The sequence below is a fragment of the Oryctolagus cuniculus genome, chromosome 16, assembly GCF_964237555.1.
Source record: "Oryctolagus cuniculus chromosome 16, mOryCun1.1, whole genome shotgun sequence".
Classification (NCBI taxonomy): domain Eukaryota; kingdom Metazoa; phylum Chordata; class Mammalia; order Lagomorpha; family Leporidae; genus Oryctolagus; species Oryctolagus cuniculus.
In genome coordinates, this window is record NC_091447.1 from 61,274,055 (window position 1) to 61,336,246 (window position 62,192).

General features: G+C 49.2%; 2 protein-coding genes and 1 long non-coding RNA gene across 4 annotated transcripts in view; 2 read left to right on the forward strand and 1 right to left on the reverse strand.

Annotated features, from left to right (window-relative positions):
- Positions 1-2,441, reverse strand: part of LOC100350957 (cytochrome P450 4F3) — an 18,378-nt gene extending 15,937 nt beyond the window's left edge. Inside the window, exons 1-3 of one of the 2 annotated variants that reach the window (XM_008250673.4) lie at positions 2,345-2,441; positions 1,382-1,623; positions 55-199 (exon numbers count right to left, since the gene is read on the reverse strand). In XM_008250673.4, coding sequence (XP_008248895.2) covers positions 55-199; positions 1,382-1,552 — 316 coding nt within the window. In that variant the 5' untranslated portion in view covers positions 1,553-1,623; positions 2,345-2,441. The remainder of the gene's footprint in view (positions 1-54; positions 200-1,381; positions 1,624-2,344) is intronic. The other variant, XM_017338750.3, reaches the window with a different exon arrangement.
- An 11,260-nt stretch (positions 2,442-13,701) lies between these two features.
- LOC127488473 (uncharacterized) lies at positions 13,702-17,279 on the forward strand. The gene is made up of 3 exons (XR_011383015.1): positions 13,702-14,080; positions 14,711-14,826; positions 16,913-17,279. It is a non-coding gene; the product is annotated as an uncharacterized lncRNA (long non-coding RNA).
- Positions 17,280-20,068: 2,789 nt separating this feature from the next.
- Positions 20,069-40,897, forward strand: LOC100348038 (cytochrome P450 4F2). The gene is made up of 12 exons (XM_002722795.5): positions 20,069-20,516; positions 28,254-28,398; positions 30,984-31,037; positions 31,129-31,256; positions 34,594-34,715; positions 35,482-35,752; positions 36,708-36,774; positions 36,955-37,084; positions 39,426-39,559; positions 39,660-39,724; positions 39,901-39,983; positions 40,637-40,897. Exons 1-12 carry the CDS (start codon positions 20,313-20,315, stop codon positions 40,812-40,814), a joined length of 1,581 nt encoding a protein of 526 aa, XP_002722841.2. The 5' UTR covers positions 20,069-20,312; the 3' UTR covers positions 40,815-40,897.
- Positions 40,898-62,192: the final 21,295 nt, after the last annotated feature.

The window sequence follows — 62,192 nt, forward strand, 5'->3', positions numbered from 1 at the left end:
TGGAAGTTGTGGGATGCACCATGGCGCCCACCACCACCAGCTCCTCCTGGGTACCTGAGGCACTGAGAACGGGCCGGATGATGTCAGGGTGGCACAAAGAGATGAGAGGGATGGTGGGGCCCATCCAGTTCAGAAAGCCATGGGGGAAGTTGGCCACCAGCTGAATCAATGCCCGCAGGCCCTCCTCCGTGGGGGTGACCTGCAAGCAAGGCAGTGGGCGGTCACCTCCTGGGGTGCTTAATGGACACCACAGAGATGTACGTATCCATCGCTGGAAGCACGGCAGGTATCTCTGCAGGACCCAGAAGTGGCACAGCCTCTGCACCGTGCAGCAGGTCTGGATTCTGCAGGAAGTGGTAGGGGGGGACCACTGCTTCTCCCCGCCCCTTCCCTCTGGGACCCTCTCTAAATCAGAAGGGAGCATCCCCGGTCAGAGGGAGCAGCATGCTCTCTGTCCACGGGGAGGCCCTCCTTGGCTCAAGATGATGGGTTTACTCATCCTGGAATTGGTTCCCGCTCAGGTGCAGCCACAAAGGGAGGGTCCACATGGGAACAGTTTCTGGGGACATCAGTATGGCCACAAGCTTTGTCTCTAAGTCTGCTTCCACATCCTCTCATGTGCTGCCCAGTCCACATGGCCTGCAGTCTCTCCATGGAGGAGGGTCTGCACACTGGGGACCCTCCAGCCTTGGCAGACCCCATGGAGAGCACAAGTGAGCCCTGACTGTCCTTGAGAACTGGGGCTCCCACATGTGGGCACCTTCTGCTCCCCAGGGTCTGCGCTGAGTGCATCCCGTGCACCCTCTCGCTGAACCTCTGCACACACCCATGGTGCTGCCACCCACAAGTGAGACAGCTGAGGCCACACTGCCCAAAGGGGAGAGCGGGCCTGAGCCACAAGAGGGACCAAGGATTCTCAAAGGGGAAGTCGGAGGCCAGTGTTCATGCAGTTGGGCAACAGGGCCCCAGGGTGCATCTTAAGGAGGAAGAGCGAAATGACAGGAAGTGGCCAGAGAAGGGAGGCACTGAGAGACACCCACACCTCTGCCCTGGTCCAGCTGTGCCCCGTGTGTGTGGACCTGGGGACATCACAGCTCATCCCTGTGGGACCACAGCAGTCAGACCTGGGCAGGCATGAGGAAATGGGCCAGATGGGAAGCTGACCCTGGAGGGTCCCATCAGGAGGCCCCCAGTCCAGCAGTGGAGAATGCGGGGAGGCCAGGGGTCTCCCCGCTATGCAGCCCACTCTGGGCACCTCACTCACTGCCCTGCTGTCCTAGACCCCAGATTCCTCCCTACTTCCAGCTCCCTGAGCCCCACCCCTAGCCCCTCAGGGTGTCCATTCACCTGATACCCCAGCCGCCTGTCTGGCCACACTCACCATGCCTAGATGCCCCAGGAACCAGTTCCGTTTTGGAGGCTGCGGGAAACATCGGAGGCGGCGAGTGTTTTCATAGAAAGCATGAGTCCAGGTCAGGATGTGGGCCAGGAGCCAGCAGGCACCAATCAGGGGCAGGAGCAGCCACGGGGAAGATAAACTCAGCTGCAGCATCCTTCAGGGCAGTGGGGCGGGAAGGCGAATGCCTGAGACCTCGGACAGAACCGAGGGAGAGACCAGGGATGCTAGAGAGGGTTTGGGAGGGAGAGTAATGGGAGTGATGGAGGCAGGGCAGAGAGGGCTCCGAGGGGGATGGAGACCCAGGGCAATCCAGAGGAAGAGGCAGAGAAAGTAGAGGGAGGGAGGGAGGGAGGGAGGGAGGGAAAAAGGGGAGAGAGAGAGAGAGGGAGAGAGAGGGAAGAAGCGAGGAAGGGAGGGAGAGAGAGGGAGGGAGGAAGGAAGGGAGGGAGGGAGGAAGGAAGGGAGGGAGGGGGGAGGGAGGGAGGAAGGGAGGGTGGGAAGGACAGAGAGGGAGGGAGGGAGGGTGGGAGGGGGAGAGAGAGAGGGAAAGAGAGAGAGGGATGGAGGGAGGAAGGAAGGCAGGGAGTGAGGGAGAGAGAGAGGGAGGGAGAGAGAGGGAGGAAAGAAGGGTGGGAGAGGGAGGGGGAAGGAGGAAGAGAGGGAGGGTTGGAAGGGGAGAAAGAGAGAGGGAGGGAGGGAGAGAGGGAGGGGGAAGGAGAAAGAGAGGGATGGAGGGGGAGAGAGAGAGGGAGGGAAAGGGGGAGAGAGAGAGAGGGAGGGAGGGAGAGAGCCAAAGCCCAGAAAACACTTCAGTTGGTTTCTGGTGACTGATAAGTTCCCATCTCCTGGGCCAGCTGCTCTCTGGAGCTGTCCCCTGACCATGGGCAGTGCCCCTCCCCACCCAGGACCGCGACCCTCCAGGCCCACCACTCCCCAGCCTGTCACCTTCTGTCAGGACCAGCTCCACTGAAACAACCTCCGCTCTCCCCACCTCCTGGACCAAGCTGGGCTGGGTGGGGCTGGAGCTGGAGCTGCCAATCCCTGCAGGTCTGGCTGCCTCCGCCCAGCTCAGGCTGCCGGCCAAGCTGGGGCGGGGTGGGGCGGGGGCGGAGACAGCTGGGTCCAGAGGAACCAACTGAGGTCCCAGAGCCCTTGGTGATGGCTTCCTGGGATACCTCCCGCTCTAGGCAAGGGGCAAAGGTGACTCCGGGCTGCGAGTTTACAACCCCTCCCCTCCTCCCCTTCCCAGAGTGCAGGTGCCAGGTGGGCATGGTCAGATCGAAGCTTTATCTCCAGAGCTCTTCAGCAGGTGAGGGCTGGGAGGCCATCCGGGCACCTTTCGTCAGAGTCACACTTAGGAGGCTCAGGAAGGAAAGTGGCCGTCCTCACCCCTTCCCCACTTCTCAAATGCAGTCTGGCAGTTCAAGTGCGGTCAACCGCTGGAGCAGGAACAAAGTATCCAGCCTCACTCTGGGGTTCGCTGGGTCGGATTCTGGACGTGCGGAACTCCCACAGTCTCCTGGAGACTCAGCATTAGAAGTTGGAGCATGGAGGGGAGGCCTGGGGAGCAAGGCTGAGAGCAGCTATGCACAGACAGGGTCCACTGTCGTTCCACCCCGTCCTTGCTCTGGCCGTGGGCAGTGTCTACTGGCCTCAGTCTTCCTATCTGGGAAATGAGATGTTGGATGACAGCCTTAGAGGGGGACAGAGGAGGGCTCCATGGAGGAGGGGGCTCCAAACAGGGGGAGAGTGGGGAGGGGCTGCCCCGCTCCTTGAGCTGCGTGTCGTGTGCCAGGTCCCTACTCTGTGCAACAGACTGCAGGGGACGTCCTGTCATTGCATTCGGGCAATAAAGTGGGCCTACTGTGTGCTGAGGGCTCTACATAATGTGTGCCTACTGTGTGTTGTATAACATGAGCCTACTGTGTGCTGCCTCTTCATCCAGTGTGCCTGATTGCTGAGTGCTATCATAACATGTACCTACTGTGTCTTGGCTAGATACCATAGTGTGGGCCTGCTGTGTGCTGAGGGCTCTGCATAAAGTGGGCCTACTCTATGCTGGGTGTTCTCCATGAAAGATGCCTACTGTGTGCTGAGTACTCTCCAGAATGTGTGCCTACTGTGCACTGAGTATTCTCTGTAAAGTAGGCTGGGTACCCTCCATAAATTGTGCTTACCATATGCTGAGTCTTCTATATAAAGTGTGCCTACTGTGTGCTTGGTACTCACCATAGTGACTACTGTGTACTAGGTTCTACCCAATAATTTTGCCTCTCATGTGCTGGGTACTTTCCATAAAGTACCTACAGAGTGCAGAGCACTCTACATAAAGTGCACCTACTGTGTGCTGCAAAATGCTAATACATTGTGCCTACTGTGTGCTTGGTACTCTCCACACAGTGTGCCTACTATGTGCTGAGTGTCTTATATAATGTGTGCATACCATGTGCTGCCTGGTCTTCATAATGTATGCATACTTGCGTGCTGCCAGTACTTTATAGCTTGTGTCTATGGTGTTTCAGATGCACTATACACAGCATGTCTACTATGTGTCAGGTGTTCTCCACAAAGTGTGCCTACTGTATGCTTGGAACTCTCCATACAGTGCACCTACTATGTGCTAACTGCTCTAAATAAACCTCTTATCATTTGCTTCAAGATCTTTGTACATTGGCCAGCGCCGCAGCTCACTAGGCTAATCCTCCACCTTGCGGCACCAGCACACCGGGTTCTAGTCCCGGTCGGGGTGCCGGATTCTGTCCCGATTGCTCCTCTTCCAGGCCAGCTCTCTGCTATGGCCAGGGAGTGCAGTGGAGGATGGCCCAAGTGCTTGGGCCCTGCACCCACATGGGAGACCAGGAGAAGCACCTGGCTCCTGGCTTCGGATCAGCGCGGTGCGCCGGCCGGCCGCGGCGGCCATTGGAGGGTGAACCAACAGCAAAAGGAAGACCTTTCTCTCTGTCTCTCTATCTCTCACTGTCCACTCTGCCTGTCAAAAATAAAAAAATTAAAAAAAAGATCTTTGTACATTGTGTCTACTGTGTGCTTGGTACTCTCCACACAGTATGCATACTATGTGCTGAATGTCATATAATGTGTGCATACCATGTGCTGCTTGGTCTTCATAAAGTGTGCCTACTGTGTGCTGCCAGTACTTTATAAAGTATGTCTATGGTGTTTCAGACACACTACACAAAGCATGCCTACTAGGTATCAGGTGTTTGACATAAAATGGACCTACTGTGTGCTCTGTTTAAGTCCTGTTTGCTATGCTTCTAGTCCTCTGCATCAATCCTCTGGAGTGTGTGCCTGATCCTCTACATGAATCATGACTGCTCTCTGCTGCCTGCTCTTTGTAAAGCAAACTGACTGTGTGTAGTATGCTCTACCTAAAATGCACCTACTGTGTTCCAGGCGCTCTCTATAAAATGAGTCTGCTTTTGGCCAGGTGCTCATGGCCATCATGTTTCCCAAGGCTTCCCAACACCCTGCCCTCAACCAACTGAGCCAGAGCTCTGGGGCTCAGGTGGCAAGACAGATGTCACCCAGAAGACAAAAGAAGACATTTAATGGAGCAGCAAACTGAGAGGAGGGCAAACTGCAAGTCCCAGATGCAGAGCTCAAAGGAGCCCCAGTCTGTCAGACCCTCAACCCCATGCCCTTGTCCTCTGCCTCACTCTTCACCCCCACTCGCTGGAGACGATGCTCTGTTCATCCAGAGACAGGCCCTCGAGTCCTCCCACACCCAGGATGCCCACCCAGCATGACCAGTGCACCCTGGGTCCTTCCAGAATTGCCCAGTGTGTGGGGAGGCATGTCTTGAAAGATAGGTCTTCTAGCAGAGCTGTTGAGCAGGAGGGTGGGGAAAAGCACTCCTGATACAGGTAGGATGTTCAGGAGACCCCAAAACCCCCTCTGCTCTCACTACCATCTCAGCCCAATCAGCCATGGGATATAGGCAGCTGGTCCAAGACCCTTGGGGGACGGTGCCCACAGTCCAGAGTCTCCTTCCCTTCCACGGGGACAGAATCTGCCTGCTGGCAGGGCTGTCCATGTCAGAGGTCAAGGGATGGGGCACAGAGACTGATAAATCAGGCAGGTTCCTGGAGACAAAGAAGAAAGAGCACCCCGTGGCTGAAAAAGCTGAGCTCCATGTAAATCTACTATGTGCCAGGGATGGACAAGCAGATTAGAGCAGGAAGACTGGCCACCACCCACGTGGACCAACTGTCTCAGTCAGCTTCCTGTCACTGAGACCACAACAGCACAGACTGGTAAGCTGCAAAGGAAAAGAGACTTATTTAGGCTGATGGCTCTGATCCACATCTGGTTGTGGTCTTCCTGCTGGAAGAACTCATCAAGGCACAGAGTATCTCATGTGAGAGACAGATTGTGTGTGTGTGTGTGTGTAATGTGTGTGTGTGTGTGTGTGTGTGTGTGTGTGTGTTCTGGTCTTTTTCCCTCTTCTGATAAAAACACAGGTTTTCATCTGGAGAGGCGTGAGGGCCCCGAGCTGGTGAACTCACCTGACACTAATCAGTTTCCAAAGGCAGCACCTCTGAACACCAGAGCAGAGCTGATATCCTCACCAGGGGAATAAGGGCTCTGTAAATGCCACTCGGTGTTTTGCTGTTGCAACTGTTGCATAATCATTCCACAAGCCCTGCACGTCAACCACATGAGCTCGTTTTGCAGAAGAGGAACAGGACACCCAGAAGGGAAAAGCAATTTCCTCCAACCCCACGGCAAATTAGGACAACATGACAGACAGCAAATTTTGGCACACCCTGGCAGGTTATTCAGCGTCTGGGGAAGAAAGCAAAGTTTTCAGCCATGAGCACTAAGGCTCAAGGTCTCAGTGTGGTTCACAGATCTCTATGCTTGGTACCACTTGAGAACTTGCAGAAGTACAGTAACGTATGCCCCTGCCCAGAAATATGTAAGCACAGGTGCATCTTTGTAAACTCATGGGGGATTTGTATGTACTCAGTCCAGTGGAGAAGCTTTGCTTTCAGATCCCTGGGTTCAAGTTTTGCAAGGATGCTTGGAGGGGAGCCCCTTAACTTCTCTGATACTCAGAGCTTTGTTCAGTTATAAAATAAGGTTGCGGCCAGTGCTGTGGCTTAGTGGGTAAATCCTCCGCCTGCAGTGTCAGCATCCCATGAGCGCCGGTTCAAGTCCCGGCTGCTCCACTTCCAATCCAGCTCTGCTATGGCCTGGGAAAGCAGTAGAAGATGGCCCAAGTCCTTGGGCCCCTCTCTGCATCCACGTCAGAGACCTGGAAGAAGCTCCTGGCTCCTGGCTTCAGATCGGCGCAGCTCAGCCATTGCAGCCATTTGGGGAGTGAACCAGTAGATGGACTCTCTCTCTCTCTCTCTCTCTCTCTCTCTCCCTCTCCCTCCTTCCCTCTCTCTCTGTAACTCTGCCTTTCAAAGAAATAAATAAATCTTTTTAAAAATAAGGAGAAAACTCTGTATCTCCTGGGGCTGTTGGTATCTCTGTGGGGCTGGGGATTCGACAGGGAGCACTGTTCTCACTCTCACAGAGCTGGAGAGACAAGTGATGATCAAACCATCCAACACATCAGTGATATGTGATGTGCCTGGGGGAGAGTCCTAACTCTTTTCCAGGGAAAAGTGAGACGTTGGGAAGAGACATGGAGGTAGCTGCCGCGGGCATGCATAAGATGGGGCGTCCAGATGTGGGGACAATGCAAGTGGGTTCTTCTGTCTTTGACGAGAGGCTGAGATCAGCAATGCACAGAGCTGTGTGGCTTATCCTTGGGAGGGCCAAGGTGTGGAGCAGAATGTGGACTGGCTTCCATCGGATGGTTTTGATTTGGAGGACATCAGCCAAGGTTGCACATTCTCTGGCAGTGAGCAAAGACTCAAACTCCAGCAGGAACCTGCAGCCATGGGGAAGGGGAGTTTCTCACCCAGAGCTCCTGTGCCTGGATCAGCTGCACTACCAATACAGACATGTGGGGCACAGAGAAGACCAGAACAACCGTCCTTGCTGACAGTTGGTGATTTTAGTCATAGAAGTGACTTTAATATTTTAAAAAATATTTTTGCTACAGGGGCCAGCGCTGTGGGGTAGCAGGTGAAGCCACCACCTGCAGTGCCGGCATCCCGTATGGGCACCAGCTCTCCTCTATAACCTGGAAAAGCAGTGGAAGATGGCCCTTAACCTGCGTGGGAGACCTAGAAGAAGCTCCTGGTTCCTGGATTCGTATCAGCACAGCTCCAGTGGTTATGGCCAACTGAGGAGTGAACCAGTGGATGGAAGATCTCTCTCTCTCTTTCTCTCTGCCTCTCCTTCTCTCTCTGTGTAACTCTGGCTTTCAAATAAATAAATAAAGTCTTTAAAACAATATTTTTGCTAAAAGGTACACTTTTCAAGGTATATACATATATACATATATACATATATAAAAATATTTTATATAGAGAGTTGCTTGTTTGATTTTTTTATTTGAGGGACAGAGAGGCAGAGAATGACAGAGAGTATGAAATTCTCTGCCAAATAAAATCTTTAAAAAATATTTTGCTACAAAGGTACACTTTTCAAGGTATATATATATATATATATATAGAGAGAGAGAGAGAGAGAGAGTTGCTTGTCTGATTTTTTTTGTTTGAGAGACAGACAGAGAGACAGAGAGAGAGAGAGAGAGAGAGAATGACAGAGAGTATGAAATTCTCTGCCAAATAAAATCTTTAAAAAATATTTTGCTACAAAGGTACACTTTTCAAGGTATATATATATATATATATATAGAGAGAGAGAGAGAGAGAGAGAGAGAGTTGCTTGTCTGATTTTTTTTGTTTGAGAGACAGACAGAGAGACAGAGAGAGAGAGAGAGAGAGAGAATGACAGAGAGTATGAAATTCAGACTGCCAGAGATAGACTCCAGCCACAACATCCAGGATTGCACCAGGCCAAATATAGAATTTGCAGCTCAGTCCAGAACTCCCACGTGGGTGGCAGGGGTCTAAACACGTGGGCCATCCTACGCTGTTTTTCTCAGGCCATTTCCATGCAGTACAGCAGCTGAGACCTGAACAGGTGCCCTTATGGGACGCTGGCATCACAGACAGTGTCTTTACCTGCTATGCCACCACACCAGCCACAAGAGAGAAAAAAATTTATCTACTTGCAATTATAATGGGATCTTTTATCCCATATAGACAGAAATTACACTGTCAAGGCATTAAAAAATCTTCAAATATGTTTATTACTAATACATTTTAAATTTGGGTCACATTGAAGAATTTTGTATTTACTCACGATTGAAGTCACAGCCCACTGGAGATAACTTCAAAAATTACTTCAGAGAATTACACCCACTGAGACGTCTAACTGCGAGAGCCTCCCTGCTGCCTGCTGTGTCAGTGTCCTGTGCTAGATTAGAACTTCCGGTCTGGCCGGCTCCACAGCTCACTAGGCTAATCCTCCGCCTTGTGGCGCCGGCGCACCGGGTTCTAGTCCCGGTCAGGGCGCCAGATTCTGTCCCAGTTGCCCCTCTTCCAGGCCAGCTTTCTGCTGTGGCCCGGGAGTGCAGTGGAGGATGGCCCAAGTGCTTGGGCCCTGCACCCCATGGGAGACCAGGAGAAGCACCTGGCTCCTGCCTTCGGATCAGCGCAGTGCGCCAGCTGCAGGGCCATTGGAGGGTGAACCAACGGCAAAAGGAAGACCTGTCTCTCTCTCTCTCACACTATCCACTCTGTCTGTCAAAAAAAAAAAAAAAAGAACTTCTGGTCTGGAACACTGAACTTTCAGGAACATGAGGAAAGGTATAAGAATGGGAGTTCAGCCACCACTTGGTTGGAAAACAACTGGTACTAGCATTCAGAGAGATTTAATTCTATTCAAGACACCTTTAAAACAACTGTGTATTCAATGGTTGGAGCCCCCTGGGAAGCAAAAGGCACAGTTTTTTTCCCTTTTTACCCCTTATTTATCTATTTCATTATGTAAGGTGAACAAATTTCATATGTACAGACTTAGGACCACAGTGATACTCCCATCCTACCCTCTCTCCCTCCCACCCACACACTTCCTCCTTCTTCCTTCTTTCAATTTTTACAATGATCTACTTTCTTTTTTTATTATTTATTTGACAGAGTTTACAGACAGTGAGAGGCAGAGACAGTGAAAAAGGTCTTCCTTCTGTTGGTTCACTCTCCAAATGGCCGCAACGGCCAGATCTGAAGTCAGAAGCCAGGAGTCTCTTCCTGGTCTCCCATGCGGGTGCAGGGGCCCAAGGACTTGGGCCATCCTCCACTGCCTTCCCGGGCCACTGCAGAGAGCTGGACTGGAAGAGGGGCAACCAGAACTAGAACCCGGCGCCCATATGGGATGCCAGCGCCACAGGTGTAGGATTAACCAAGTGAGCCACGGCGCCGGCCCCACAGTGATCTACTTTCAGTTTTTTATACTCAAAAGATTAACTCTACACTAAGTAAAGAGATCAACAAATAGTAAGAACAAAAGACACAGTTCCTCAGTAGTAGACACAAGGGCTATAAATCATCATCAAACCTCAAAATGTCAATTTTGTTCCTATATGTTACATTTTTCATAATCTGTTAATTACCACAGATCAGGGAAAATATATGGCATTTATCTTTTTGGGACTGGCTTATTGCACTAAGTGTAATGGTTTCCAGATGCATCCGTTTTGTTGCAAAAGACAGGATTTCGTTCTTTTTTATAGCTGCGTAGTATTCCACAGTGTGTAGTTGCAACGCATTGTCTTTATTCAGATGGGCATTTGGGTTGATTCCGTAGCTTAGAAGTTGTGGACTGAGCTGCATTGCACAGTGGGTACAGATGACTCTTTCATACGCTGATTTCATTTCCTTTGGGTGCATTTCCAGGCGTGGGATGGCTGGGTCATATGGTGGGTCTGTATTCAGATTCCTTCGGTATCTCCACGCTGTTCCACAGGGGCTGTACTAGTTTGCATTTCCCCCACACTCTCAGCAGCACTTGTTTTTTTGATTTCTAACTGTGGCGAGGGGAGACCTCATTGTGGTATTGATTTGCAGTTCCCTGAGGGATAGGGATCCTGAGCATTCTTCACATGTCTGTTGGCCTTGTGAACTTCTTCTTTTAAAAAAAAATACGTGTTCAAGTCCTTAGGAAAGACACAGGCTTTTGAATCCACCCCCAAGTCTCCAGAGAGAAGGCACGACCCTCGCCATTCTGCTTCTGCCTGGCCACGCCCACCACAGCAGCCTGGCCACGCCCCTTCCGGGAGTACTGCCTTCCGCTCTAGCAGCCTGGCCACGCCCCACTTCTGCCCGCCGCCAGGAATGCTGGGGCAAAGGCGGAAGCTAGAGGGGCCGCCTCTTCCCGCCTTGTAGGGTTTGCCGCCTGCCTGTGGCGGAGAGGCCAGGAGCCTGAGTTGGCGTTGGTGACAAGCGTGGGGGTGGCAGCCCCGCTGGTGGTTGTGCGGCCTTGTTGGGGGGCTGTTGGCGCCTAACGGCCAGGCCCCCAGCTGGAGCGAGGCGGGGAGCCAATAGTGAGGTCCCAGACAGCGGCCATGGTTACAAGACCAAGGCATGGCGGGGGCGCGCAGCCGGGGTCCCCTCACGTCCACGCCCGCTGTGGCAGCCCCGCGTGGAGGCGCGGGCACTGCGGGGCTGGCGTCCGAGGGCCTAGGGAGCCCCGGATTCCCAGTCTCCACTGTCAGCTGCAGGCGCAGGTGCAGGGAGTTTGCCTCGAGCGCCTACAGTCCTGGGTGGCTGCAGGGGCATGGCGCTGGTTACCTTGGTTCCTGGGGAGGAAGGGGCTGGGCTGGACAACCAGGAGTTTGCGGGTCAGGTTCATGGTCCCGGCGGGCCATATGCCAGCTCTTTCCTAGTCCGTGTAGGGGAGAAGCGGTAGCAGGGGCTGCCCTGAGGGGCCAGGAGAAATGTAGCTTTCTGCCCGTTTCTGGCAGCCACGTGGTGAGTAATTGGCTGTAGGTACAAGGGTTAACTCTCGGATCTCTGGTCTTTTCTCTGCATCTGTCTCGTGCTGGTACCTTGCAGTGTGGTTCTGCTAGCTCCGAAGTATGTCTCAGAATGTGTTGGGATGCCCCAAGCTTTGCTTCATTCAAGATCCCTTTACTGGTAAAGGGTGTTTTGTTTTTTTTGTTTTGTTTTTTGACAGGCAGAGTGGACAGAAAGAGAGAGACAGAGAGAAAGATCTTCCTTTGCCGTTGGTTCACCCTCCAATGGCCGCCGCAGCCGGCACTGATCCGAAGGCAGGAGCCAGGTGCTTCTCCTGGTTTCCCATGGGGTGCAGGGCCCAAGCACCTGGGCCGTCCTCCACTGCACTCCCTGGCCACAGCAGAGAGCTGACCTGGAAGAGGGGCAACCGGGACAGAATCCGGAGCCATGACCGGGACTAGAACCCGGTGTGCCGGCGCCACAAGGCGGAGGATTAGCCTAGTGAGCCACGGCGCTGGCCCTGGAAAAGGGTTTTTTATGCTTCCATAAGAATTTTAGGATTTTTTCCTCTTTTGTGAATAATGTCAACATTGGGGACCATGTTGAAGCTGTACACTTGTTTCGTGAATATGGACATTTTATATTTTAAAGACGTACTTAATTAAAGTCAGAGTGACAAGGAGAGACAGAATCCATCCATAGGTTCACTCCTCAAATGGACACAACAGCTAGGAGGAAGCCAAAATCCCAAAACTCCATCCAGGTCTCCCACATGGGCAACAGGGACACAGCACTTGGGCGATTATCTGATGCCTTCTCAGGTACATTAATAGGAAGGGAAGTTGCATCAGGAGCAGCAGGGCTGGGATTTGAACCAGTTTCTGCTATAGGGTGTGGGTGTCTCCTTAACCCACTGGGCCACAGTGCCCACCCTATCAGTAGTATGGACATTTTAATAATAGTAATTCATGTATTCAATGATCTTGGGATGTCTTTCCTTTTTTTGATAGTGTTTCATTGGTATTTTGTAATTTCCATTGTAGAGGGCCTACACATCCTTAGTTATATATAATACAAGATATTTTCTTTGTTTCCTAACTATTGTTTATGTATTTGCTCTCACTAGTATTCTGTATTGGCATGCAAACATTTGTGTGTGTTGCTTTTGTATCCTGCAACTTTTCCGGAGTTTGTTTCACCAGTTCTAAGAGTCTCTTGATTGAGTGTTTGGATTTCTCTTGATAGACACTCATGTCATCTGTAAACAGAGATAACTGACTTGATAATTTGGATTGGTATATTCTAGTGACATTGGCTAGTTGTAATTGTGTTCAGTAGTGGAGTAAATATTAAGGAAATACTTTGTATGGTAAATGTTTGTAGTTGCCATAGGTTGAGGGACTCTGTGTGTGTGTGTGTGTGTGTGTAGTTGTGAGAGATGGCGGGATTGCTTCTTGGCCTTTTGGCTAAGATCAAGTGTGTGGAGAGATTGTGTGTCTTCTACAGTTGGGTATGTGGGTGTTTGTGGGAGTTTTAGCCACAGCATTAGGGAAGAGAAAGGAATAAAAGACATTGTCAGGTAAGTTTTTGTCCACTAAGCTTTTATTTGTATGCCCATGTTACATCCCTAGACAGAGGACCCCAGGATCTTCCCTCCTGTGTGTGTTCATCCTGCTTCTTCATGGTCCCTGATGCCAGCGGGGTTGTCAGTGCAGTGACACCAAACTGGCAGGATGGAAGAAGATTATTCTGCCATTTTTTTTTATTTTTTGACAGGCAGAGTGGACAGTGAGAGAGAGAGACAGAGAGAAAGGTCTTCCTTTTGCCGTTGGTTCACCCTCCAATGGCCGCTGCGGCCAGCGTACCGCGCTGATCCGATGGCAGGAGCCAGGAGCCAGGTGCTTTCCTGGTCTCCCATGGGGTGCAGGGCCCAAGCACTTGGACCATCCTCCACTGCACTCCCTGGCCACAGCAGAGAGCTGGCCTGGAAGAGGGGCAACCGGGACAGAATCCGGCGCCCCGACCGGGACTAGAACCCGGTGTGCCGGCGCCGCTAGGCAGAGGATTAGCCTAGTGAGCCGTGGCGCCGGCCCTATTCTGCCATTTTTTTAGATTTTTATTTATTTATTTGACAGGTAGAGCTACAGACAGTGAGTGAGAGAGAGAAAGGTCCTCCCTTCGTTGGTTCACTCTCCAGATGGACGCAACCTCCAGAGCTGCGCCAATCCGAAACCAGGAGCCATGAGCTTCCTCCAGGTCTCCCACATTGGTACAGGGGCCCAAGCACTTGGGCCATCCTCCACTGCCTTCCCAGGCCACAGCAGAGAGCTGGACTGGAAGAGGAGCAACCGGGACTAGAACCAGTGCCCACATGGGATGCTGGCGCCGCAGGCAGAGGACCAGCCCAGTGAGCCACAGCGCCAGCCCTTTCTGCCATTTCTCTAGATCTTTCAGCTGCATGTCAAATCTTGGGCTGATCACTCCAAACCTGTTTAACCTGCCCATGGGGTTCACAACAGTCTTCCCAGCTCTGTGGGTCATCAGTGATTTCAGATTCGCTAATGTAACCACGCTTCCTAACATCACAGTTAGAAACCTGACAGTGACTTTGGAGCACAGCCTGTGAAGAACCGGGCGCTTTTCTCTTTTCCTCGGCATTGTTGATGCTCTTGAGAGCATCGGCCAGGACGGTCATGCGTCCCGTCGTGGTGGCACGGAAAGATGGCGGAAAGAGCATCAGGTAAATTTTCATTTTTTTCATTTTTTTTTTGAAACACCTGCACTTGTATCCGCACTTTTTTTTTGGGGGGGGGGGGGGACAGGCAGAGTGGACAGAGAGAGAGACAGAGAGAAAGGTCTTCCTTTGCCGTTGGTTCACCCTCCAATGGTCGCCGCGGCCAGCATACCGAACTGATCCGATGGCAGGAGCCAGGTACTTATCCTGGTCTCCCATGGGGTGCAGGGCCCAAGCACTCCACTGTACTCCCTGGCCACAGCAGAGAGCTGGCCTGGAAGAGGGGCAGCCGGGACAGAATCCGGCGCCCCGACCAGGACTAGAACCCGGTGTGCCGGTGCCGTAAGGCGGAGGATTAGCCTAGTGAGCCGCGGCGCCGGCCCATCAGGTAAATTTTCTAATCAGGGTGTCTGTTCCCACTAGGAGTCCTACAGGGCTTGACTGAGATCCACTGACGCTCAGGTCACCCTGAGGACAGCCAAGATTTTAGCAGCACTGAGTCTTCCAGCCCAGGAACAACGCGTACCTTGCTGTGTATCTGTGCCTGGGGCCTTGCATGCTCCCTCTAGCTTCTCCTTCTCCTCCTCCTTCTCATTTTACAACCATTTAAAACATTTTAAGAAACTGAACCCACAGATCACACAGGAAGAGGCTGCAGGCCGTTGGAGGACAGTACAGAAGCATCGTTCATTTTGTGTGCTGACCATGGAGCATTCCCGCTGGAGCATAAATCATCGTTTCTTCAATCACAGGTACCTTTCTCCTGGCCTCATTTGTCACTGCCACGGCTCCTTGACTTTTCAGCCAAGTCAAAGAGTGGTCAGCACTGGGGGTCACATGTCTCCTGTTGCACATCAAACAGACTCTGAGATCCCTCTGCGGGGTGTGGCAGGGAGTGAGTGATGGAGGACGGCAGGCAGGTGTGAGGCCCTGGTGCCCAGGACTCTGTTACACCTGCTTGTGTGATTCCCAAACCCCCAGAGCTCCTACAGTCACCTGTCTCTATGAAGCTTCTTCCTCCTCCCAAGTGGGAAGACCACTGCCCCTGCTGGAATGTTTGGGAATAACATGCTCTAGGTGTTTGGTCTCCAGTAGCTGAATATCTGTGTGTGTGTGTGTGTGTTTGTGTAAGGGTATGTGTGTCTGCATTTGTGTGACTCTGCCATTTGAGTGCATGCGTGTGTGTGCAAATCTGGGTGTGTAATCATTTCCGTAAGTAGGAGCATATATGTGTGTGAGCATGTAACTGCACATACGGAGGTGTCTACGTGTGTGTATATGTAATTGTTTCCATATGTGGTGACAATTTGTGTACATGCAAGCATGTAACTGTGCACATGCGGAGGTGTGTGTACATGTGTGTGTAATTACTTCCATATGTGGGAACAATGTGTGTGTATACATGTGAACATGTAACAGGTGTGTGTGTATGTAATTGCTTCCATATGTGGGAACACTGTGTGTGTGTGTGTGTACATGTGAACACATAACTGTGTGCACATGCACAGTTGTGTGTGTAGGTTTGTGTACACTGACACTTGGCAATTGTGTGCGTGTGTGTGTGTGTGTCTGTTGGAGTCACTGAGTGACTAACTGTCCATAACAGCCTGAGCGTCAGCTTGTGGTTGGAAACAGGAGGAGCCCAGTGCCAATGACCCCAGGCCGCAGCCCTGCAGTGCAGGCAGGAGATTCTAGACAGACAGGGTCCCTGGAATTAGCCTGAGTAACAGGGTGTGTGTATGTGTGTGTGTGTGTGAGTGCCCCAGCTCCCGTGTTCTGGGTTGGACGACTCTGAGGAGTGTGTTAGGTGTTGCTTCCCAGAGCTGCCGGCGAGGCCAAGTCCCCGCTGCCCACAGGGGACTCTGCCCTCACAAAGCTCCCTCTAGCTGCTGCTCTCCCTTCCCCATCTCAATCCACCTCTGTCCTGCGGGTGTTCCCTGGAATCCCCTCCAATGGGCATTGCATTCTGGTCTGAGAGTCCCCTCCAATCAAGGGTCCCCCCTGGAATCTTTGCATCAGGGTCTGCTTCTGGGAAGCCCAGCCTGAGTTCTCTTGGGCCCATCCTGGTGTCCGTTCTACGGAGAAGGAACGTGGGGTTCAGAGAGGGCAAGTCCCTTCCCCAGGTCACACAGCTGAAGAAAGACAGAGCCAGGTTTTGACCTTAAGCCGTCTGACCCCCAGCTGGGTGCTCATTCCTCTCCTGAAAGTCTTCTCCCCGTCCAGGGCCTTGGGACTGTGTGAGGGATGTGCAAAGCCAGCGAGGGCTGTGCTTCCTGCTCCACAGGGGCCCGAGGCTCCTGGTGGGCGCTCCTGCCCTTGCTCAAAGCACAGTATTGGGAAAACAAGCCCAGTGCTTTCCATGTGCCAGGGAGCATTGCTGTCAGCATCTTGCTTTAAACTCATTTAAAGTCTCTCATCATTGATGATAGGGACCCCAGTTTCCTGGCACAAATCTGGTCCCCTGGGTGGCAAAGGTCTCGCCCAGAGTTCACACAGCAGGTCCTGATGGGACACAACTGGTCTGCACCTGGAGGCCTTGTTCCCAGCCACAATGCTCTCTGTCTGTCCACCTGTCATGTACACTTAACACAGGCCCTGTGGCATGCCAGCCTTTCCTTGAACAATATGCTTCATGCTTATATGGTCATTATAAATAAATAAAAACCCCCACAGCCTTCATGTAAGAAAATGAACCAACTGGTAATGGTAGATATTTAGAAGGAAAAATATTGCAAATGGACATTTAGCCTAGCAGTTATAATGGCCACACCCTACCTTCTGCAGTACTGGATTTAATTCTCATCTCCATCTTCTCACCCCATCTTTCTGCTCATGCAGGACCTAAGAGGCCCCCGGTGATGGCTCCAGGATCTGGTCCCTTTCAGCCACCAGGGAGATCAGGATTGATTGAGCTCCCTCCTCTTGCTTCAGCCTGGCCTAATCCTGCCTGCTGCAGATTTTTGAGAACAAAACTGTGGTGGAATGAGAAGGCCATGCCAAGAAGGCCGCTGGCAAGCGAGTGTCAGTTACTCAGGAAATGGCTTCAGAACCCACCTGGCAAAGGAGCCTGCCTGGCAACAGGCTGTGATTGGTTAGGGCATAGACCACCCCTTTACCAAATTGGCTGCCTTGGCTATATAAGCTGCTGTACCAACTGAAATAAACGAGTCTGCGGGCTGCTCACCTCTGGCCCGCTTTCACTCGACTCCCAGTGTCTGTGTGGTGACTGCGCGCCTCTTGCCCCCACCACGCTCCTCCTCTCAGAATGAATCCACAGCAACACAAAACTCTGTATCTTTCTCTGCAGGACCCTCTCCTCATCCTAGTGGAGTTCTTGGGTCCCATCTGTTGGGTTTGGATGAGAAATGCCCTCTCCTCCTCAGGGACTGTGCCCAAAGACCCTGCCCTGAGACCTCCGCTTGTGGGGCTGGGGACTGGGGCGGTGGTCAGATTAATGTTTCAGAGTGAGCATCACTCAGTAAGTCCCTGCAGGGTAGGTGGATATCGAGTCTCGTGAGTCCTCTGGACTTTTGCAAAGCTTTTCTCTGGCTGTTTATCACTAAACCAGCTCAGGTTGATCCTCTGGCAGCCCTGGCCATGCCCTCGGGGGCTGGTGCATGGACCACCTTTGCTGTGTAAGTGAATTGCAGCAACCGCTTCTGGTTTGAAAGTGAGGGCGGGTTTCAGCACCACTACAGCCTGCAGTGCGGCTGGGTCCTGCTTACAGCACCCCACCCTCTCCCCGGATAGAGTTGGGGCCACTACTCCTGTATCGTATAAACCTGGTTTCCCCTCCTGTCCCTCTGTGTGAGAAAAAACTCGCCATGCTCTGTGAAGTTTTTGGATGTGACCCTGAAAGTTGGTCAGTGCAGGTGGTTAGGCAAGCTTCCATCTCAAACACATAGTAGGTCTACAGGGTGCTGAGCTTCTTCAGCCACTGGGAGCTCTCGCTCTCTCTCTCTTGTGTCTCCAAGGCTCTGCCTGGTTTATTAAACTCTGCCCGTTCTTTGACACTTGATGTGATGGACCAGCCAGCAGGTGGATTCTGTCCCCACGGAGGGGAAGGAGATCATGGGTAGGAGGGAGCCCCCTCCCGAGGGCACTTGGACCGGCTGCCTGAATCCCATGGCCGATTGGTCTGGAGGTTGCAGTGGGGGTAGAGAGAGGTGTGGGATCCCATGAGCATCTTACTGTGTCAGGAGTGCTGTCTTCTCCAGCCCTGCCATTCAGCACCTCTGCTGGGAGCCTCATCTCTCTCCTGACACCACACACAGTCGTTTCTGGAAGGAGCACAGGATATGCTGGGTGGGGCGTCCTGGCTGTGAGAAGACTCCTGGTGGTGACACAAGGGCCTCACGATGTCTCCTCTCTGGGCCACCCATTGCCTGAGGGTCCAGCATTATCTATGTCCCTGGATGAAGAGAGCTTCGTCCCCAGTGAGTGGGGGGAAGCACCATTGCAGAAAAAGGTTGAGCATCTGACATGCCTGGATTCCTCTGAGCTTGGTGTCTTGGGCTTGAGGGCTGTCCCCTCTGAGCCTCAGTTTGCTGTTCTGTTAAATGGCCTCCTTTTTCCTCTGGATGACATCACCTGGGTCTCTCCACCCGATCCCCAAGGGGCTGTGGTCCCAGAGAGCTGAGGGCAGGGCGCCGGGTGATACGGGTGAGCATCTGACACAAAGCAGACTCGTGTCATATGGAGGACCTGGCACACAGAGGTCACATTTTGTGCAGAGCATGCTGCATGCAGTAGGTACAGCAGCAGACAGTCGACATTCTTCATGTAGAGGATCAGCACTCACTGCAGAAGATTTTTGTGGAGAACTTGAAACACAGCAGGCAGGAGTTAACAGAGAGCAGCCAGCACACAGCAGGAACATGTCATGGGGAACAACTGGCACATGGTACATGTGCTTTGTGTAGTGTGGCTGGAACACTGTAGACACAATTCACAAAGAACGGGCAGCACACAGTAGGCATCCTTCATGGAGGGTACCCAGCACACAGTAGGCCCACTTTATGACACCTAGTCAGCACACAGTAGGTACACTTTATAGATAGCACTCAGTACTCAGGCATACTGGTTGAAGAGGCAGCACACAGTAGGCACACATGTAAAGCCCTCAGCACACAGTAGGCCCACTTTATGTCCAGAATGCAATGACAGGACGTCCCCTGCAGTCTGTTGCACAGAGTAGGAACCTGGCACACGGCACGCAGCTCACGGAGCGGGGCAGCCCCTTCCCCACTCTCCCCCTGTTTGGAGCCCCCTCCTCCATGGAGCCCTCCTTTGTCCCCCTCTAAGGCTGTCATCCAACATCTCATTTCCCAGATAGGAAGACTGAGTCAGGAGGGCTTGCCCATAGTCAGAGCAAGGATGGGGTAGAAGGAAGACTCCACTCAGGGTCCCCTGCCTCCTGCCTGCTCTACCTGGACCCTCCATGTGCTCAGCCACACTCAGCCTTGCCCCCTCCCCACCAAGCCTCCTCTCCAACTTCTCTTCCTACTGCCTGGATCTGCCCCCAGGTGACCCCACTGAGGCTGGATTCTGTGTTTTGGCTCCAGCCTCGTCTGCGCTTGAACTCCTGCTGGGGCTGTGTTCGCAGTTTGAGGGCTGAAGTTTCCATCTCTGAGCCTCCTGTGTTCTGATACAACAGTCCAATGTCCTCCAGCCCCCAGTGATCAAAGAGCTCGAGCTGTTCTGAGCTAAGGCTAAACCTGGCTGTGTTCCCAGTCTCAATTTCCAATGTTTTTTTTCTCCTGTTGTACTCTGGCCTGGGAAGGGGAGGGAGTTGTTGTGAACTTGTCAGCCCAGAGTCACCTTTGCCCCTTGCTTGGATCAGAAGGCGTTCCACAGAGCTCTTGCCAAGCGCTCTGTGGACGGAGTTGGTTCCTGTCACCCAGATGGCCTTGCCCCCGCCCTCTTGGCTGGCTGCCCAGGCTGGGAGGAGGCAGCCACACCTGTGGGGATTGGAAGTTCCAGCCCAGCCCTGTCCAGATTGGCCTCATCCCACAGATTTCCCTAGAGCAGCTGGCCAAAAGCAATCCAGGGTGGTTGGGAGAGGAGGCTGTTTGGGGCAAGCTGGTACACACACACACACACACACACACACACCATCTCCACTCTCTCTGTCTCTTTGCCTGGATTGGCTGGATCCCCAGCCCAGAGCCCGCCCTACCCTACTTCCTGCCTCTCCACTGCCCTGAGCCCCCTTGTTCTCTTTCCCACTGCCTGCGGGATGCTGCAGCTGAGCCAGTCCTGGCTGGGGCTGGGGCTGGGGCTTGAGGCAGTCTCCCCATGGCTGCTCCTGCTGCTTGTTGGTGCCTCCTGGCTCCTGGCCCGCATCCTGACCTGGACTCACGCTTTCCATAAAATGTCTCGAACCCTCCGAAGTTTTCCAGAACCTCCCAGATGGAACTGGTTCTTGGGGCATCTGCACCTGGTAAGTGTGGCCACAGACAGGGGCTGGGGTATCCGGGTGAATGGACCCCCTAAGGGGCTAGGGGTGGGGCTCTGGGAGCTGGGAGTCAGGAGGGAGCTGGGGTCTAGGACAGCAGGGCAGTGAGCGAGGCCACTCAGCCACTCCTCTCAAGCCTTTAAACACCCTGTTCTCCCACCCTCATTGGCTTTATATCTCTTTCCTGCCTGCCTTCCCCACCTAGAGGGAACTGCCAAGGGATTCCAGGGTGGGCTGCATAGCGGGGAGACCCCTGGCCTCCCCGCATTCTCCATGCTGGACTGGGGGCCTCCTGATGGGACCATCCAGGGTCAGCTTCACATCTGGCCCATTTCCTCGTGCCTGCCCAGGTCTGGCTGCTGTGGTACCACAGGGATGAGCTGTGATGCCCCCAGGTCCACACACACGGGGCACAGCTGGACCAGGGCAGAGGTGTGGGTGTCTCTCAGTGCCTCCCTTCTCTGGCCACTTCCTGTCATCTCACTCTTCCTCCTTAAGATGCACCCTGGGGCCCTGTTGCCCAACTGCATGAACACTGGCCTCCGACTTCCCCTTTGAGAATCCTTGGTCCCTCTTGTGGCTCAGGCCCACTCTCCCCTTTGGGCAGTGTGGCCTCAGCTGTCTCACTTGTGGGTGGCAGCACCATGGGTGTGTGCAGAGGTTCAGCGAGAGGGTGCACAGGATGCACACAGCGCAGACCCTGGGGAGCAGAAGGTGCCCACATGTGGGAGCCCCAGTTCTCAAGGACAGTCAGGGCTCACTTGTGCTCTCCATGGGGTCTGCCAAGGCTGGAGGGTTCCCAGTGTGCAGACCCTCCTCCGTGGAGAGACTGCAGGCCGTGTGGACTGGGCAGCACATGAGAGGATGTGGAAGCAGACTTAGAGACAAAGCTTGTGGCCATACTGATGTCCCCAGAAACTGTTCCCATGTGGACCCTCCCTTTGTGGCTGCACCTGAGCGGGAACCAATCCCAGGATGAGTAAACCCATCCTCTTGAGCCAAGGATGGCCTCCCTGTGGACAGAGAGCATGCTGCTCCCTCTGACCGGGGATGCTCCCTTCTGATTTAGAGAGGGTCCCAGAGGGAAGGGGCGGGGAGAAGCAGTGGTCCCCCACTACCACTTCCTGCAGAATCCAGACCTGCTGCACGGTGCAGAGGCTGTGCCACTTCTGGGTCCTGCAGAGATACCTGCCGTGCTTCCTTCTGGAGGGAGCATCAGGCTTTGATAGCATACATAGCATGATGGATACCCATCGCTGTGGTGTCCATCAGGGTCATTCCAGACCCGCCTGCCCCCGACCCAAATCCATGGATGCTCAACTCCCTTTAATAAAGTTGCATAATGTTCGCCTAGAGCCCACATAACTCTCCCATATACTTTATTTTTTTTTATCTTTTATTTAATGAATATAAATTTCCAAAGTACGACTCATGGGTTACAATGGCTTCCCCCCCCATACCGTCCCTCCCACCAACAACCCTCCCCTTTCCCACTACCTCTCCCCTTCCATTCACATCAAGACTCATTTTCGATTATCTTAATATACAGAAGATCAGCTTAGTATACCTTAAGTAAGTATTTCAACAGTTTGCTCCCACACAGAAACATAAAGTGAAAAATAATAGATGATTTTTTTTAAATGATGATGAAATCAGATCAGACCTATTGTCATGTTCAATCCCAGTGAGAGTCAAGTTGGGAATTGAAAATTTCTTTCTTTCTTTTTTTTTTTTTTTTTTTTTTACAGAAGATCAGTTTAGTGTACATTAAGTAAAGATTTCAGTCGTTTGCACCCCCATAGAAACACAAAGTGAAATATACTGTTTGAGTACTCGTTATAGCATTAAGCCTCAGTGTACAGCACGTTAAGGACCGAGATCCTACATGAGGAGTAAGTGCACAGTGACTCCTGTTGTTGACTTTACAAATTGACACTCCTGTTTATGGCATCAGTAATCTCCCTATGCACCAGTTATGAGTTTCCAAGGCTATGGAAGCCCCTTGAGTTCTCCGACTCTTATCTTGTTTAGACACGGTCATAGTCAAAGTGGAGGTTCTCTCCTCCCTTCAGAGAAAGGCACCTCCCTCTTTGAAGACCTGTTCTTTCCACTGGGATCTCACTCACAGAGATCTTTTTGCCAGAGTGTCTTGGCTTTCCATGCCTGAAATACTCTCATGGGCTTTTCAGCCAGATCCGAGTGCCTTTAGGGCTGATTCTGAGGCCAGAGTGCTATTTAGGACATCCGCCATTCTATGAGTCTGCTGAGTATCTCACTTCCCATGTTGGATCACTCTCCCCTTTATTTATTCTATCGGTTGGTGTTAGCAGATACTAGACTTGTTTATGTGCTCCCTTTGACTCTTAGTCCTTTCATTATGATCAATTGTGAACTGAAATTGATCACTTGGAGTAGTGAGATGGCATTGGCACATGCCACCTTGATGGGATTGAATTGGAATCCCCTGGTATGTTTCCAACTCTACCAATTGGGGCAAGTCAGCCCGAGCATGTCCCAAATTATACATCTCTTCCCTCTCTTATTCCCACTCTTATGTTTAACAGGGATCACATTTCGGTTAATTTTCAACACTTAAGAATAACTGTGTGATAATTACAGAATTAAACCAGTCATATTAAGTAGAACAGACAAAAAAAAAATACTATGAGGGATAATGTATTAAGTTGTCCATTAGCAGTCAGAGCTATGCTGATCAAGTCACCATTTCTCATAGTGTCCATTTCACTTCAGGAGGTTTCCTTTTTGGTGTTGAGTCAGTTGTCACCGATCAGGGAGAACATATGGTATTTGTCCCTTTGGGACTGGCTTACTTCACTCAGCATGATGTGTTCCAGATTCCTCCATTTTGTTGCAAATGACTGGATTTCGTTGTTTCTTACTGCGGTATAGTACTCTAAAGAATACATATCCCATAATTTCTTTATCCAGTCTACCGTTGATGGGCATTTAGGTTGGTTCCAGGTCTTGGCTATTGTGAATTGTGCTGCAATAAACATTAGGGTGCAGACCGCTTTTTTGTTTATCAATTTAAACTCCTTGGGGTAAATTCCAAGGAGCGGGATGGCTGGGTCGAATGGTAGGGTTATCTTCAGGTTTCTGAGGAATCTCCAGACTGACTTCCATAGTGGCTTCACCAGTTTGCATTCCCACCAACAGTGGGTTAGTGTCCCTTTTTCCCCACATCCTCGCCAGCATCTGTTGTTGGTAGATTTCTGTATGTGAGCCATTCTAACCGGGGTGAGGTGAAACCTCATTGTGGTTTTGATTTGCATTTCCCTGATTGCTAGTGACCTTGAACATTTTTTCATGTGCCTGTTGGCCATTTGGATTTCCTCTTTTGAAAAATGTCTATTGAAGTCCTTGGCCCATCTCTTAAGTGGGTTGTTGGTTTTGTTTTTGTGGAGTTTCTTGATCTCTTTGTAGATTCTGGTTATTAACCCTTTATCTGTTGCATAGTTTGCAAATATTTTTTCCCATTCTGTCGGTTGTCTCTTCACTCTCCTGACTGTTTCTTTTGCAGTACAGAAACTTCTCAATTTGATGCAATCCCAATAGTTGATTTTGGCTTTGACTGTCTGTGCCTCCCGGGTCTTTTCCAGAAATTCTTTGCCTGTGCCAATATCTTGAAGGGTTTCTCCAATGTTCTCTAATAACTTAATGGTGTCAGGACGAAGATTTAGGTCTTTAATCCACGTTGAGTGGATTTTTGTGTAAGGTGTAAGGTAGGGGTCTTGCTTCATGATTCTGCACGTGGAAATCCAGTTTTCCCAGCACCATTTATTGAATAGACTGTCCTTGCTCCAGGAATTAGTTTTAGATCCTTGATCAAATATAAGTTGGCTGTAGATGTTTGGGTTGATTTCTGGTGTTTCAATTCTGTTCCATTGGTCTATCCATCTGTTTCTGTACCAGTACCATGCTGTTTTGATTACAACTGCCCTGTAGTATGTCCTGAAGTCTGGTATTGTGATGCCTCCGGCTTTGTTTTTGTTGTACAAGATTGCTTTAGCTATTCGAGGTCTCTTGTGCCTCCATATGAATTTCAGCATCATTTTTTCTAGATCTGCGAAGAATGTCTTTGGTATCTTGATTGGGATTGCATTGAATCTATAAATTGCTTTTGGGAGAATGGACATTTTGATGATGTTGATTCTTCCAATCCATGAGCATGGAAGATTTTTCCATTTTTTGGTATCCTCTTCTATTTCTTTCTTTAAGGTTTTGTAATTTTCATCGTAGAGATCTTTAACGTCCTTGGTTAAGTTTATTCCAAGGTATTTGATTGTTTTTGTAGCTATTGTGAATGGGATTGACCTTAGCAGCTCTTTCTCAGTCATGGCATTGCTTGTGTATACAAAGGCTGTTGATTTTTGTGCATTGATTTTATATCCTGCCACTTTGCCAAACTCCTCTATGAGTTCCAATAGTCTCTTAGTAGAGTTCTTTGGATCCTCTAAGTACAGAATCATATCGTCTGCAAAGAGGGATAGTTTGACTTCTTCCTTCTTGATTTGTATTCCTTTGATTTCTTTTTCTTGTCTGATGGCTCTGGCTAAAACTTCCAGAACTATGTTAAATAGCAGTGGTGAGAGTGGGCATCCCTGCCTGGTGCCAGATTTCAGTGGAAATGCTTCCAACTTTTCCCCATTCAATAGGATGCTGGCTGTGGGTTTTTTATAAATTGCTTTGATTATATTGAGGAATGTTCCTTCTATACCCAATTTGCTTAGAGTTTTCATCATGAAAGGGTGTTGAATTTTATCAAATGCTTTCTCTGCATCAATTGAGATAATCATATGGTTTTTCTTCTGCAGTCTGTTAATGTGGTGAATCACATTGATTGATTTGCGAATGTTGAACCATCCCTGCATACCAGGGGTGAATCCCACTTGGTCTGGGTGGATGATTTTCCTGATGTGTTGTTGTATTCTATTGGCCAGAATTTTATTGAGGATTTTTGCGTCTATGTTCATCAGGGATATTGGTCTTTAATTCTCTTTCAGTGCTGCATCTTTCTCTGGCTTAGGGATTAAGGTGATGCTGGCTTCATAGAAAGAATTTGGGAGGATTCCCTCTTTTTCGATTGTTCTGAATAGTTTGAGAAGAAATGGGATTAGTTCTTCTTTAAATGTCTGGTAGAATTCAGCGGTGAATCCATCTGGTCCTGGGCTTTTCTTTGTTGGGAGGGCCTTTATTACTGTTTCAATTTCTGTTTCAGTTATGGGTCTATTTAGGTTTTCGATGTCTTCATGGTTCAATTTAGGTAGGTTGCATGTGTCCAGGAATCTATCCATTTCTGATAGGTTTTCCTGTTTGCTGGCGTACAGGTCCTTGTAGTAATTTCTGATGATTCTTTTTATTTCTGTGGTGTCTGTTGTTACGTTTCCTTTTTCATCTCTGATTTTATTGATTTGGGTCTTTTCTCTTCTTTTTTTAGTTAGTTGGGCCAATGGGGTGTCAATTTTGTTTATTTTTTCAAAAAACCAGCTTCTCGCTTGGCTGATTTTTTGTAATGTTTTTTTGGATTCAATCCTATTAATTTCTTCTCTGGTTTTAATTATTTCTCTTCTCCTACTAGATTTGGGTTTGGTTTGCTGCAGTTTTTCTAGGTCCTTGAGGTGCGCTGAAAGCTCATTTATTTGGTACCTTTCCAATTTCTTGGTATAGGCACCTATTGCTATAAATTTGCCTTCTCCCATATACTTTAAATCATCTCCATATGACTCAGTATCTAAAACAATGTGTGAGGTGTGTACATAGTTGGACTGAAGAAACAAAGCTATACCTACACTGTACAGATTGAGTTTATTTTTTAAATGTGTTGGATCAACACTTAACCAAGGGGCTGGCGCTGTGGCGCAGTGGGTTAACACCCTGGCCTGAAGTGCCAGCATCCCATATGGGCGCCAGATCGAGACCCGGCTGTTCCACTTCAGATCCAGCTCTCTGCTATGGCCTGGGAAAGCAGTAGAAGATGGCCCAAGTCCTTGGGCCCCTGCATCCATGTAGAAGACCTGGAGGAAGCTCCTGGCTCCTGGCTTAGGATCAGCGCAGTTCCGGCCATTGCGGCCAATTGGGGAATCAACCATCGGATGGAGGACCTCTCTCTCTCTCTCTCTCTCTCTCTCTCTCTCTGCCTCTCCTCTCTCTGTGTAACTCTGACTTTCAAATAAATAAATAAATCTTTTAAAAAAAGAAACACTTAACCAAACCTGTGGTGCAGAAGGCCAACTATAATCTATCTATCATCTACTTATCCATTCATTCACCATTCTATTATTCTATCTAGTTAGCTATTGACCCATAATTCTACCATCTGTCCATCTAGCATGTATGTATGTATCATCTATGTAACTATTATTGTCATATCTTGTCTGTCTTTCCATTATTCTATCTATATAATGGTATTCTACATGTATCATTCTATCTATCCATATCTATCATCTCTCTGTCTATATCTCTCTACTTCTCTATCCAACATTTTATATATGTAACCATAATCTGTGCATATATTGTTCTATGTATCTATCATCTGTTATCTACCTATCCGTCATTCTTTCATCTCTGTAACTGTAATCTATCTGTATACATGTATCATTATATACATATATCTATTATATACATCTATATACATGTATCTATATATATGTATCATCTAGATACATATGTATCATTGTATCTATGAATGTCTATCCATCATCTCTCTCATCTACCTATATCTATGTACATATTATCTATCGACCACTCTGCTTTTTTTTTTTTTTTTTTTTTGACAGGCAGAGTGGATAGTGAGAGAGAGAGACAGAGAGAGAAAGGTCTTCCATTTGGCATTGGTTCACCCTCCAGTGGCCACCACGGCTGGTGCACTGTGGCCGGTGCACCACGCTGATCCGAAGGCAGGAGCCAGGTGCTTCTCCTGGTCTCCCATGGGGTGCAGGGCCCAAGCACTTGGGCCATCCTCCACTGCCTTCCAGGGCCACAGCAGAGAGATGGCCTGGAAGAGGGGCAACCTGGACAGAATCCGGCGCCCCGACCGGGACTAGAATCCGGTGTGCTGGCGCCGCTAGGTGGAGGATTAGCCTATTGAGCTGCAGCGCCCGCCGACCACTCTACTTTTAACTATATGACTATTATCTTTGTATATGTCATACCATCATCTATATATCTATGCATACCTATCCATCATCATCTCTCTCATCTCTCTATCATTCTAACATGTCTATCTACCTAATTATTTATCAAAGAGGGGATTTATTACAGGAATTGGTTTGCATGATTATGGAGGCTGAGAAGTCCAATGGCCCAGGAAACCAGTGGTGTAATTCAGTCTCAGTGCAAAAACTGAGAAAAACCCAAGGAGGCTGCTAGTGTAAGCTGTTGATCCCAAAGGCCCAAGAATCCACAGTTCTGGTGGCCGAGGACAGCATGTGGTGACCCACCCCCCACAGAGAGTGAATTCACTCCACCTCTGCCTTGGTATTCTCAATGGACTGGACGATGCCTGCCCTCATTGGAGACAGGATACCTTCCTGACCCAGGCTATCCACTCACATGCTGCTCATTCACATGTTTCTTCTGGAAACATCCTCAGAGCACACCCAGAAATCATGTCTTATCAGCTCTCTGGGCATCCCTTAGCTCAGTCAAGTTGACGCTGGAAATGAACCACCCCAGGAGGTGACTGCCCCACCTTTCTTGCAGGTCAACTCCACAGAAGAGGGCATGAAGGAAGTGACCCAGCTGGTGACCGCCTTTCCCCAAGGCTTTCTGATCTGGATGGGCCCCATCATGCCTCTCGTCATGCTGTGCCACCCTGACGTTGTCCGACCTGTCCTGAACGCCTCAGGTACCCGGGCAGTGATGGTGGTGGTGGGCACCATGGTGCATCCAGACACTTCCAGCCCCCTCAGCCCCAAGTGGCTAGGCAGCCCCCAGTGCTCCCTGGCCCCCTCCCCTCTTCTCTCCCAGCTATCTTCCTCTTTGTTTCATGCATTCACCAACCTCCAACCACTGTCTTCTTCCTCCACTGCTATCTGACCCCCTTGCCCTGGAGTGCTGGGCTCCTCTGTGTTTCCAGGATGCTTCAGTCCAAGGTTGAGCCCTGTTTTGAAGAGACAGATCAGAACTGAGACATGTGGCCAGGAGTAAGCCAGAGGGAGACGGGCTGCAGCAGCTCAGAGGAGGTGCCACATCTCTGTTGGGCCAGGCTGAAGTCTCCCTGGAGGAGGACCTGTCACAGCTGGTTCTGGAGTGATAACAGGTGCTGCAATGTTGGTGCAGTGGATCTCGGTAGCATGCGATGGTAGCAGCCTTGCCTCTGCCCAGGCCCAGAGTAAGGTGGAGGCTCTGGGCTACTATTTCTGTGACAGCCACCTCTGATGGGACAGATCCTTCTGCCCTGATCAGTGGTTTGTCCCCTGCATGATCATTTCCTCTCTGCTCCAGTGCCTAGGAATCTCCTCTAGGAGACTGCCCCCTCCCATTGCCCTCTGCCCTCTCCACCGCACACAGATCAATGATAAAAGAATGGGCAATGTCCACCAGAAAGTGAGGAGATCCTACACAGACCCTTGTTCTCTGTGGCTTCTGAAAATTAGATGGATGAGAACCCAGGTTGATGAGGTTCGTGGATCCAAACGGGGAACAGCTGTTTCTGCAACCCCGAGACTGTGGAATTCTGGCTGCCCCGCACCAGGGACGTGGGGAGGGAGCCCAGGAGGGGATTCAGCGCTCAGAGAGGGGGATGGGGCTCTGGGTCGAATTTCCAGGGCTCCGTCTGGGTCCCTGCCCACAGGTCCTTCTCTGGCAGCCTAGAAAAGCCTGCATCGGTCCTCTTTGTTCTTCTCCAGATTCAGAGCTCGGAGGAAGGCCTCCTGTCCACCCAGGGCCTGGCACGCACGTTTGGGGATGTGTGCTGCTGGTGGGTGGGGCCCTGGCACGCAGTCGTCCGCATCTTCCACCCCGCCCACATCAAGCCTGTGCTCTTTGCTCCAGGTAGATAGCACGGTGGCCACCGCTTGCCTGATGCCAAGGTCTCTGTGCTGCCTCTGTCTGAGCAGGCGACCCAAGTGCAGACAGGAAGGGCTGTGGCAGAGACACAGCCATGCATGGTCTCATCCTGTCACATTTGCATTTATACCTGGGTCCTTGGTTACACCTGGCATATGTTATACCTGGTTCACCTGTTGTGGACTTAGCTTTGGAATGTAGTAGATGATCATGTCCAGAGCCCAACATGGCCAAGGGCATTGGAGGCATGGCAGATTCTTGTCTGTAATGTGGTTTAAGTTTGTCTTTTTGTCCTACTACTCATGCCTGTCCACATCGGGGACTCATCTGAGATCTGTAACTCAGGTTCTTTTGTGAAATGTCTGTCACCTTTTTTTTGAGTCTTGTCTGAGGTATGTCTGAGGGTATATTCAAGTCATGTCTGTTGCCCAACTAGGTCTTGCCTGGATCACAGTTAAGATATCAATAGGAACATACTTAAGTTCTGCTTGTGGGGCACGCTGGAGTCATGTCAGATGGTCACAGCTCCATGTCAGAGCATGTTATGCCATGTCCAGGAAGGCTGTAAAAGTTATGATCATGTCAGGACATGTTAAGACATGTTGGGGCCAAGTACCATATTCCAGGTGCAAGTGAGGAGATTTCAGAGTGCTTTGGAGTAAGCAGTATCCTAGGTTCATGCAAGGATTTTTTTTTTTTTTTGACAGGCAGAGTGGACAGTGAGAGAGAGAGAAGTTTCAATGCATATTTAATTTAATTAATTTATATGAGAAGTAGAGCTACAGAGAGAGAAAGGAGAGAGCAAGAGAGCGAGCGTGCGCGCGCGCGAGAGAGAGAGAGAGAGAAAGGTCCTCCATCTTCTGGTTCACTCCCCCAGTGATCACAATAGCCAGAGCTTGGCTGATATGAAGCCAGGAGCCAGGTGCTTCTTCTGGGTCTCCCATGCAGTTGCAGGCACCCAAGCACTTGAGACATCTTCTACTGCTTTCCCAGGACATAGCAGAGAGCTGGACCACAAGAAGAGCAGCCGTGACTCAAATTGGTGCTCATATGAAATGCCAGCACCACAGGCGGAGGCTTAGACCACTATGCCACAGTTGTGACACCCATGCAAGAATGTTTTAAGAGCTGTGCTGTGCTCAGGTGTTGCAGAACACAGTATGCCATGTTGGAGCCATGTGAAGGCATGATGTAGTATGATGGGCCATGTTAGCATGTGCCTTTGCTCTGCTGTGCGTCTTGAAGCCTGGTCTGGTTCCCACTAAATTTTTCCCTCCTTCTTTTCCTTCTCTATCCTTGGTACCCTTCTTGCTTTGTTGGGTTGGGAGGGGGGAAGTGCACACTGATGACTGACAGCTTATACCCCATCCAGGGTCCCTCCTCTGCCCTCTCATGGCCCCTGATTGTCCTTGTCCCCAACAGCTGCCATTGCACCCAAGGACAGAGTAATATACAGATTCCTGGAGCCATGGCTGGGTGAGTAACTGAAGGTGGGAGGGTTCAGGCCACCCTTGGGGGGCCAGGGGGAGGTGATGGCCTTGTCCTCTGCCCATGGCTGCCCTCCTAGGGGATGGGCTTTTGCTGAGCGCCGGTGACAAGTGGAGCCGCCATCGTCGCATGCTGACGCCCGCCTTCCATTTCAACATCCTGAAGCCCTACATGAAGATTTTCAACAAGAGTGTAAATGTTATGCATGTGAGTGCCTTAACCCCAGGACCCTGGATGGAGTTTCTGGAGCAAAAGTGGCCACAGACGTTTCCATTCAGAGCTGTTTGATCTGTGGGTAGCTATGAGGCCATTGTTGTGTCTTTCCCTTTGAGCTTGTTTGCTCATCACTGTAATGGGACTCCTAACTAAAAGACAAGAGTGCTTGGGTTTGGATCCTAACTCAGTTCGTGGGTCCAATTTTCAGCTAGTGTGCACCCTAAGAGTCAGCAGCTGATACCTCAAGTCCTTGAGTTCCTGTCTCTCCTTTGTGGGAGACCTGCATTGGGTTTCCAACTCCCAGTTTCAGTGCTGGCCTAACCACAGCCACTGCAAGCATTAGGGAGTGAACCAGTAGATGGGAACCCTGTCTCCTGCCGCCTGTCTCTCACATCTCTATCTCTGGTTTCATCTATATCTATTTATCTGTCTGTATATCTATCTATCTATCTTCTGACACTAAAATAAATGAATGAGGCATTTTAAAAACTACCAAAAGGGTGTTCAAGACGATTTCATGAAATCATGTTCCTGGCACACAGTAGGTGCTCAGAAGGCATCAGTCTCCAAGACTGTCTCACAGAAACTCCAACAGACTCAAGATGTTGGCGAGCAAGCTTTCATAGTGACTGTTTCTGAGTTGTGTGCCATTCAAAACCCATTGGTTTCAAGCAATGAGGGTTTGTGACTGCTGATAAGCCCATAGATCATGTGGCTGGTTCTCCTGAAGTGAATAGGATCACTCACAGTGCACGATAAGTTGTGGGTCAGGAGACAACGCTGGTGATCCTGGCTCTGTTGTCACACCTTTTGTGGCTCGGCTGGCTTTAGAGCAATCTAAGCTTGGTCACATTGACTTTTTCCAAGTGTTTTCCTCTCTGAGAAAGGACATCTTCAGCTCTCATGGCAGAGACAATAGTTCAGAGGAGTGAGAGGAGGCTTTGCTTTGTTGGCATTATTATTTCCTCACTTTCACCACCTTTTGTTGGTCAAAGAATCAAAGCAGGAGGGAGCGATGTAGACTTTCTCTGTTAATAGAAGTTGCTGAGAAGTTCCATTGTGAGAGGTGTGGATACAGGGAGAAGCAGAGAATTGGGGTAAAGGATTTGTGAAGTGACTAAGATTTTTTTTCTCACAAACAGTCTGATAACTTAGCTCATTACTGTTTTCATGGGTTCTGCCAGAAAACATGGGACCCCAAGATCAGAGACGAAAGGGGATTTATAACTCACCAAACAAACAGTATTGTGTCTCTAAATTTTTTGGCTTGCAACCTTTCTCCAAGCCACCCAAAACACATGTGGGTGCCACAATTGAGATTCAATGGATGCCTGTTCATATGGTATAGTCTATTACAAAGTATGAGAATTAGGCTTAGGAAATCGAGTTTTTTATCAAGTTTTGTTAATATAAAGAGATCAGATGTTATGTATTTCATAGACACAACTCTAAGAAGGTAGTGGTACTCCTCTTCCCATCTCCCTCTCTCCATCCCTCCCTCCTTCCTTCCTCCCTTACTTTCTTTTTTCTTTAATTTTCCAATACCATCTTCAAGTTTCCTCAATAATCAGAAGCTTAATGCACTACTAGCCATAATGTTCAACAAGCAAAAAGTAGAAAGACCATTGTTGTACAGGAATATAGAGAAGGGCTATAACAGCAATCAAATCATAAGATGCCAATTTCATTCTTATACATTTTTTGTATTCTATATTAACTACCACATAGCAGAGGAAACATATATTTGCCTTTTGGGGACTGGCTTATTTCAGTAAACATAATGGCTTCCAGTTGCATTCATGGTTTTGTTTGGCTTGTTTTTTGCAAAAGATAGGATTCCATTATTTTTTATGGCTAAGCAGTATTCTGTCGTGTATATATGCCACATTTTCTTTATCCAGTCATCAGTTAATGGACATCTGTATTGATTGCATACCTTAGCTATTGTGAATAGAGCTGCTATAAACATGGGGTTACAGATAACTCTTTTATATGCTGATTTCTTCTCGTCTGGGTAAATTCCCAGGGGTGGGATGGCTGGGTCATACAGTAGATGTAGTTTCAGATTTCTGAGGACTCTTCCATACCAGTCGTACTAGTTTACACTTCTGAATACCCTGCTATTGGAAGTGCAAACTAGGAAGTCTGTTTTTATGGCAAGTGAAAGGACTCCTGACTTTTGTACAGGCGCAGTCATACCTCACCCCTCAGTATTATCTTCAAAGGTTAAGGATCAGGTTAAGAGAAGGAGGGATTAGAACACCTGACATACCTAGCAAGGGTGCTCAGGGCCCCCTGGAGAACTACCTCTCCCAACATATGGGTATTTTCTTAATTCCCCCATGATGGGACCTGGCATTGTAGTGTAGTGTATAAATCCATTGCCAGTAATACTGACATTCCACATGGGCACCGGTTCATGTCCTGGCTACTCCACTTCAGATCCAGCTCTCTGCTAATGGCCTGGGAAAAAGCAGCAGAAGATGGTCCAAGTGTTTGGGCCCTTGTCACCCATGAGGGAGACCCATATGAAGTTCCTGGCTCCTGACTTTATTGCAGAAAGACATCTGGGAAGTAAACCAGTGGATGAAAAATCTCCTCTCCTCTCCTCTCTTCTTCGTCTTATCTCTCTCTCTCTCTCTCCATCCCTCTTCCTCTCTCTTTGTAACTCTTTCAAAACAAACAAATAAATCTTTTAAAAAAAAAAGAAATCCCCATATCATTATGAAGATGAGGATGGCTACTATTGATTGAGTGAAGACTCACCACATACTACAGATGATGACATGTGCCAATTCCATGCTATATTCTGCCTAATTTAATTTTCAGAACCCTGTGAGGTACAGGTTATTTGTACCCCATTATGGATGATGCAGCTAGGGGTCAGATACATTAGAGAGTTTGCCCTGGCTCACCCAGTTAGTGAGTCTGGAATGGTATACCTTTGACACCACTTTCTGGAATGATGTACCATTGATAAAGGTTTCTGGAATGTGTATCATTGACATCACTTTGATTGATCTGGCACCCAAACAGGTCAACTCAGCTGTTCCTGTAGACTTGACATGGCTCAGGGAGGAGTAATGAGCTCACCAAGGGCACTCAGAGAACAACAGGAAGAGTTGGGACTTGGACCCAGGTCTCTTGAGACCAAGTCCAGAGTATTCCTCTCTAGACAGTAACAGCATTCATGCCCACCAGGGTTGGTCCTCCCTGGGGTTGAGTGCCTGGGGCAGAGTAAGAGAGGCTGAATTTGGGAGAGTCCAACATGGTGGTTGGATTTAGAGAACCAGGACCCAGCCCTGCCTCTCTCTTCTTCTCTGGCCAGGCTAAGTGGCAGCGCCTGGCCTCGGAGGGCAGTGCCCGTCTGGACATGTTTGAGCATGTCAGCCTCATGACCCTGGACAGTCTGCAGAGATGCGTCTTCAGCTTCGACAGCAATTGTCAGGAGTGAGTCTTTGCCCAAGCATGGGAACTCGGCTCATGAACTCAAGGGAGGAGGTGGGGGAGAGAGGACTGACTGGCAACCAGGACAGCCTTCCTGGAGGAGGTGGTTAGATATAGGCATTGATATACAGGAAGAGAGAGAGAGAAAGAGAGAGAGAGAGAGAGAAAAATAGTGGCCTTTTCAGATTGAGACAGACGTTTGCGTGAAGGCAGGGAGGCCAGGATGAGCAGAGTGTGAGCAACAGGTGGTGAAGAGATACCTTGGTTCAAGGGGTAGGCAGTAGTTAGTTCTTAACAACATTGCAAAGCCAGTCAAGGCAGTATGAAGGGTTATCCTGAGGTTTCCAGAGAAGTCTGGACGTATTTGTGAAGATGATGGGCTTGGTCACAGTTGACTTTTGTGAACTGTCGTGTAGACACGTAATGGAATTGACATTGGAGACAATGAGGCCATACACAGGGCCACCCTGGGTCTGTTGGAGCAGGATGATGTCCATGGACAATTTCAAAAAGGAGAGAAGGGGCAAGAGAGAAATAAGAAGAGTATAATGTCCCTAGATACTGAGCTCTGGGTGTCTGTACCACAGAAATAGGGCAGGGGGTGGGTGCAGAGGGAGGAGTGGATTTGGAGAGGCAAGTCTCATGCTGATCTGTGGGGCTACTTGCAGACACACAGTCTCCTGATGGGAGGCAGCTGCTGGCTGCTGGGAGAGTCCTCAGGCTTCAGATGTGTTGATTTGTTGCCTCTCTTTATGACCTCACCCTGCAGGAAGCCCAGTGAATACATTGCTGCCATCTTGGAGCTCAGTGCCCTTGTAGTCAAAAGACACCAGCAAATCCTCCTGCACACAGACCTCCTGTACTACCTCACCCTCAATGGACAACGCTTCCGCAGGGCCTGCCGCCTGGTGCATGATTTCACCGATGCCGTCATCCAGGAGCGGCGCCGCACACTCCCTAATCTGGAGATTGACGACTTCCTCAAGGCCAAGGCCAAGACCAAGACTTTGGACTTCATTGATGTGCTCCTGCTGACCAAGGTGGGCTTCCCAAGGATCTCAAGTCAAAGGCAGCATTATGCCCAGTGTCAGTTAAAAGCATGTGGACTTGATCTGGCATTCCCTGGAAGGTACTAGGAGAAGGGAGGGAACATTTAAGAGATGACTATGGAATGCAGGCATCAGGGGCTGCTAAGTCTGAGACTGGGAAGAGGCTGAAATTTTACTCTTGGCAAGTTCATCAGTTAGTCTGCCACAATCAATGTCTATGTCCAAGTCTACATAATCTATCCCCATCCTCTACTGACAGGGGCGCCAAAACCCCAAATCTGAGCAGTTAATTCCTTGCTCACAGAATTTACAGCAGCCACATCGGGACTATAGCACTGGCTTCTCCCTCCCACATTTCCCCAGGACAAGGCAACATTTTTATTTGTATGTGCAGCAGGGCCTGCACGACAGATGGGGCTCTGTATTATGAGTCTGGTGGCACCTTGACACTTTCTTTCTTCAGTGTGTGTGTGTGTGTGTGTGTGTGTGTGTGTGAGAGAGAGAGAGAGAGAGAGAGAGAGAGAGAGAGATACTTTGTCCTAAAGCATAAACAAATCTTTCCAGTGGAAAGATTATCTACAGATTTCCAGATAAAATGCCTCCAGGTGGACTTGCCACCCTGGCATATGAGTCAGTATCTTTGGAGCAACACTTAATCTCAGACTTTCAAGGCAAACTAATGCCCAGTCCTCCTATATCCCAGATTGTCAGTATTTTTTTCTCAGAAACTCTTCAGCATGCAGAAACATGCAAATACTCATGGATCATTAATTCTTCCCAGCAAGCTCAGGAGGGGGCCCGAGAGGTGGGGGTCCTGTATGGTCACCGAGAGAGATCTGGGGGTACACAGTGGGCTTGGGTCACTGAGTGAATGACAGGGGTTTAAAGATTGTCTCAGGTTAGTCTCAGGAGCTAGTGTGATGTGGTCATCTCGTGTTGATTCCAGGATGAAGATGGAAAGCATTTGTCAGATGATGACATACGGGCAGAGGCTGATACCTTCATGTTTGAGGGTGAGAGTCCCATGTGGACTGCAGTGGGGGCAGGCGTCTCTGCATCCCGTGGACGTGATGGGTTGGTCCTAGATCATGCCATAGTCTCCCCATCCTCCTTGAGGCCTCCACACAGGGGCGCTTTCCACGCTCTGGTGCTGAAGCAGCCCAGAGACCCGAGCACGCCTTGCTTTCCCTCAGGCCACGACACCACGGCCAGCGGTCTCTCTTGGGTCCTGTACAACCTCGCACAGCACCCAGAATACCAAGAGCGCTGCCGGCAGGAGGTGCGGGAGCTGCTGAGAGACCGGGAACTTAAAGAGATTGAGTGGTGAGTGTGGGTCCTCCTGGCCTGTCCCTAAGCCCCTCTCATTGGGTCAGCGCTCCACAGTGGGGCAGGAGGGAGGTCTTTTTGTTGATTCTGCTGTTACTCCCTGGTGCACTGGCTGTCTGGCAGGCGAAAGACCGCAGGCATGTGGGGCAGAACACTCTGGGTTCTAAATGCGCTTCCCTCCCACTCCCTTCCCCTCCTTCCTGAACTTTCATTCCCCCTCCAAACATCCTCCCTCCCTGAAGATTTGTGCTTCTTCCTGCCCCCTAATTCCTGCCCTATTGTCCAGGAACACCTGGTGGGAAGGGCCTTGCATCTCGTGTACAGAAGGCCGTCTTCATCCGTCCAGGAGACTGTCTTGGCAAACACAGCCCACAGTGCCTTCCCAGCTGTATTCTGTGCTCTGGAGACCTGGGAAGCACCTCTCCCAGGGGTCCGTCTTCTAGGAGCTTCCATCCTCATGGGGACCAGCCCCAGCCCAGTCCACATGAGTAGCGATAAGGATGAGAGTGGAGAAGCAAGGCTAGAGATAAAACGGTTGTCTCACCCAAGAACCTGAACGATGAACCTATTCGGGTGCCTCAGTGGGCACAATGCTGTGGCTCAGAAGAAAGCCAGGGCCAAGGAGTGAGGAAGAAGCAGGGAGGAGAGTGCTGGGTCATGATGAGAAGATAACACTGGACACGACAGTGGAGGCTGGTTGCAGAATTGGCAAATAGTGCCAATGGCCTCAGTCTTCACCCCAGGGAACCATGGGAAGTGATTGAGCAGAGGACATATTTGTCAGATCTAGGTACCAGAAATATCCTCCCAGGGCTACTGTGGAAGGCATACCAGAGAGAAGAAGCATGAGGACAAGGGCACAGAGGAGACCTGAGCCTGGCAGAGGGTGGATGTGGAGAAGGGATGGCATGGCACACGCATCTGCCCTCCCACACTAGCCCTTACTCAGGACATCTGCCCTGTGAGGTGGAGAAGCAGTTTTATCCTTTCAAAACCAAAATCTGGAGCAACCTCATGCACTTGGTTTTTTAAAATGAGTGTTTATGATAACAAATGACTTGCCTTCTTAAACCTCATTGTCAATGATTTCTGTCTCTACAGAAAATGGTTATTCTTACACTAACACTTTCTGAACAACAACCCCATTTTCTATGCAAATCTGAATGTGTTGATGAAATAGACACAAGCCTGCATATTAGCAATATATCACTGAGATCTTTTCTTTTCCTCAAAATATTTGTTTTGCAAAATGGATATTTTTTAACTTTGTCCCTTATTTGTAATTGGCAACTTTAAATTATATATATTTATGGGATACAACATGAAGTTAAGATATACACATGATGTGGAATGATTAAATCTAACAAATGGATGTATTCGCCATCTCAGGTACTCATTATATGTGAAAACATTTGAGTTGTATCCTCTGAGAAATTTTGAAAACTACTCTTTAAATGTTTATAATTTATTTTTGAAAGTCCGAGTTACACAGAGAGAGGGAGGGACAGAGAGAGATCTTCCATCCACTGGTTCCCTCTCCAAATGGTCATAACAGGCAGGGTTGGGCCAAGCAAAAGCCAGGAGCCAGGAGCTTCATCCGGCTCTCTCATGTAGGTGCAGGGGCCCAAGGATTTGGGCCATCTTCCACTGCTTTCCCAGGCACATTAGCAGGAAGCTGGATCAGAAGTGGAGCAGCAGGGACTTGAACTGGCACCTGTATGGGATACCAGCACTGCAGTATAAATATATATAAGAACATATCATCTGTCTCTCTGCTTGGCTGTGTATCTAACAGCCTATCAACATATCTATCTAATCCAGCTATCTTTTTATAGGTCTATCTATCTACATATCCTGTCTACCAACTTTCATCTATCTGCCTAACCAACTCCTTGTCAATCATCATTTTATCTATGTCTACCTGACCATCTTCAGCATCATTTTTAAGCAAATGTGCTACCTTTTCTTACAGGTCATTTTAATTTCTACTTTAGACATCATTGTGTTGACACAATGACTATACATATTTATGGGGTACCGTGGGACATTGCAATATAAGTAACAAAGCATAATGATCAGATGAAATACCTCATATCGCATTCATCATTTCTGTGTGTTTGTGCTTGACTTTGTGAAAAATATCTTCCAAAAATGACTGGCTTTATTTTCTCTGGTATTTCCCTCCTTTTCTGCTTTTCTCATTATCTATTCTGCTTGTCTCAGCTCAGATGTCTGGGCCATCCAAGTTTATTTCGTTGTAGGGAGAAAGCTCTCAGCGGGTACCAGGTGGGCAGTGGGCTCTGTGCTGCTCCCTGGACAATGTCTGTGTCTTCCTCAGGGACGACCTGGCCCAGCTGCCCTTCCTCACCATGTGCATCAAGGAAAGCCTGCGGCTGCACCCCGCGGTCACGGTCATCTCTCGCTGCTGCACCCAGGACGTGGCACTCCCCGACGGCCGGGTCATCCCCAAAGGTGCCCGCACACCAGTAGGGGGCGCCTCCGGGGCAGGGCAGGAAGGGGGTCCACCAGACACGGGGACCTTGTCCTCACTGCCCTGTCCCCTCTCCCACAGGCGTCATCTGTGTTATCAGCATTTTCGGGACCCATCACAACCCAGCCGTGTGGCCGGACCCCGAGGTGCCCTCCCCACCTCCACCCTTGCCCATACCGGGGGTCCCAGAGGGAGGAGGGGGCAGGGCATGGGTCAGTGAGACACCAGCTTCCCCCACCACGCACGCACACACGCCTGTGTCTCCAGACCCGACTGTGCTGGGAGACCCCGCCCAGCATCCCTGTCCCCTCCTGGCCTCCAGGTCTATGACCCCTCCCGCTTCGAGCCAGAGAAGATCAAGGACAGGTCGCCGCTGGCGTTCATCCCCTTCTCAGCTGGGCCCAGGTGAGGGCGGTGGGTGTCCAAGCCGGGCTGAGTGACGGGGCAGGGTCTGGGCATGAGAGCGGGGGAGGAAGTGAGGAGGGGGCGTTGCTGAGGCCTGAGTCTGGGTTTCTTCCCTCCCTTCCTTGGGAGGTCGGGGGCGAGGAATGCAGCAGAGCTGGTCCAAGAAGGCCCATAGGAGACGCAGAGCCCCTGTCTGGTGTGCAGGCCTGGGTTGGGGCCTGGGTCTGGGCGAGGGTGGGAAGATAGGAAAGCCCCCGGGGGTCCCAGCAAGATCCTGCACCAGGTGCAGGAGCGATGGGCCAGGTGCTGGTCGGACAGCAGCAGAACCTCGGTCCCCGACTACTGGTCCGAGTTGGGGGCTGGAGTCCGGGACAGGCGGGGGGATATGGAAACGCACAGGGGGTCCCAGACAAGGGGTGCCCCCTCTCTGCCCCAGGGACCCCTCAGGGTCAGGTTCCCAGAAGAGAGTTCTGCACGCAGTCAGCACATCCTCGTGGTCCACTGATCTGAGCTGGGCGCTGGGTCAGGGGATGCACAAGCCCACAGGGGGTCCCAGGCACGGGTAGCCCCCTCCTGTGTCCCCCAGACCCGGCAGGTGGGGAGGGTCCCAGGCCGCGGACCCGGGCGCAGTCTCAGCCCAGCCTCGCCCGCAGGAACTGCATCGGACAGTCGTTCGCCATGGCCGAGATGAAGGTGGCGCTGGCGCTCACCCTGCTGCGCTTCCGCGTCCTGCCCGACCGCGCCGAGCCGCGCAGGAAGCCGGAGCTGATCCTGCGCGCCGAGGGCGGCCTCTGGCTGCGGGTGGAGCCGCTGAGTGCAGGCGCGCAGTGACCACCGCGGCCGGCCTGGGCCCCACCTGAGCCCACGCATCCAGCTTTGCACAATCCCAGGAATAAACTGTGCTCTCTCCTCTGCCTGAGCCTTGCGAGGAGCCAGCAGGGGACGCTGCAGGGACCCAGGATGGGCGTGGAGGGTGCAGGGTGGGCTGGTGTGTGTCTCTGGCTGGGGACAGGGCCCCCATACCGGCAGTGGGCTCTTCTCCAGCCGAAGCGTGGACCACATCCCACGACAGGAAACAGGAAAGGGACTGCAGTTGAGGACAGACCCATATAGGGTCGTGCTGGACCCCTAGGAGTGCCCCCAAGACAGAGGTCCTTGGCCTGCCCACTGCCCAGGGCAGGAAGTGCCTGCAGCTTCCACCCCAGGAGCCTCGGGGATTCTAGTTGCGTCCCTGCTCTTGCCAGCATGTGTGTCCCTGGCCACTGCTCCAGTCTGGACCCCCAACCCTTTTTTGGCCTCCCTGATGCTGCCCAGGATGCCTGGCTGACAGATACTGGCTGAAGCCCCAGCGTGCGCCACAGTGGGCTCCTCCTTCCCCCATTTCACTCCCAGCCTTCTCCTTCCCTCTCATCCCAGGTGCCCATCTTGGGGCGGGTGGGGGCAGGGCCATAGCCTTGGACTCTTGAGATTCAAAGCCAGACCAAAAATCACCCCCACGGGTTTGGGGCCTGGGCCCCGGGCTTGATGCTACAGCGAGACTTGGAGAAGTTAATCCTCCCTGCTTCCATCTCCCCAGCGGTCGAATGGGCACGACAGCCACACCTGTTGCCCTAGGGTTGTCCCTGGGGCTCTGTGTGAGGGACTGAGCACTGTGCTTGGTGCATGGAAAGTGCCCCGTAAAGGAGGCCACTGCTCCATCCTCTCTCAGGAAGCCTGGCTCCTGCAGACCCAAGTCCTCTTTCAAGACTGTTGTCTCTGTGCCCTGGAACTCAAGGGCAAACGTGTACCCTGGGTGTTGGTTGAATCAGTCCTTGCCCCACCGGGCAGTGTGTGTAGAGGGCTTGTTTCTGAGAGTGCTGGGGGCACCTGGAGTGGCACGGAGGTGGGAGAATAGAGACAGCTCAGTTCCTTTCTCAGAATATTATCCTGCTACCGATGTCATCTCTGCACCTTGATCCCTGCCAGCCCTCACTCCACCTTCCCCAGCAGATGCCCCCTCCCTCTGCACTCGGCCTGCCTGGATGCTGCGTTCCTTTTTAAATATTTACTTACTGATTTATTTGCAATGTGCAAGTGCACACACACACACAGACACACACACACCTTCCACCTCCTGGTTCACTCTCTGAATAGCCACAATGGCCAGAGCCGGGCCAGGAGCCAGGGGCTTCATCTGCATCTCCCACGTAGGTCGCAGGAGCTCAAGCACTTGGGAGCATCTTCTGCTGCTTTCCCAGGCACGTTAGCAGGGAGCTGGATTGAAGTGGCACTGCCGGGACTTGAACTGGCGCCCTTATGGGATGCCGGTGTTGCAGGTGGTGGCTTACCCAGCCATGCCACAGCGCCAGCCTCCTGGATTCTGATTTCCTAGTATCTCAGTCTTTCCCAGTCCCATGTTCCCTCTTTGGAGCTGAGAGTCTCACCCTTCATCACAGCCCAAAAGAAAAAGCTGGCAAGATGTTCCTGAGACTGGAGAGGCCGATGTTCAAGTGGATCTGGGAGACAAGCCAGTTACAAGCGTGCAGTGAGACCGCTATGGTCACCGTGGAGTTGACCTTGGAGTTGCAGTTTTGTAGGTGAAGGGTGACTTAGTGTTCACAGATCACTTTGTGGTGTCTTAATTCCTGTGCGTGTGTGTGTGTTCTCACTGCATTAACTTTCAAAATTAACGAACATACTTTGTTTTGAGAGCAGCGGTTCTGGGTTCACAGCAAGTTAAGCAGAAAGTAAGGTGGGTTCTGTATACCTCTGTTCCTCCTACACACACACCAGGGCGCCATGAACACCCACAGCCAGAGTGCTACACTCAGCGCAGTGAATGAACCTTCACAGACACGTGTTTCCTCCCAAGTCTACCCCAGGGGGCACTCTTGGCCTTAAATACCCTGTAGATTGGACACAAGTATAACGACGCGTATCCACATGTACCGTGTCGCACAGAAACCTCACAGCCCTAATAATCCTCTGAGTGCCACCATCCATCACTCCCTCTCTCTACCTCCTGCCAACCGCTGATCTCCATGCTGTTTCCATAGCTCTGCTTTTCCTAGTCCACCAGACAGCTGGAAGCACACAGAGGGAGCCCTCCCAGATTGGCTGCCTTCACTCACTGATATGCATCTAGGTTTCCTCCACCTCTTTTCATGGCTCCATAGCTCATGTTTTAAAAATGCTGAAGAATGTTCCATGGGATGCATGCATTAGAGTTTAACTCTCTGTCCACCTACTGAAGAGCATCTTGGTTGCTTGCTTGTTCGAGCAATTATGAGTGAGGCTGCTACAAACCCGTGTGCTGCTACCAACATTGTGAGGACATAAGTTGTCAGTTTTCATGGGGAAATGCTCAGGAGCCTGGCCGCAGGGTTTTATGATAGAGGGTGTTTGTAATATTGACACACCGTCTTCGTAAGTCGCTGCGCCATTTTGCATTCCCATCAGCAACAAATTAGAGTTTCAGGATAGAAGAGCAACATACAAAGATCAGTGCTTTGATACGTTAATAATAAACTAGCTGAAAAACGAAGAAAGAAGTCCTGTTTAAAATAGTTACCAAAAATACCTAGGAACAGATGTAGCCACAGGTGAAAGAGTGAAAAGAGATTAAAATACCCATATTTTTATAGATGCAAAAGAGTTGTGTAATATAATGGAAGTTAGAACTTTTCCATTTGGCTTTGCAATGCATGAGGAGTGAAAATTGAAACTAATTCCTGGTTTTCATTAATATAATACAGAAAATGCATTTTTAATAAGAGCAATTACAAAATACTATATTTGGAGAACTATATGACCCAAAGACAAGTTTGTTATCAGAATAGATATGTTAAGAGGTATAGAAAACCATCTGTAGACATAATACTAGGAATTTAAAGTAAATGACCAAAAGACTTACTGGAAATAAATTGATACATTATCACTCATATTAGGCACCCAATAACGTACTCATATTTGATGAATTATTCATGTTTTTGGGTACACAGAAAATCAAGTGATAAGTAATGTTAAATAACTTTATTAAAAATGTTAAATAATTTTAATAACATTAAATGATTAGAAAGCTTTAATAATTATCCATATTTTAAAACTAATTATTCACAGACATAAATGGGCAGAATTTTTGACCAGCAGAGGATTTTGTTATTTTCAATAGGAACACAAGTGTTTCAAATGAACAGGTGCTAGGTCTCATATACATAGCAGGATATAAGACAGCAGACACCAAAGGAAATTGTATTGTGCGGGCTCTGTAGGTAATAGCAGAAACCATGGGCTAAGGACTAACCAACAGGCAGTGCCGTGATGTAAGTTAAGCCTCTGCCTGTAGCGCTGGCATCCCATAGGGGCACTGGTTCCAGTCCTGGCTACTCCATTTCTGATCCAGCTCTCTGCTATGGCCTGGAAAAGCAGTGGAGGATGGTCCAAGTGATTGGGCCCCTGCATCCATGTAGGAGACCTATAAAAAGCTCCTGGCTCCTGGCTTCAGATTGGCCCAGCTCCAATCATCGCAGCCATTTGGGGAGTGGACCAGCAGATGGAAGACCTTTCTCTCTGGCTGTAACTGTGCCTCTAAAATAAATAAAATAAATCTTAAAAAAAATACTAAACAACAGATAATTTTATTCATATGCAAATTTGATTTGAATATTAAATTAACTCTTAGACTGAATGGAAAATTTTTTTTTTACTTTTTTTTTTTATCTTTTATTTAATGAATATAAATTTCCAAAGTACGACTCATGGGTTACAATGGCTTTCCCCCCCATACCGTCCCTCCCACCCACAACCCTCCCCTTTCCCACTCCCTCTCCCCTTCCATTCACATCAAGATTCATTTTCGATTATCTTAATATACAGAAGATCAGCTTAGTATACCTTAAGTAAGGATTTCAACAGTTTGCTCCCACACAGAAACATAAAGTGAAAAATAATAGATGATTTTTTTTTAAATGATGATGAAATCAGATCAGACCTATTGTCATGTTTAATCCCAGTGAGAGTCAAGTTGGGAATTGATAATTTCTTTTTTTTTTTCTTTTTTTTTTTTTTTACAGAAGATCAGTTTAGTGTACATTAAGTAAAGATTTCAATCGTTTGCACCCCCATAGAAACACAAAGTGAAATATACTGTTTGAGTACTCGTTATAGCATTAAGCCTCAGTGTACAGCACATTAAGGACAGAGATCCTACATGAGGAGTAAGTGCACAGTGACTCCTGTTGTTGACTTTACAAATTGACACTCCTGTTTATGGCATCAGTAATCTCCCTATGCACCAGTCATGAGTTTCCAAGGCTATGGAAGCCCCTTGAGTTCTCCGACTCTTATCTTGTTTAGACAAGGTCATAGTCAAAGTGGAGGTTCTCTCCTCCCTTCAGAGAAAGGCACCTCCCTCTTTGAAGACCTGTTCTTTCCACTAGGACTGAATGGAAAATTAAAAGGGAGGTTATTTTGTGTATTAAGGGAAGTGGTAATGAAGAACCATGGTGACTGAAGCCACACACCTGAATTCAGATAAATAATCACCAATGTTAGCTTAATTCCATGTAGAACAGTAACTCTGGCTGTATTTAAATAGTTCTCTCTTTAATGGAGGACTATGTCAGGAAAGAATGCAAAATATAAAAATGGTTTTCTGTTACTTAAGAATAATCACACCCTGAACATTATCATTACCTGAAGATATACACTGGGGAGAGAGGTGTTACAATTTAAGAAATCTGAGATTTCTCATAAGGTACTGTAATCTCTGGAATATTTATGTGAAATGTTCCCATTTTATGTACTTTTTTTCTAAAAACAGGTACATTAATATTGCAAAGTGTTGTATTTATAACAATGATCATAATGTGGGGAAAATAGTATATTGCCATGTACATGGTATCGTTCAGTGAAGCAATATTTAACTATACTCTAATAATATGACACCTACACATTGTTATACTCCACATATTAATTTCCGCAAATAAGGGAAAATGTGATATTTGACCTCCTGGTCTGGATTATATCACCTAGCATAATGATCTCCAATTACATCCACTTTTTGCAAATGTCAGGATTTCATTCTTGTATGGCTGAGTAATATTCCATCGTCTATATACATTTTCTTTACACAGTCAGCCGGTGATGGACATCTAGGTTGAGTCTACATCTTTGCTTTGGTGAACTGGGCTGCTATAAACCTGGAAGTGCAGGTATCTCTTTTTTAAAAAAGATTTATTTATTTATTTATTTGAAAGTCAAAATTACACAGAGAGAAAATGAGAGGCAGAGAGAAAGGGAGAGAGAGAGAGGTCTTCCATCAACTGGTTCACTCCCCAATTGGCTGCAGTGGCCAGAACACTGATCTGAAACAAGGAGCCGGGAGCTTCTTCCAGGTCTCCCATGTGGGTGTAGGGGCCCAAGCATTTGGGCCATCTTCCACTGCTTTCCCAGGCCATAGCAGAGAGCTGGATCGAAAGTGGAGCAGCTGGGACTCAAACTGGCCCCCAATATGGGATGCCAGCACCGCAGGCGGCAGCTCCACCTGCTATGCCACAGCGCTGACCCCACAGGTATCTCTTTCATGGACTGATTTCACTTCCTTTGGATGTATTCCCAGAAGTGGGAATGCTGAGTTGTAAGGTAAATCAATGTTTAGTTTATGGAGGAATCTGCACAGTTTTCCATAATGGTTACACTGATTTGCATTCCCATTGACAGTATAGTAGGGTATCCTTTTCTCCACAACCTCATTTGGTCATTCAAAACACATTCTGGGTAACAGCCATTCCAATGAGTGAGATGACACCCCAGTGTGGTTTTTTACCTGGCTCTACAGAGTTTATTGGGTTTACAAGTGGATGAAGTCACATGTGCACAAAATGGTTCTCACACTATCCCAAAGCAGAGTAGGGACTGAGGGCTGGGGATCCATTATTAGCTTTTGGGGGAGCTCTGAGGTGAGGGGCAGCCAACCCCCCAGTCCAGAGGGATTGGGAGGAGAGGCAGCCCACCTGGTTTTGGTCACAAAACTCAGAGGTTGGCACTCAGGCCAGGGCAGACAGAGGGACAAAAGAGCAGGAGCCCCAGAACACCCCTGCCCATGGAGCCCAGGGACTCCCTCACCAGAGCACTCACAACATGACTGGTCCAGACCTAGACTGAGGGGCTGGCACAAAGGGAGGGCAGCAAAGCAGAAGGGAGGGGAGACACTGCTATTTCTGGCTGATTTTGAAATAGGGTGTATGGTAGGGGTCGTGTTTCAGACTTCTGCATGTGGAAATGCAATTTTCCCACCACCATTTGTTAGAGAGACTGTGCTTTCTCCAGGGATTTGTCAAGGGTTAGCTGGTTGTAGGGCTTATTTCTGGGATTTTTATTCTGTGATATTGGTCTATATGTCTATTTCTATGCCAGTACCATGCTGTTTTTTCTCAAAATAGCCCCACGGAATTTCTTTTACAAAGGGGAACCAAAAGACTCCCAAGACTACTGAAATTTAATAAGAGAATTTGGCAAAGTTGCAGGATAGAAAAAGAAATTAATAGCACTCTGGGGGCACTGTTTCATGTCCTAGCTCTTATGCTTCTGATCCAGCTTCCTGCTAATGGGCTGGGAAAGGCAGCAGAAAATGGCCCGCATGCTTATACCCTTGCCATCCATGTGGGAAACCGGGATGAAGCTCCTGGCATTGTGGTTGCTTGGTGAGTGAACCAGTGGATGGAAGATCTCTGTCTGTCTCTCCCTCTCTCTCTGTAACTCTGCCTTTCAAATAAAATAAATAAATCTTTAAAAAAAACTAATAGGATTCTTATACACTAACAAGGATTTGACTGAAAAAGAGCTAAAAATCAGTATATACAAAATACTGTGAATTCCTTGGAAAAATTTAATGAAGGATGTGAAAGATCTCTACAATTAAAATTATAGAACATTGATGAAAGAAATAGAAGACACAAAAGATGGAAATATCTTTCGCGTTTATGGGATGAAAGAATAACATTTTGTAAGATTTATTTTACTTATTTGAAAGACAGAGTTACAGAGAGAGAGAGATACAGAGAGAGAGGTCTTCCATCCACAGGTTCACTCCCCAGATGGCCGCAATAGCCAGAGCTGCACCAATCCGAAGCCAGGAGCCAGGAGCTTTCTCCAGGTCTCCCACGTGGGTACAGGGGCTCAAGGACTTGGGCCATATTCTACTGCTCTCCCAGGCCATAGCAGAGAGCTGGATCAGAAGAGGAGCAGCCAGGACTAGAACCGGTGTCCATATGGGATGCAGGCACTGCAGGCGGTGGCTTTAACCCACTGTGCCACAGCGCCAGCCCCAAGAATAACATTATCAAAATGTTCATACTACCCAAAGCTATTTACAGATTCAATGCAATCCCATCAAAAACCAAAGGGCATTCTTCACAGAACTAGAAAAAAAATTCTAAAATTCTTAAGAAAACACAAAATACCCTGAATAACCAAAGCAATCTTATGCAATCAAAACAAAGCCAGAGGGCATCATAATCCCAGATTTCAGAATCATGTCATCTGCCATCAATTATACTTTGAATTCTTCCTTTCCAATCTGTATTCCCTTGAATTCTTTTTCTTGCCTAATGGCTCTGGCTAAAACTCCAGAATTATATTAAATAAAAGTGACGAGAGTTGGCATCCTTGTCTGGTTCCGGATGTTAGTGTTGTGATATCATAATCAATCACGATATCATAAAACCATTTTGATGTCACAAACCCATCATTGTGATGTCATAAACCAAACACTGTGATGTTACAGTTGTGATGAGACAAGAAATCATTGTGATGTCATAAGCCAACAATTGTAATACAGTGTACAATGGCTTTATGACATCACAATTGTGATATCACAGTGGTTGGTTTATGACATCACAATTGTTTTGTGGCATCATAATTCATTATGACATCACAATTCTTGGTTAATGACATCACAGCGATATGTTGTGGTCTCACAATGGTATTCTATGACATCACAATTGATTATGGTATCACAATATTTGGTTTATGATATCACAATGTTTTCAATGACACAACAATGGTTTTATGACATCAGAATGAATTATATCACAGCGGTTTGTTATACATTGGTTTTTATGACATCACAATGGCTTTTCATTACTTCACAATAGATTATGACATCACCATGGGTGGTTTATCACATATATGATATTTATGATGTCACAATGGTTTCTTTCTAACATTTTAAAATTTTTATTTAATTTATACAAGTTTCAAGTATTTCATATATACATATTTAGAAACATAATGATACTTCCCACCCTACCCTCCCCCCTGCCCACTCCCCAACCCTTCTTCCCCCTCCCTCTCACATTCCCACTCTTCATTTTTACAAAGATCTACTTTCAGCTTACTTAATGATCATAAAGTTAACCCTACATTAAGTAAAAGAGTTCAACAAATAGTACAGAGGGGAAAAAAAAAAAAAAACACTTCCTCAACGGAAGTGACAAGGGTTGTAAACAATCATCAAATCTCAAAATGTCTATTTCACCACAATACATTACATTTTTTAAAGCTGTATTTATTTATTTGAAAGAGTTACACAGAGAGGGAAGGAGAGGCAGAGAGATAGAGAGGTCTTCCATCTACTGGTTCACTCCCCAGTTGGCCACAATGGCTGGAGCTGCACCAATCCCAAACCAAGGGCCAGGAGCTTCCTCCAGGTCTCCCACAAGAGTGCAGGGGCCCAAGGTCTTGGGCCATCTTCTGCTGCTTTCCCAGGCCACAGCAGAGAGCTGGATTGAAGTAGAGCAGCCAAGACTTGAAGCAGCACCCATATGGGGGGTCGGTGCTGCAGGCAACAGCTTTACCCACTACACCACAGCTCTAGCCCCCAATACACTACATTTCAGATACTATATTAGTTACCTCAGATCAGGGAAAACATGATATCTGTCTTTTTGGGACTGGCTTATTTCACTAAGTATAAATTTGCGTAAGGATTAAAAATGCATCTTAAGGGGCTGGCGCTGTGGTGTAGCAGGTAAAGCTGCTGCCTGCAGTGCCAGCATCCCATATGGGTGCCAGTTCAAGTCCAAGCTCCTCCACTTTCGACTTGGCTCTCTGCTGTGGCCTGAGAAAGCAGTGGTTAATGGCCCAAGTGCTTGGGCCCATGCACCTGTGTGGGAGACCCGGAACAAGCTCTTGGCTCCTGGCTTTGGATCAGTACAGCTCCGGCCATTGTGGCCATCTGGGGAGTGAACCAGAGGATGGAAGACCTTTCCCTCTCTCTCTCTTCTCTCCCTCTCTCTGCCTCTGCCCTTCAAATAAACAAATAAATAAGTCTTTTTAAAAAAGCATCTTGAAACATGTAGAGATGAGTATCGCAAAGAGAACCCCAGAAGTGAAATTGAGGGGGGATTTCATAAGAGATTTCAAAATAGTGTATATTTTAAAATTTCAAATGTTATTTCATCTTATTTGAGAGGTAGAGATAGACACAAAGACAAATGCAGGGAAAGATCATCTTTTTACTGGTTCACTTCCCAAGGGCAACCACCAGGCCTGGGATGGGACAAAATCAAGCTCCTGGAGCCGGTGCTGTTGCACAGCAGTATACGTAAAGCTGCCGCCTGCAGTGCTGACATACCATATGGATGCTGGTTCAAGTCGCAGCTGCTCCACTTCCGATCCAATCTCTGCTGTGGCCTGGGAAAGCAGTAGAAGATGGCCCAAGTCCTTGGGCCCCTGCACCTGTGTGGGAGACTCGGCAGAAGCTCCTGGCTCTTGGCTTCCAATTGGCTCAACTCTGGCTGTCGCAGCCATTTGAGGAGTGAACCAGTAGATAGAAGACATCTCTCTCTCTCTCTCTCTCTCTCTCTCTCTCTCTCTCTCCCTCCCTCCCTCCCTCCCTCCCTCTTTGCCTCTACCTCTCTGTAGCTCTGCCTTTCAAATAAATTATAAATTAATCTCTTTTTTTTTTTGACACACAGAGTGGACAGTGAGAGAGAGAGAGAGACAGAGAGAAAGGTCTTCCTTTGCCATTGGTTCACCCTCCAATGGCCGCCATGGCCGGCGCACCACGCTGATCCGATAGCAGGAGCCAGGTGCTTCTCCTGGTCTCCCATGGGGTGCAGGGCCCAAGGACTTGGGCCATCCTCCACTGCACTCCCTGGCCACAGCAGAGAGCTGGCCTGGAAGAGGGGCAACCAGGACAGAATCCGGCGCCCCAACCAGGGCTAGAACCCGGTGTGCCGGCGCCGCAAGGTGGAGGAGTAGCCTAGTGAGCTGCGGCGCCGGCCTTATAAATGAATCTTTAAAAAAAAAACAAGCACCTAGACTCGATCTGGGAACCTAGGAAGTCCCATATGGAAGGTAGGCGTCCGAAGTGGCCTCTTCCCTAGTGTGCCAAAAACACTCGCCCTGGTTTTGTAGACCTGATAAATAAGCTAAAGAAGTGGTTATGGATGTAACAAGCACAGCATCAAAGATTTCCATCAAAGATGAAATGGCCAGCAAAATAAAAAATACCTAAGAACTTAGGGTAAAATCAAGTGGCATTTTAATCTACTGGCAAAACTATGATCTGTTTGGTATGAATGAACAGCCACTTTTAAAAGTCCATCTATACTACACCATGCTTCAAACTAAAGCATGAGTAGATTTAAAAAATCAGTAAAAGGAATTAACAAAACGAAAGTCAAGAAAACAAAGATAGGCTGGACCATATGAGAGAGTTAGGAGACCTGAAAAAATGGCTTTGCATTTCTCCTGAAACCGTGCCCTGATTTCTCCAACGTCTGAGCTTTAGGGCACTTATTGCCACAACCTGTAATGTCACCAAAGCTGCCTTTGGTGCCTGCATCTGGTATATTCCTACAGGACCCAGAGAGATGTAGCTGAACACACCGATCAATAAGGAAACCTAGAGAGGGGACTTCCCAGGAGTTCATTCCGTTTTTTTTTTTTTTTTTAAGATTTATTTATTTATTTATTTGAAAGTCAGAGAGAGAGAGAGAGAGAGAGAGAGATCTTCCATCTGATGGTTCACTCCCCAATTGGTCGCAACGACCGGAGCTGTGCCGATCCGAAGCCAGGAGCCAGGAGCTTCTCTGGTTCTCCCACACCGGGTCAGGGCCCAAGCACTTGGGCCATCTTCTACTGCTTTCCCAGGCCATAGCAAAGAGCTGGATTAGAAGTGGAGCAGCCGGGTCTCGAACCGGTGCTCATGTGGGATGCTGGCACCGCAGGCCAGGGTATTAACCCGCTGTGCCACAGCGACAGCCCCAGGAGTTCATTCTTAACGCGCTCTAAAGACTCCTTAGGTTCCACGCCACAAAAACAGGCCTGGTCCTGTACAGGCACTTTCCTTCCCACAACGGCCCCACGCTGACCCACGCAATCCTTCAGAACTGGAGATGCGGCCCCGCACAGGTGCACTCAGCACCCCAGCCACCGGGCGTCTGCACGCATGCGCCGTGACGCTGCCGCGCCAGGCGCGCCTGCGCACTTGTGTTCAGCGGCGTTGCTTGGCTGCCATTGCTGTGGGGACGTTGTAGGTCGGAGGCTGGGTTGCTGGTCTTCAGGACCAGCCGTGGCCTTTCAGAGGCGGTGAAGACGGGCGGGTGTCTCTGTTAGAGCAACAAATAGGATTAACTCACAACCCGATCCCCAGCGTGAGGGGCTGGGTGAGGGGAGGCTGGGACGGAAGTGACAAATGAAGTCTATACCGCAATTTTTTAAAAATGTATTTATTTATTTATTTGAAAGGCACAGTAACAGAGGGAGAGACAGAGAGACAGAGGTCTTCCATCCACTGGTTCACTCCCCAGATGGCCACAACGGCCAGAGCTGTGCCACTCTGAAGCCAAGAGCCAGGAGCTTCTTCCGGGTCTCCCAGGCAGGTGCAGGGGCCCAAGGACTTGGGCCATCTTCTACTGCTTTCCCAGGCCATAGCAGAGAGCTGGATCAGAAGTGGAGCAGCTGGGACTAGAACCAGCGCCCATATGGGGGGCCGGCACTGCAGGCCAGGGCGTTAACCCGCTGCGCCACAGCACCAGCCCCAATATACAGAGTTTTAATTATGAGACTTCAGTGGGAAGATGGCAGTGTGTTTGTGAATAACCAAACTGCCTTTTCTCAAAAAGTGGGTTTTGGGAGTTGTGCGTGAGTTTATCATGTGTTGAAAGTAAGGCAGTACACAGAGACTTGTTCTTCTGGCCATGAAAATGTGCTGTTCATGTCTACACATTAATTTGGTATTGACTGAAAACACAAATGCATATAACTTACTAGAAAACACAGAAACAAATGTGTAAGGATCTAGGAGTTGATGCTGGTTAAGCTTCATATTAATAGGAAAAGATAATTTTTTTACAGGCAGAGTGGACAGTGAGAGAGAGGGAGAGACAGAGAGAAAGGTCTTCCTTTTGCCGTTGGTTCACCCTCCAATGGCTGCCGCGGCCGGCGCGCTGCAGCCAGCACACCACTCCACTTCTGATCCAGCTTTCTGCTGTAGCCTTGGAAAGTAGAAGATGACCCAAGTTCTTGGGGCCCTGCACCCGCGTGGGAGACCTGGAGGAACCTCCTGGCTAAACACAATCAAGGCGATGTATAACAACCTATACCCAGCATCATATAGAATAGGGAAAAGTTGGAAGCTTTTCCACTAAGATCTGGTACCAGACAGGGATGCCCAATTGTACCACTACTATTCAATATAGTTCTGGACATTTTAGCCAGAGTCATTAGGCAAGAAAAAGAAATCAAAGAAATAATAAATTCAAAGGGAGGAAGTCAAATTACCCGTTTGCAGATTGATATGACTCTATGCATAGGGAAACCAAAAGGCTGCACTAAGAGACTATCAGAACTCATAAGAGGAGGTAAAATTGCAGGATGTAAAATCAACACACAAAAAGCAATATATTTATCCAAGGAAGTGGAAGATCTCTACAATGAAAAATACAAAACATTAAGGAAAGAAATAGAAGACACCAAAAAAAATGGAAAAAAATCTTCCATATTTGTAGATCGGCAGAATTAATATAATCAAAATATCCCTACTACCCAAAGCAATTAATAGGTTCAATGCAAGCCCAGTCAAAATACCACCCACATTGCTACCAGAGTGCCTGTTTGCGTCTGCTCCACTCTATTCCACCTTCTACTAATGCAGAGCCTGTGTGTTAGCAGGTGGCAGCCCGTTGGCAAGTACCTGCCAACCATATGAGAGATCTGGATTGGATTCCCAGCTCCCAGCATCCGCTTGCACAAACCCCAGACATTACCCCTTTCTCAATGGCCTCGCCCCTGCCCTGTATCCATCGTGAACCCCAACTGGGGCCACTAGATAGTCCACTAATGGGCAGGAAGCCGTGTTTCTCCTGGCCCCTCAGAGTCAGCCCCCTACTGCTGGGCTAACAGAAGGCACGTAGCCAGCGGGAATCTTGACCTCATCCCCATGGTCTGTGGATTACCAAGCCCTGCCCCTTCCTTAGCTGCCATATTCTCTTCTCTGGAGACCAACGTAACAGTTGTCATCCTGTGAGAAATGACCCTGGTGTATTTTCATAACCAACTTAGCTTAGCCTTAGTGCAGCCATGATACTATGCATCAGCAGAATACAGGATAAAGCATTGCAAAAGTCCCAAAGTAGGTCACCTGCTAAGCTTGCTTTGCAAACTGTGCACCGCTTGTTATCCGTGTCACTTTCGGCAGTTCTGTAATCTGTAACCACCGGGTGCCAGTTACATGGTGCCCTGGCATCTCAGTTCCTGGAGCCTTGATGATGCCCTGTGCTGCTGGATGTGCCCACCCACCCCCATTACATTTTCCTCACCCTGCCTTGGGCAGCAGGTAGGATTTAGGTTCTACCTTCCAAGGAGAAACTGGGGGAAGGGACTTCAGCATAGTGAGGGGCGGGGTTTGGTAAAAGGATCTTAGCTTCTGAGGGAGGTGCCTGCTTCCACCTGCTGGTCACTGCTCTTGCGACCAGATTATCAATAAACACATCACTTTCACGCTTCTGAGTCTACCCTTTGGAGGATAGGTGTTCTCAGGTGGGTTTATCTCCCGCAACCCGGGTGCTCATCTGGGGTCTCTGTGTACACGTGGAGTAGGAGCTCTGGGAGAGGTGAAGATTATCCCACCCTATTTCAGGCAGCCTGCTCTTCCTCGGGTGCTCTATCTCCACAGGGAAGCCGTAAACAAGCCCAAGACTGACTGGAGACAGAGCAGAGTGACACCAGGAAAAACAAAAACAGGCACTCCCATCCACCAGAGAACTCCATATATGGGCCAAGGTAGGAAAATTCAGAGTTTATTAAGCTCTGCCTTGGTGGTAGGGCATTTTGATGGGTCAAATGTGTGCAGCTGGGACATGGCCAGGAGCAAAGTGCAAATCTCAGGCTGTGAGAGGGACCTCCAAAGAGGAGGGCAAGTGCACTGGGGGACGTCGGTCACAGGGACCTGCACACGAGGGAGTGTGCTAGACACCCACATTAGGGCGGACTGAGTGTGCCTACCTGAAAATGGGAAACACAAATTCTAGATCTAGGGAAGAGAGCAATTAGGGAGCTCTCTGCAACACTACCCTGGAAAGTTCTTTGGGGAGTCCAGAGACAAAGAAATCCTACAGTTTCATTTGGCCAAAGTTGGGGTCCCGGGAAGATACCCATGGACTATGCCTTAGCCTCTGCATCATGTCTGCATGCATCTAGGAGTTGTGCTTTTGTGCCTGTGTCGTGGTTACATGCATGCTTGTGTGCTTCTGTGTGAAGCCTGTGTTCCATGTGGCCAAAACCTCTCATCCTAAAGCCTTAGGTGTTCTGGCCTAAATCCTCAGATGAGGATTGGCTATGGCAGGCTGTGATTTTGGCTGTACATGATAGAGCCTCATCTTCCCGGGAGGAGAGAGATAATTCTCTTTGCTGGATGAAAAGCCTAAGTCCCGTTCTATTGGGTCCTACTCCAACATTTTATCTAAAAGAGGAGAAAGAAGACTCCAAGATTAAGTCCTGGGATCCCTTATCATGTGTGCTTCCTCCTTATATGGCTCCAGACAGAGCCTGAGATGAACAACAGATACGAGAAGAGGAGCCTAGAGAATGTGGAGATGCTGAGCCCACAGCACCTCCAGAGTCATATCCGAAATTGTGAAAATTACCACAATGTGAAGCTCCCCCACTCCACCTAAGCAGATGGCATCTAAAGTGTATTCACCTCAGGAAGTCCCAGTACGACAGGGATAAACTGGCTTTGTCAATGCTGCTCTTACAAGTACTGAAGTCAAAAACTTCCAGAAAGAAACGAGGCCACTGCTGGAAGACCCCCTTGGTCTGGCCAATCAATTGGACCTGTTCTTGGAACCACGTCAGCGTACCTGGGTTAAAGGGGTGTCCATAATGAACACGCTGTTCACAGGAGAGGAAGGGGGAATGACCAGAAGGACTATGGCCACTTGGGAAAGAGAACACCTCCCTGGACGAGGAGTCTCTTCAGCTGAGGACAAGCTCCCAGTGGATCCCCAGTGGAATAATAACTCCCCACATGACAGAGCATTATCTAAGTCAATTAGTGATCAAGGGAATTAGGAAATCAACACCGAGGTCACAAAATGTCTCAAAGGCATTTGAAGTTCAACAAAGAGAAAACCTCCTCTACCTTCTTACAGATTTAAAGATAAAGTGAGGGGGCTGGGGCTGTGGCACAGCAGGTTAACGCCCTGGCCTGAAGCACCGACATCCCATATGGGCGCCAGTATGAGACCTGGCTGCTCCACTCCCGATCCAGCTCTCTGCTGTGGCCTGGGAAAGTGGTGGAAGATGGCCCAAGTCCTTGGGCCCCTGCACCTGAGTGGGAGACCCAGAAGAAGCTCCTGGCTCCTGGCTTTGGATCGGCTCAGCTTTGGCCATTGCAGCCAATTAGGGAGTGAACCATTGGAGGGAAGACCTCTCTCTCTCTCTCTCTCTCTCTCTCTCTCTCTCCCCGCCCCGTGTGTGTGTGTGTATGTGTGTGTGTGTGTGTAACTCTGACTTTCAAATAACTAAAGAAATTTAAAAAAAGATAAAATGTGATGCTGTCACTGTTTTATAGTGAGCTAAGCCTCCACCTAGCGTGCCAGCATGCCATATGGGTGCCAATTCGTGTCCTGGCTGCCTCTCTTCTGATCCAGCTCCCTGCTGATGGCCTGGGAAAGCAGTGGAAGATGCCCCAAGTCCTTGAGCCCCTGCAGCCATGTGGGAGACCCAGAAGAAGCTCCTGACTCCTGGCTTCAGATCAGCCCAGCTTCAGCCATTGCAGCCATTTAGGAAGTAAACCAGCAGATGGAAGATCTCTCTCTCTCTCTCTCTCTCTCTCTCTCTCTGTCTCTCCCTCTCTCTGTCTGTAACTCTACCTCTCAAATAAGTAAATAAATCTTTAAAAAAAAAAGATAAAATGAGAAAATGCTCTGAGAGTCAGCTGGGACAAGGGTTGTTAAAGGCAAGTTTGTAACTAAAAGCTGGCCATATAAGGATATTAAGAGAAGCTCTAAAGGTCTTTGTGAGAAGAGAGGAGAAAGGAAAGCAAAAGGCAAAAATTATGATACCCAGAGTGAAAAAGGCAGTGGACAAGAGGTTAAATATAAAGGCCCCCTTCTGGGGAATGAGAGGCCACCAGGGCCAGCAAACCACAGAGAGGGAAGAAGCAGCTCCTAGAACTCGTGGGCATACTCCTAGAGCTGCCAGATGGTACCATTGTGGGAAGCCAGGACATTTCAAAAAAACGATGTGGAGTTAGAAAAAGAAAGATAATTCTCCTCTAACCTTCGATGAGGCCTGGGCATGTCAAGGCTTCCTCTTTGCCAGTTCCCACCAGGAACCCTTGATAAATCCAGAATTGGAACCTGAAGAGGAGGGTTCAGTATGCCTCATGGGTTCCAAGGCAGCCTGTTGCTCACTTGCCAGCCAAAGGGCACAAAATTATCCAAAGAAAAGTTAACACTGACTGGGGTAGAGGGGGAAGGATTTCAGGTCCCAGTGTTGGGGGGGATGGAAGTTAAGTTAGGGTTGGGACAAACAGAGGGATCCTTCTGAAATGTTCCAGAAATAGGAACTAACCTCCTAGGTTATCAAATTAGGACTGGGACTCCTAGTGGATAATAGCTAAGAGTCCCAGTGAGTTTCCTTAGAGAAAAAGAAGAAAAGCATATTGACCCCTCAGTATGGAAAAAAGAGGAAAATAGAAGAGGGCTAAAAATTAAGCCTCTAAAAGTGAAACCTAAGCAGCCTGGGGAAATAGTTCATAACAGGCAATATCCTATTTCCAACAAAGGAAGAAAGGAACTACAGCCTATAATAGAGTCTTATTAAGTATGGACTGCTAGAACCCTGTGTGTCCCTGGGAACACTCCAGTTCTTCCAGTAAAGAGGTCCTTTGGGTCTTACAGACTAGTGCAGGACTTACGGGCTGTCAGGCAAACTGTACAGTTATCAGTACAGGCTGCTAACAAAAACAGGTGTTGAGCTTATGCAGCCAGCCTGATCCAGCTGGAACCGGGTGTATGCTGGCTCTGTACAAAGATAAGGAAGCTTGGGGAAGTGAGAACTGTGAGAGCGTTGTCATTTGCTCTTTCTCTCTCCATAGGCTAGATGAATTACTCTTCCTGCCTCTCCAGGAAGGGGCCAGAATCAATCAACCTGGAGGAGAACTCTCAACCTGCACCCAGATCTGAAATGTCTCTGGTGAGTCTAATAGCAACAAGCATTCAGCCTTCAGCATCCCACAGGCCGGCACCTGGTGGTCGTGTGGAGGAAAAAAGCCGCATGACGGGTTGCCATCAGGTTGGACAGGAGCTTGTGCCCCGGTGCAATTAGCAATCCCCTTCATCCTGGCATTTCAGTAGGACATATTGGGTAAAGCCGCTGCCTGCAATGCCAGCATCCTGTATGGGCGCTGGTTCAAGACCCGGCTGCTCTGCTTCCAACCCAGCTCCCTGCTAATGCTCCTGGGGAAGCAGTGGAAGATTGCCCAAGTGCTTGGAGCCCTGCACCCATGTGGGAGATTTGAAGAAGCTCCTGGCTCCTGGCTTCAGCCTGGCCCAGTCCTGACTGTTACAGCAATTTGGGAAGTGAACCAGAAGATGGAAAATCTCTCTCTCGCTCTCATTCTGTCTGTGTAACTCTGACTTTCAAATAAATCAATCTATAAAAAAAAACCTATCCCACACTGGCGATTGATCACATGTATATCTAGACTCAGTAGGAGTCCCCAGAGGGGTCCCTATTTGGCTCAACACCAAATAGCAGTGGAGTTTGAATCTTCTCTCTTCTGATGGACAACCGTTAATAAAAATGTTGACTGGACTAATTATATTTACTAGAATAAAATATGTTATACCTTTGATGCCCTGGAAGGAGTAGCCATACTTAGTGCCACCGGCAGGATGACTTGGGAAATGTGTGTGTGACACTGAGAGGACTGTGTTGTACTTTTATTCCTAATGACACTACAATCTGATGGGGGTCAGGCAGGTGGGTGGGCCAGAGTAACAAGCTGGAAGCCACACCTCCCCCACCCGTAATCTTATCCACACACCTGCCAATCAAATGACCCCTTCCTCAGGATGTACCTCCCCTTACCCAGCACATGGGGTGGTATCACGTGGCCACTTCCCTTTCTAAGCTCATAAGAAGCCCGGTAAAGGAACCACGTCCCACTGCCCTCTCCACGGGGATCCACAGTGAGCAGGGTATGGGGAGTTCTCTGTGCTCCTTCCCTGGCCCACTCCCCCTGAACAGTGTCTGCGTGTGCATGTGTGTGTGTGTTCCTCACTTGGTAAGTATACTGTATCACTTTTCCTGTTATGCTTGTGCCTGTCCTTAGACTGCTTCTCTGAGTAAGAAGCAAGAGCCTGGAATAAGAAGTTAGGTCCAACCTAGCCCACAACAGATCCATTACTAGAGCCTTACACGGTTAAAGTCCCTGCGTAATGAATTAGCTCAAAATTCTGGAATTAATTATTTTTACAGGATGGTAAGAGGAGGACTTCGTTGGAAAAAATGGAAGGGAACGGCAGCCTCAGTTCTACTGCTGTGGCAGGGGTCCTACCCACCATGGATGCTGTATTATCCCTGTGTCAGAGGACTTGCCCAAAGACTGATAGACACGGCAATTAATAAACAAATGCCACTCACATTTCAACAGAGAACAGTGTAACACGGTTACAAACAGATGTAAATTATGAGGGAAAAATCCAAAAACTCTTAGGCCAGTTTAATGCCATAATGTAAAATAAAAACACCACCAAACTGTATAAATAGGAGGGATTTGTGAGAAATCACCCTGGTGTACTTTCATAAAAGGCTTAACTTAACCTTAGTCCAGTCATGATAGTAGGTCTCAGTAGCAGGTAGGACAGAAGGTTGCAAAACCCCAAAGTAAATCCAAATGCTGAGCCTGCTTTGCAAACCATGAACTTGTTATCTTTGTAACCTTCAACAACTGTCACCTGTAGCCACCAGAGGCTCTCCTTTCTAAGGTCCTGGAAGTCTTGATGATACCAAAATGTAACTCTCCCCCTCCCCCATCCTAAATCCGCCCAGAACTCATCCCTGCTACCCTACCCTGTAGGCTCTGTGTCGGGTTTACATGGTCCCTCCCAAGTTTCTCCAGCAGTGAGGAACTGGGGAATGGCATCCCTGCACGGCAGGGATAAAGGGAGCTGATCTCTGAGGGTGGTGCCAGCTTCCACTTGCTGGCCACAATTCTCAAGACCAGGAAGCAATAAACACCTCGCTTTCTGCTTCCTTCGTGTGTCTGAGTTCATCCTTTGGGGCTGGTGGTCTGAGGTGGGGTTACTTCCCACAGTGAGACACTGGGGGCTTGTGGGTTCCAGTGAGCAACCTAAGTCCTGCCCCACAAGCCACTGTCCCAGGAAAAAACTGCTGAATGCTCACCACCAGCTCTGGGAAGGTGGGGGTGATGCTGACTCTCTGTGCGACTGTCACAGGGGCAGTTGGTCTGGGACGTCCTGGGTTGTGAGTGCTGGGAGACGAGCAGTGCACTGGGCGTGCAGGCAGGTCCCCTGACCATGGGGAAGCCTCACTGCAGGGCGGTGGCTGAGTGGACACTGACCTGGGCCCCACCCTCCTCCAGTGGGGCTTCCTGAGGGTAGGGAGAGGACATTGGGTCTGCATCCAGGATAAGATGTAGAGCAGAGAGCTGAGTCAGGACTTGGGACCAGGTACTCTTCTTGGCCGTCACCTGTCCCCTGCAGCCACCTTGGAGCAAGAGAACATGGAGAGCTTGGTTTGCTCAGCTAAACTGTGGTTCCCTGCATCCCCCCATCATGCCAACTGTAGGAGCAGTGCTTTCTCCAAGACTTCATTTGTCTGATGGACCCGAGAAGAGTTGTTGGTGCCATTTCTTCAGCTTTTTTTTTATTATGAGCCAGGAAGAGATAAACACTACACTCCTTCCAAATTGGCCCTCAAACTGGACATCCATAATTCCTTTTTTTAAAATCATGAACATCTACTCTTGTTTGTATTCCCTGCAAATAGGCCCTTTCCATCTGTTTTCTTGGAAAGATGGAAGAGATGGGTCAGGAAGACCTCCCGCTTTGGAAGAGTTGAAGCCACGAGTCACCCGGGAGTCAGCCACACCCTAGAATGGCCGCTGTCCTGACCAGCAGTGAGTCGTCCCCCTTCCCTGTTCTGAGGCCAGGCCAGTGTATCTGACAGAGATGGGTACACAGGGGATATGCCTAAGGCAGACAGTCTGAACGCATGGCGTGCAGACGCCAGGAGCTCACAGGGGACGAGCCACCAGCTCCACGTCAGGGAGGAGGGAGGAGGCGGTGGCCCCAGCAGCAAGGATGACTCCTCCTGTCCAGTCCTGCCCTGGGCTCACTGGGCCTTGGACCTCCATCCCCTCAGTGCAAAGCACAGCTTCCCACTCAGGTGTTGGCGGTTACAGCGTGGAGGTGCCCACGCTCTGCACCTCAGTAGACTTGTCCACAGGGGTCTGCCCCCCACTGTCGACAGGCACAGAGGCCAGTGCTTCCTCACACTGGATCTACAGGGTGCACCCCGACACAAACACACACACACACAGACACAGACACAGACATGCACAGACACATGCACACACAGAGACATGCATGCACGAGCAGACACACACAGACACATGCACACTGAAATGCACACAGAGGCACACATGCCCACATGCATGTACACACACAGATACAGATACACACTGTG

Bases quoted from the DNA above. Each gene is read 5' to 3' on its own strand.
- LOC100348038 (XM_002722795.5), top strand. From the start codon at position 20,313: ATGCTGCAGCTGAGCCAGTCCTGGCTGGGGCTGGGGCTGGGGCTTGAG. The intron at 31,038-31,128 runs GTGAGTAACTGA...CTGCCCTCCTAG, and splicing joins ATTCCTGGAGCCATGGCTGG to GGGATGGGCTTTTGCTGAGC. The intron at 37,085-39,425 runs GTGAGTGTGGGT...TGTCTTCCTCAG, and splicing joins GAACTTAAAGAGATTGAGTG to GGACGACCTGGCCCAGCTGC.